This window comes from Spinacia oleracea, chromosome 4 (assembly GCF_020520425.1).
Source record: "Spinacia oleracea cultivar Varoflay chromosome 4, BTI_SOV_V1, whole genome shotgun sequence".
Taxonomy (NCBI): domain Eukaryota; kingdom Viridiplantae; phylum Streptophyta; class Magnoliopsida; order Caryophyllales; family Amaranthaceae; genus Spinacia; species Spinacia oleracea.
This window is the reverse complement of record NC_079490.1, coordinates 124,415,967-124,476,914: the sequence shown is the minus strand read 5'-3', so window position 1 is coordinate 124,476,914 and position 60,948 is coordinate 124,415,967. Positions and strand designations below refer to the sequence as shown.

General features: G+C 36.4%; 3 protein-coding genes and 2 long non-coding RNA genes across 6 annotated transcripts; 3 read left to right on the top strand and 2 right to left on the bottom strand.

Annotated features, from left to right (window-relative positions):
- Positions 1-7,553: 7,553 nt before the first annotated feature.
- LOC110802865 (uncharacterized) lies at positions 7,554-8,432 on the top strand. The gene is made up of 2 exons (XM_022008323.2): positions 7,554-7,766; positions 7,830-8,432. The coding sequence occupies exons 1-2, from the start codon at positions 7,554-7,556 to the stop codon at positions 8,430-8,432; spliced, it is 816 nt and encodes a 271-aa protein (XP_021864015.2).
- A 3,159-nt stretch (positions 8,433-11,591) lies between these two features.
- Positions 11,592-15,202, bottom strand: LOC110802867 (PHD finger protein MALE MEIOCYTE DEATH 1). The gene is made up of 3 exons (XM_022008326.2): positions 14,673-15,202; positions 13,424-13,667; positions 11,592-13,324 (listed from the first exon to the last, which is right to left on the bottom strand). The coding sequence occupies exons 1-3, from the start codon at positions 14,962-14,964 to the stop codon at positions 11,761-11,763; spliced, it is 2,100 nt and encodes a 699-aa protein (XP_021864018.1). The 5' UTR covers positions 14,965-15,202; the 3' UTR covers positions 11,592-11,760.
- An 8,975-nt stretch (positions 15,203-24,177) lies between these two features.
- Positions 24,178-26,889, top strand: LOC130472319 (uncharacterized). The gene is made up of 3 exons (XR_008932430.1): positions 24,178-24,389; positions 24,941-25,001; positions 26,733-26,889. It is a non-coding gene; the product is annotated as an uncharacterized lncRNA (long non-coding RNA).
- Positions 26,890-30,038: 3,149 nt separating this feature from the next.
- Positions 30,039-33,485, bottom strand: LOC110802864 (uncharacterized). Its single transcript, XM_056842186.1, has 5 exons — positions 33,300-33,485; positions 32,407-33,156; positions 32,030-32,323; positions 30,166-30,309; positions 30,039-30,065 (listed from the first exon to the last, which is right to left on the bottom strand). Exons 1-5 carry the CDS (start codon positions 33,483-33,485, stop codon positions 30,039-30,041), a joined length of 1,401 nt encoding a protein of 466 aa, XP_056698164.1.
- A 15,077-nt stretch (positions 33,486-48,562) lies between these two features.
- Positions 48,563-54,721, top strand: LOC130459303 (uncharacterized). 2 transcript variants are annotated; one of them, XR_008918607.1, is made up of 6 exons: positions 48,563-48,882; positions 51,651-51,946; positions 52,045-52,260; positions 54,059-54,128; positions 54,238-54,336; positions 54,438-54,721. It is a non-coding gene; the product is annotated as an uncharacterized lncRNA (long non-coding RNA). The 2 variants fall into 2 exon arrangements; XR_008918606.1 differs by lacking the exons at positions 54,059-54,128; positions 54,238-54,336; positions 54,438-54,721 and adding an exon at positions 52,346-52,550.
- Positions 54,722-60,948: the final 6,227 nt, after the last annotated feature.

Here is a 60,948-nt window from a genome sequence, read left to right as displayed (position 1 = left end):
ATTAGAGGTGATACGAAGTAAGAGAGATACATAGTACTATGTATTATAGAATAGAGATAATATGTAATGCATATAAGACTAGTATTCAATAATATGTCACTGGGTAGGAGATAGTGATGTGGCATGATATGACTGTTTACTCCCTGTCAAACGATATTTTACTAGAACTAGCATTTGGACCCGTGCAATGCACATGAACATTTTAAAGTTATACGAACTTGCATTAGTCAAAATACAATAAGTTTAGGTATTATGATCTTTTAAATTATTTATGAGCATCCATAAATTTTTGCCTAGTGTAAGACACGAATATACAAGGAACCATCAACGATGATGATAACGTAACATATAATATAAGGTCAATAGCAAAACAAACCATTAATAAAATAATCATAATAAATTGACGAAAATTCAAACTTAATTAGCCTTTGAAAAAGAGAATAGACACATAAAGTAAAATGCACATACCTCTGAAAATGTAGATTATATAGATTTGATTGTGTAAGTGATACTCCGTATAACAAAAAAAAAATGATTGTTAGTCAATTTATAAGGAGTGCATGGAACATGAGAGGTTGATGAAGAAGATGTTTAGTTTCTTATGATTTATTTTTAGTTAACAATTTAAAAAGACTATTAACTTGTAAGTACTAATGTTTATTGTTATGGTTATGGTACTAATAACAATTTAAGTTAGCTCATTAAGTTTTGATTATTTAATTTTCTTTTTTTTTGATGGGAAGTCTTTTGGGTTTTCCTTCTTCTAATACAAGTACACATTAACATTGATGTCTTTTGAGTTTTCTCTATTTTAATTAACAAAAAAAAAAAGAGATTGATGAGGTGATGAGTTGATGACACATGTCTCATTATCATCTATGGTTTTAGTTTTTAAATACTAGGTATAGATTTGTAAATCTATAAATAGAATAAGATAGTCTCCTTCCAAACCGCCTGATGCTTAATTAGCCAAGCATTTATGGGTAATGATAAAGGTCGCAATGTGGCAATCTTACGTGTCGAAGTTTAATTGGTACATATGACTATATGAGTACTACGTACGTAGTTATACGTTATCGAAATATTTAATATCAATGCAATAATTACTACGAAAATATATAAATAAGGTAATCTATACAAAGAAGGAAATAAATTAAAATATTATGATTTTTCTATCTTTTTTTTTGAAATATGTATAATAGGTTATATAAGTTAAATATTTTAGTGTCCAATTTAAATCATGACACATAAACATGTCATGTCATCATTGTTACACGGCTTAAAGGTCGTATGTTGAGACCTTTATCATTTTCGAATATTTAGACCATTTAGAATAATACATTAGTTGGGCAGAAGATATGTAACATGACATATGGACTGATAATGAATAACAACCAGACGATCTTACAAGAATTTGTTGATACAATCGGCTAAAACATCTATTTTACAAGTTTATTAAGATTCATATTTAAAGGTACAAATTATCCATCTACCACTATTTTCGACTCAGCAAAACTATATTTATTCACCACCATACGAAATTTGAAAGATGATGCTTATACAATAAATAAACTTGGATTTTGGGCGCATTATCACTCAATGATCTTAGACTAACCTAACGCATAATAATACAAAAACTAGTGTGTGGCTCGGGCGTTGGGTTTTGACTTTTATTCGAATTTATTTGTTGTGAATATGTGCCCATATAGATGTCGTAGTCCTATAATTATGGGGTGACACAAGATTAGCGGTCGATTAGCAAACTTCCTAAGCTAAAACCCATCATCCAAAAATCAAAACAAAGTCGAATCCTTTTCTTCATCATTAGTTCATTAATTAGTTTGAAAATTATTAGTGCACCGTACACCTAAGAGAATTTTTATTCCCATTAGTGGTCCCTATCACATTTTCTCCTCACATGTAAGGAGAAAATGTGAGGGGTGCATGTTTTATAATTACTCAACCACTGTCAATGTTTCCCCTCTTACTCATTATTACATTCAATTACCCCGAGCCTTTTTTTTTATTGTTGAGGCTTATAACTGCACATTTATAAATGACGTAATCATTCCCTTTTCTTTTTGCATTCACTTTTATTCACTTTGTTATTTATTGCAAAAAGAACATATATGTATATATATAAGAATATAACATAAGTTGTAGTTGGTTGAGATGGTAGGAAGTGTAACTTTTAACAAAGAGGTCTAGTGTTCAATCCTTGTTACATGTTTTATAGTTGTCAATAACGTGTCATGATGTTGATTAGTGGTGACGTGGCGTAATATGAAGGGGTATACATGACACGTATACGTTCTTAAAAACGCCTTTTAATATATTAGTATAGATGTCGTCTTGGTTAGTCTACACAAAGAGTATGATTAAAATTGACTATTAATTAATGAAAGTAATTAAAATCTAACTTAGTTAAAAGAATTGAATTTTTATCCATCAAATACTGTCTCCGTTTCAAAATAAATTTTACAGTTATTATTTACATAAATATTAAGTCAAATATGGAAAAATGTGTAAAAAGAGTGGTAAAAAGATGGATTGATATAAACAGAATATGGATAGTGTAAATAAATAAATAAAATGAATAAAGTAAGAAAAATTGGGTGAAAAATTATAAATGTTATGGGGGGTCGGGGGAGGCGTGATACACAGCCGGAGAACAACGGGTGTATTCGCCCATACCCGAGGTAATTTAGTCAATTCACGTATTATTGTTGACAAGTCAACAAAGTAACTTCCAAATACCAATGACAATATTTATAAAAATAATTTATAAACACAATGACAATATTTATAAAAACAATGACATTATTCGCACTAGAAAATGTAATTATTCTAGAACATAGCTAGAATACGAAAAACAAAACCAACAATAACCAAATAATCGATGACGGAATTAATACACAATGATAGTAACCAAATAATCAATGACGAAATTTTATACAACAATGACAGTAACCAAATAATCAATCCAAATGACATATTGTAGCCATATATACGACAACATATACGAATTTAGACAAGTGATGTTAAATCCACATGAATTTGTTGAAATATAATTCATAATTGTTTAAGCTAGAGAATGATGAAATTACCGTCGGAGAGAAAATGGAGAGAGAGTAGAAGATGATTGAGAATGGAAATGGAGACGAGGAGAGGTAGAAGATGATGGAGAATGGAAATGACCGGAGAATAGGAGAGGTAAAATATGATGAGGAAGAAGATGATGGAGTGGACCAGCTTTTACATTTCATTTCGTTTATTTTTTCTTTTAGACTAGATATGGGCTAATACACCCGTTGTCCCCAGCGGTGTATCCTCCCTCCATAAGATAGTTAAAGTTTTATGTAAAAAATTAGTCTAAACACAATGTAAAGAAGTATAAAACGAATTAAAACAAAAAGTGTAAAGATCAATATAAAACAGGGTAGTATTAAATAAGTTTATGTACCACGAGACACTGTAATTATTGTACGAGTCATTCACTTTGTAAAATATACAAATTTAAAAACTTAAAAACATGGTATTTGCAAGATTTGCACCCACGAACACAAACTTTAACATAAAAGTTTTTACCATTAACATATTAAATGTTATTTTTTCCAAATAAAATGTAAATAAGTGAAAATTATTCGATCATGATATTAATACGTAATCATACAAATGTTATTAATTAATCCGGATATAACCCGAGCCCAAAAACAAGTAATGACTTGCTTTATCTACCAACTCAAATACGGAGTATATCCTTAGTGCAAGAAAACCAAAGTAGATGAAAGCTTAGCATGCGGTAAAAGATTGTAAATTATATATTGAATGAAAGAAAACGACTTGTGAAAAAAATTAAATAAAAATAAATAAAAAAACAAAACAAACTTGGTTGAATTAGTTAAAGGATGCATGATAGAGGAGTACGTGATTGACCTCATTGGAATTCAAGTAGTCAATTCATAATCTAGGATAGTGACACGTGGGTATTGAATAGGATCAATGGTGAAATAATGTACCACTTAGCAATATAAATAAGCAATATAAAAATAAATTAGCATTTGGATTGATTGTGACTTTGCTTAATAAAGTAGGGAAGAAGATTGATGAAGGCGGTGGGATTATTTAAAACTATATATATATATATATATATACTCCCTTTACAATAAAGTATAATAATAAAATAGAATTGATAGAAATCTTGAGGAACATGAAACATATATTTAAGCCACAAATAATTTTGTTACTTGTTAGGATAAATCTAATTAGATGGACAAGTGGCAAAAGAATCTATATAATATATTAAAAGGCGTTGTGAAAAATGTATATGTGGCACGTAGTACTCTCCCATTTACACCACATCATCCACTCACCGAGTGTTACGCCATGTCATAGACAACCAAAACTAATGCAATGAGATTCGAACACAAGACCTCATGTGTAGATAATAAGTTTCATTACCATCTTAACCAGCCACTAATTGTTGTTTGTTTATTCACATTAATTTATAAATAAATGTTAACATAAGTCTAAACACAACTAATTTTTACATGACATTTTATTTTCTTTGGACTATTTTGAAAAATGTAATAATAATTATAGCATTAAAACAAGAAAAACATGTTGACGTAAATTTTATATATATATAATTTGGTGTTTAATAATTTGAAGAACTTAGTTCCACTAGAAAACAAATTATACAAATGGTAAAATGATCTAATTGAAAAATTATTTAGCATGATAAATGACGTAGTGTGTCTTTATAATAGACGAACATCATGGATGTTTTCAATTTATGAAATACATGTATTTTGGTCAAATATTGAGCTCAAGAAAAATCTAAAATTTTAAATATTGAATGTAGCAACCGGGGCATCGCCCGTGCTACACACTAGTTTGGTAATTAAAAGATGTAATCAAATGCAATAAATCCGGTGAAATTAATTTTGTAGGTCCACCCTCTAATGCATGATATTGATAGAGATGTTCTTGCATGTTGAAGCCATGATTTTGCTTCAATCATGCATTCCGTTCTCAATTAATTATTGATACTGGATGGTATTAAAATGGATGTTAAGAGTACAACTGAAAATTTATCGTTGAAAAATTCGAAGTAGAATTGCACATATGGTCGAAAAAATATATGTTCAAATCAGATACGAAATAACTTATAATATAGACGACGACAACAACAACAATAAAGTCTTAGACCCAAAATGATTTGGGGTCGGCTAACATGAATCGTCGTAGGGGATCGTCATTGTCACCAATCAAAACAGGAAGTAAAAAAAAACAAGGAAGAGAAAGTGGAATTAAGGAAAGTAAGATAAGAGAAATATATATATATATTATGGAAGAAATATTGTAAGAGATAATAAAAAATAAGTAAAGTTTATAATAAATGAATAAGTAAAATAATAACATTTCAAAATAGCATGTAAAATTTAAGGAAAAAAAAAACACAAAAAAGCAAAAAAAATTAAAAGAATTTTAAAAATCAAATAAAAAATAAAAATAAGAATAAATAAATAAAAAATAGAAAGAAACAGAAACATGAAAGCAGTATGAGTCAAATGAAGTCATCAATGTATATTCTCTCCCTCCACTCTGTCCTATCCAACGCCATATTTTCCTCAATCCCAAGAAAGCTCATATCGTTCTCAATCACCTTCCTCCAAGTTTTCTAAGGTTTTCCCCTACCCCTTGCAATTCTATCACTTTGCCACCATTCTATCCTCCTAACCGGGGCATCACTTGATGTTCTGCATACATGTCCAAACCATCTTAAACGATTTTCTATCATCTTAAACTCAATCGGTGTAACCTCTACTTTCTTCCTAATAATCTCATTCCTCAAACAATCATTTCTTGTATGCCCACACATCCAACATAAAAGACGCATCTCCGCCACATTCATCTTGTGCACGTGATAATTTTTCACTGCCCAGCATTCCGTGCCATATAACAAAGCCGGTCGAATTGCCGTGCGGTAAAATTTTCCCTCAATCTTTGGGGCATGCCTGAATCACATAGGAACCCTGTACACTTTTCCACTTCAACCAACCTGCTTTGATTCTATGGGCCACATCGCCATCCACTTCTCCATCCTTTTGGATAATAGATCCTAAATAACGGCCGGAGCATTTCAGAGCTTTGGACAATTTTCCCTTCTTAGGTTATCCCCCGGTCTCTCTATCTTTGGACTCCACTAAACTTACACTCCATATATTCCGTCTTGTTTCTACTCAGCCTAAAACCCCGAGATTCCAAAGTTTGTCTCCATAACTCCAACTTACTTTCCAATCCTTCTTTTGTTTCATCAATCAACACAATATCATCTGCAAACATCATGCACCAGGGTTACCATCTTGGATTGACCTCGTCAATTCGTCCATGACTATAGCAAAAAGAAACGGGCTAAGTGCGGAACCTTGATGCACTACAATCGTAATGGGGAATTCTCCGGTCTTACCAACACTAGTTCTCACACTCGTGCTAACTCCCTCATACATGTCCTTGATGATATCAATATAATTCATCGGAATTCCTTTCCTACTTAATGCCCACCAAAGAATTTCCCTTGGTACCTTATCATACGCCTTCTCCAAATCAATGAAAACCATATGTAAATCCTTCTTCTTATCCCGATAATTCTCCATTAGTTGCCTTATAAGATGAATGGCCTCCATAGTCGATCTCTCAGGCATAAATCCAAAATGGTTCTCCGAAATTTTCACAGTTGTCCTCAATCTTTGCTCAATAACCCGCTCCCAAATTTTCATAGTATGACTCATTAGTTTGATTCCTAGATAGTTGGCACAATCTTGGACATCACCCTTATTCTTGTACAAGGGGATGATAGTACATTTCCTCCACTCTACTGGCATCCTATTACTTCCCTACATCTTGTTGAAAAGAGTTGTTAACCATACAACCCCTCTCTCCGAAACATCTCCAGACTTCAATAGGTATACCATCGGGCCCCACTGCCCTCTTGTGTCCCATCTTTTTCAGTCCCATTTCGACTTCTCTCTTTTGAATTCTTCGCATAAAGTCTAGGTTAACCATATCCCGAGGGATATATGTATCCCCAATATCGCGCCCTTGACCCCCGTTGAACAAGTTATCAAAGTAGAATCTCCATTTATCCTTGATTTCCTTATCTTTCACACATTTAATCCTCCAAAACTTATCTCGCGTCTTTCTATCTCTCATTCGAACAAGTTTAATCGTACTAAATATTTTTATATGATTCTTTACTCCGCCTGTGAGTGTCGCTTATGCGGCATTTACTTGTGAGTGTCGCGTATGCGGCATTCACTGCCGGTCCCAAGTCCGGATAAAGGAGGAGGGTTGCGGTAGGTTGGTGGCGGCCAACGTAAAACTAAGTCACATATCATGACATGAATCGACAATGGAAAATCGTGGGGGCGTCCCCTTCTCAGCGACGCGCTACACCTCTTAAGTCCGGGTGTAGTGAAAAATATGTGAGGGTTGCTAGGTCGTCGCCCAGAAGCGGCGCGCCACCCCTACACCTGGGGGTAGTGTCAAATATGCAAGGGTGCGCTACACTTCCTAGGCCCGGGTGTAGTGGAAAATATGCAAGGGTTGATAGGCCGTCGTCCGGAAGCGGCGCGCCACCCAAGGGTGGTGTTAACTATCCAAGGTTTCATGGTAAGGGTAGGAGTAAGGGTAAGGGTAGTAGGATGCGTTTTGGGACTTGGAACATTGGTTATTTGACAGGGAGATTAGTCGAAGTAGTAGAGGTGATGAGAAGGAGGAGAATTAACATATTATGTTTGCAGTAGACTAAATGGGTTGGAAACAAGGCAAGAGAAATAGCTCCATGGGGTTATAAGCTTTGGTATTCGGGAAAAACTAGGGGTAGGAATGGAGTAGGTATCCTTATTGACCGAGAATATAGTGATGATGTAGTGGACGTGTCCCGAAAGAGTGATCGAATTATGAGTATTAAGCTTGTGATAGGGGATGAAGTTGTAACTATTGTGAGTGCCTATGCACCACAAGTAGGACTAGATGCTTCAAACAGACAAGAAATTTGGGAGGATTTAGAAGAAGTGGTACAACGTGTCCCTAGAAGTGAGAAACTGATCATTGGTGGGGATCTCAACGGACATGTAGGCTCGAGTCGCGATGGATTTGAAAGCATTCATGGTGGTTTTGGGTATGGGGAGCGGAATGAAGCGGGAAATGCTATTTTGGATTTTGCATTGGCATATGACTTGGGAATAATGAACACTTGGTTTGAGAAAAGAGACTCTCATCTAGTAACCTATAAGAGTGGAGATAATACGAGTCAGATTGACTTCTTTTTAGTAAGGAATGCTTTGAGACAGTGCTATACCAATTGTAAGGTGATTCCGGGTGAGAGTACAACAACCCAACATAAGCTTGTGGTCCTTGATTTTTGAGGTAGAAGTTATCTAAGGAGGAGAAGACCACTAGTGGAGCCTAGGATCAAGTGGTGGAAACTTCAAGGGGAACAACAACTAAAATTCGTGGAAAAGGTGGCAAGTGAAGGTATTTGGGCCACGGATATGGATTTGGATATAGACTCATTATGGACAAGAATGGAGCACACCATAAAGGGAGTGGCGAAAGAGGTCCTAGGGGAATCTAAAGGAATCATGCCACCTAGTAAGGACACATCCTGGTGGAACGAAGTTGTGCAACAAGCTATAAAGAGCAAACGAGAGTGCTATAAAGAGTTGGGAAAATGTAGAAGTGATGAGAACTACGAGAAGTACAAGGAGGCTAAAAGGGAAGCAAAGAAGGCCGTAAGAGAGGCTAGAACAAAGGTGAATCAGGATCTTTACGCAAGATTGGATACAAAAGAAGGGGAGAAAGACATCTATAGGCTTGCTCGAATGAGAGATATAAAGACGCGAGACATCGGGAGGATTAAATGTGTGAAAGATGTTGATCAAAAAGTTTTGGTGGGAGATAAGAAAATTAAGGATAGATGGAGGTTCTACTTTGATAACTTGTTCAACGGGGACCAAGGACGCGATATTGGGGATACAAATATCCCTCGAGATATAGCTAACCTAGACTTTAAGCGAAGAACTCAAAAGAGAGAAGTCGAAATGGCACTGAAAAAGATGGGACGCAAGAGGGCAGTGGGGCCCAATGCATGGTATACCTATTGAAGTTTGGAGATGCTTGGGAGAGAGAGGGGTTGTATGGTTAACAACTCTTTTCAAAAAGATTTGGGGAAGTAATAGGATGCCATTAGAGTGGAGGAAAAGTACTATCATCCACTTGTACAAGAATAAAGGTGATGTCCAGGATTGTGCCAACTAACGAGGAATCAAACTAATGAGTCATACTATGAAACTCCGGGAGCGGATTATTGAGCAAAGATTGAGGAGAACTGTGAAAATTTCGGAGAACCAGTTTGAATTTATGCCTGGGAGATCGACTATGGAGGCAATCCATCTTATAAGGCAACTAATGGAGAATTATCGGGATAAGAAGAAGGATTTACATATGGTTTTCATTGATTTGGAGAAGACGTATGATAAGGTACCAAGAGAAATTCTTTGGTGGGCATTAAATAGGAAAGGAATTCCGAGGAAGTATATTGATCATCAAGGACATGTATGAGGGAGTTAGCACGTTTGAGAACTAGTGTTGGCAAGACCGAAGAATTCCCCATTACGATTGGAGTGCATCAAGGTTCCGCACTTAGCCCGTTTCTTTTTGCTATAGTCATGGACGAATTGACGAGGTCAATCGAAGATGGTATACCCTGGTGCATGATGTTTGCAGATGATATTGTGTTGATTGATGAAACAAAAGAAGGAGTGGAAAGTAAGTTGGAGTTATGGAGACAAACTTTGGAATCACGGGGTTTTAGACTGAGTAGAAACAAGACGGAATATATGGAGTGTAAGTTTAGTGGAGTCCAAGATAGAGAGACAGGGGCGATTACCTTAGATGGGAAAATTGTCAAAGGCTCTGCAATGTTCCGTTATTTAGGATCTATTATCCAAAAAGATGGAGAATTGGATGACGATGTAGCCCATAGAATCAAAGCAGGTTGGTTGAAGTGGAAAGGTGCCACGGGGTTCCTATGTGATTCAGGCATGCCCCAAAGATTGAAGGAAAAATTTTACCGCACGGCAATTTGACCGGCTTTGTTATACGACACGGAATGCTGGGCAGTAAAACATTGTCACGTGCACAAGATGAATGTGGCGGAGATGCGCATGTTACGTTGGATGTGTGGGCATACAAGAAAGGATCGTTTGAGGAATGAGATTATTAGGAAGAAAGTAGGGGTTGCACCGATTGAGTTTAAGATGATGGAAAATCGTTTAAGATGGTTTGGACATGTAAGGAGAAGATCACATGATGCCCCGGTTAGGATGATAGAAGGGTGGCAAAGGGATAGAATTGCAAGGGGTAGGGGAAGACCTAAGAAAACTTGGAGGAAGGTGATTGAGCACGATATGAGCTTTCTTGGGATTGAGGAAAATATGGCGTTGGATATGACAGAGTGGAGGGAGAGAATATACATTGATGACTTTATTTGACTTATATAACTTCAATGTTTCTGATTCTCTTTATTTTTATTTTTACTTTTGTTTTATTCTTAAAATTCTTTCAATTTTATTTATTTATTATTATATATATTTTTTTTAATTTCACATGGTATTCTGAAATGTACTTATTTTACTTATTCATTTATTTTAATTTTACTTATTTTTCATTATCTCTTACATTATTTCTTCTATAATATATATATACATTTTTTCTCTTATCCTACTTTCATTAATTTCACTTTCTCTTCCTTGTTTTTTCTTTTTACTTCCTACTCCTTTCTGGTTTGATTGGTGACAATGACGATCTCCTACGACGATTCATGTTAGCCAACCCCAAATCATTTTGAGACTAAGGCTTTCTTTTTTACGCATAGCACACCCGGTTCACCGGAGCTTAGCTCCGACTACATCCGGATCCGACCCCCGGGTCGCACACCTTGCTTGTGGTGGGTGAGTCTCCCAACAAGAGTGTCTGCATACGGCGAGGCTCGAATCCGAGACCTCCCTTAAGCGGCATCAAGATGCTTACCACTTGAGCCAACTCTATGTTGGTGAGACTAAGGCTTTCTTATTGTTGTTGTCTTTGAGCAAGTTGTCATAATTTTTGCTATTCAAGGTACGTACTTGTACGAAACTTTACTAAAAATGAACAATCTTTAACGGAATCTTATACCCTAAGAAAACGAATCCTGAGGGTAAAAAACAAAACTGATCTGAAAACTGTGGTTTTTGATACGAATTGGTATGAAAAGTCTTAAAAGTCCTTGTGCATACGCATAAATGCTACCAGACAATTGTGAGGTATGATGTACTTAGTCCGTAGATTGCTTCAAATATTACCGGTAGAAAATTGTGGTTAAGGCTTAGTTTCATTTATTCAGTATACTTGATAAGCTACCTCACCTGTACTAACTACAAAGGAATATAATGTGTCATGGCATAGGTTTGCACTTTGCAGCAACAACGGGATTTTGTTGCAACGGTTAACAGCCAACTGCCAACATTACATCGTACATAGTAGTATGGAAACAAACATATATGAAATTCAATTAAGTTGCATTTTGTAAAATACCAAACAGAGTCCATAGACCATGGACTGCAGGGGAGGTCGGATGATGATACATATCATACAGTAAATGATTATTTCTAATCAAGGTTCTTGAATCTTGATGCTGCAGATTATATTCAAAAATCAGTAAGAGAATGTCATCCAGGATTCCTCTACTGCTTGTGGAAATGTCATATCTTGAAAGTTTTGGTTATCAGGAAAAGAGATGTTTTCAACTCTAGGAGGCATTAGTGAAGAACAACAAGTTTGGCATACGAAAAGAGGAGGAACTGTTTCTGTATCTTCAATGCCCGTACATCTTGTGTGTTGCCATGCCTCACAAATATCGCATGACACCATTCTCTCTCCATCATCATCTGTTGCTCCACATGAACATCTCACTGTCCAATTGTCAGTTCCACCCTCATACCTCAACTCACTGTTCAAGTCAATCCCACTTCCTCTAACACCAAGTTCACAACTTGACTCAACTTCACCAAATATTACTTCTTCATCATTCAAACTCTCTAAATTCTCAATATCAGTCACTATATAGTGATCCATAATGCAATAAGTATCCCGCAATGCATGTTGAGCTGCTACCTTCAACTCACCAAATGAGGCATGTAATGGAAGTATAATTACTTCACCAGGAGAAATATTCCTAGATAATTCCATGTCAAACTCATTTGAACTTGGCAGGATCTTGCATATGAATCTTAGTAATTGGTCATCATCATCCTTGAAAGGCCACTCCTTTACCAAATGTTTGCTGTCTAGTATTACTCTAACAGACAAGCCCAACATATCGGAATGAGACTGGCCTACCAACACCTGTTTGTATATGATACATACATCTCGATAAATGTCAACTCCAGAGCCTTCAGTGAGTGCTAAAACCGGTGCAGATGCTTTACCTTTGGCAGGTGAAGGTGATGGTGAAGGTGAAGATGAAGATGAAGCTTCACCAACTTCATGTATGGTGTATTGCAGAACTCTGTTCACTGGGTCAGTTCTACGTCGAACTATGTGATCTCCTACAATCACGTGGTTCATGGATTTCAGGACATAATCAAGCAGCCCTGTATCTCCAATATGAGCTCTCGCAGCATCTCGAACTTCTTGTCTAGTCATTCCACTATTTGAGGATTTGTTTTCCTTATTTTCCTTCAGGGTATTCACAATAACTTCAGCTGTAAATTCTAGTCTCCGTTTCGGCCATCTGCTGTCCATGCTAGCTACCAGATTTTCAAACTTCCTGCACTTAATGGGCTTTGCTCTTGCATTAAACGGCCTGTTTTGCACACAAATTTTGGTTGTGAATATTTGAGGTGAGGAGGGGGTACGCAACACGGCTTGGGCCAAGGCTACTTTGGTCTTAAGTGGAGTTTTAGACTTCAAGGTCAGCATGAACCTGAGGAGATCTCTCAATGTGATGAGACGGGTCTCACTCAAATTTCTGTAGGAGTAAATGATTTGCTTTACATCTGCTGTTTTATTTGATTTTGGGAGATTGCAAATCAGGTCATCCAGATCAATTGAACTAAGAACCTCTACAGCTTTTTGGTGATGGTGTGCTTGAACCCCAAAACTTCCATGGCTAAATCTATAACCCCATCTGCCAAACCATGGGTGTCCATATGCAATGCTATGGAGTAGTCGAATATCCATTGACCTCTTTGTTGATGTATCCTCGACTGAGATCTTTCTGAAATTAAGAATGATAACCTACATTAGTTTATGTACGTGTACTATAGTGCATCAACATAAAACAAAGCAGAAAGCTGATCAGGTTTTTTTGTATTACCTTACATGAAGGTTTGTACAGATCCGATCCCATAGATCCATGATCTCTCTTCCGCAGAGATACTTGGAACCTCCTTCAATCCCATTGATGCATACAAGATGACCAAAGCCATTGCAATGAATCAGTCCATGCAAAAGGTGTGTTTGAAGCTCACGGACATCACTGCCAAGTGGCTTGCTCCACTCTGTATCACGGGGAATTATCACATGGTACTTCCTTTTTGACATATAGTGATGACTCCATCCTAAGACAGGAAACAATTCCTTTTAAATATTGCTAGTTTCAGAAAAATCATTAATGAAGTATTTGATTTGGTACCATAATATTATGGTTCCTTTCTAATTCCAGTAAATAAACAAAACCACCCATGTATATGGTTTTGTGAATTAGCATCCTAATTCACTCATTCTAACTACAAACAGTATTTTTTGAATTAGCATAGTTACACTGAATCTAGACAAGTTCCAAATAAAATGTGATACCATAATCTTCGTTCACACCTCTCAGAAATTGGGTACTGTTATCTTGGAATGTGTCCTGCTATGGAGCACATTCTTACATGTTTAAGAAACAAAACCTAGCAGAGGTTCAACACCATAATCTTCTGTTCAAGTAAAAAGTAGTTTCTGATAAATATTGTACAATTTGAGAGGATGAGGAAGAAGGTTCAGAATCCAGAACCAGGACCAAATAAGTCAGAAGCAAGAGGTTCAGAATGGTTTGATTTACACTTCTGCAGATAAAGAATTTTACTCTTTTGTAAGATAATCGAACCACTAATTTGTTTGAAAAGACAACATGAGCCACACTCTCGAGGATTGGCTGGCAATTATCCCATAAAAAACTTAGTACATTTTATACCACACCGAACATGAGAATTGTTTATGGTTCGACGCCAAATTAACACAGACTTCAACCGCAATACATCATGAACAGAATTCCAACAAGTCAACTAATCAAACCAAGGAGCTTCAAGAACAAGAACAAGCTGAAACAGTAAAAGAATCAAATCACAACGACCAGCAAGATTCAGTTAGCCATACTCATTTTCATGAATTTAATTCACACAAGCATACCAACAAACACTTGTCAGGCATTGCGAAATTGTCAGAATGCAAATTTGCAACACTTATAACACCAAACAAAGCAAAATTAATACAAAACAACAGAAACCCGGATCAAGAACTCGAAAAAACATCGTACCAAATCAGCAAAAACAACAAAATGACAAAGAAATTCAAGAAATTACCACAACAGCGGCAATGATCACAGAAGGGCTGTTTAGAGAGCTTGACATTTTCTTCGATGGTGTAAAGAGGAAAAACAACACCTCTGGTTTCTTGAACAAGAAGAGTACACCAAACTGTCATAGAATCGATGTCGTATTCTTCCATTTCGGCACATTCTTGAAGAAATACCCTAATATTATCTCGAAAAGCTCCTTTTAGTTCAATCGGGCAACCTGGGTAGCAAAATGTGTTAAGGTTAAAGAGTTTTGGAGCTCTCTTTCTCTTCCTACTCTTTAAAGTGGGTAGCGACATTCTTGAATTGAGCTTGGTTTTTTTCTGGGTTTCTTCCGAAATTCAGAGAGGAGAAGAAGAAAAATGGAGAAGAAAGAAACAGATTGAGAGGTTTAAGAATTGTCGGGGTTTCATATTCTGTTGCAGTTGTGTTTCTGTTCGTTACGGGCAACAGAATTTTATTGATCGAACATCAAATTGTTTTATCAATTGCGCGGGGAATCCTTCAGAGAGATACAGTAGTACGAAATTAACAAACTCTTACTTAGAGAGATAGGTGTACAATAAATATCGTAAATAGGTGTATGATAAATCGAAAATGATAAAGGTCGCAACATGCGATCTTTAAGCGGTGTTACCATAATGACATGACATGCTTATGTGTCATGATTTAAATAGGAAATTAAAATATTTAACTTATATTTTTTTATATTATACATGTTATAAGAAAAGGTAGGAAAATTTTAATATTCTAATTATTTTCCTTTTTTATATCGGCTACATGATAAATATTGTAAATCAAACTACGAAGTAAAATTTAAATCAAAATATTTAAAAGTTATTCCGGCATAATGTAAAGTTATCCACTCCATCCGTTTCTTTTTGTTTGTTACGTTTGGACTTTTACACGTTTATAAAGATCCTTTCATTTTGTAATAAAAAATTAAACCCACGTAACTTCAATCCACTAATCATTACAACAACCAATAAAATTGTTTTAATTATCAAAATGAACAAATAATGGAAAAGCACACATATTGCTAACTTAAAATATTTGGGAAATTGTAAAGAAATTTAATGAGTTGAAAAAATTGGACCAATTAAAATTAAAAGCTGACACAAAAAATTACACTATTAAATTTATAAAAGGAAAATTCTTCTACATAATAAATATTGTGAAACACCTTAAAATGAATACGTAACAAACAAAAGAAACGGAGGTAGTAACTTTTTAGTGAAATTTCTTTTTCCTTTATTATTAATAAAAAAATTATTCCTTTAAAATGTTTCTTCATCAAAATATATTATACTATAAAAGTTAATCAAAATAGGTTAAAAGTTAACAAAAATAAAGTTTAAGTTATGTTGATGTACAATAAATTTATTAAACACCTAGTGTGTACAAGAGGATAAAAATATTTCCGAGAAACTATAAAGAGATTTTGTGTGTAGTCCATCTATTGATTTTTTTTCTTTTTTTAACATAAGAAGAAGAATATATTAACTTAGCCCATGGGCTTCAGAATTAGTTTTGTACAACCAAACACCCTACAAAAGCTGAAAGCCCAACAAAATATCTTTACAGAACCCATAAACCACATATAACTAACCAAAAGATTTACAAAAGCTTCACCTAGAGAAATAAGTAAAGTATCAGACTTTGAAATCCAATTAACTAGGTGAAGGGACCTCCTGCTACAACTAATCGCTGACATTTACAATGGCAATACCTCCAGTTTTCAGATTCTTTCCCATGTCAATATTGCCTTCATCCACCAATATTGCTTTTCCTTTAGTGTTTGCTGTTGAAGATCCACCACTATCTTTCCTCATTGGAGCTGGAATTGAACCAAACATTATGAAATCTTCACTGATATCCATGTCTTCTACTGCTTGATTATCCAAGGTGCCACTTGATTGAGCCAAAGATGGAAATGGGTCCTCTACTCCCAAAACAGGAGAAATAATCCTCAAGTCTGCCTCATACACCTCCTGAGCCCAATCTGGCACCACAAGACAAACCTTCTGCCTTTCTTCTATATTTGATCCAAAAGCTGCCAACTTATGAGCCACTGTGTTGTAAGCTCTAGGAATATGCATGAAATTAATAGACTCAAACTTAGTCATTAGACTAACCACATCATTCAACAATGGAGACAACTCATGATGATAAGTTTGATCCATCGAATCCAGCATTACTTTCAAGGAGAGTGCATCAGTTTCCACATCAAGCTTACTGATTCCATATTCCTCTGCAAGAATGAGTCCATCCCTTATTGCCTGTAACTCAGCAGCCAAAGGTGTAATTGCATGATATCTTCCTGAATAACCCAGGAACCAAGTGCCACTTGGCCTTCTAAAAACACCAGCTCCTGCAGCTAAGTTAATTGCTTTCCAAGCTCCATCCGTATTTAGTTTAATGAAATCATCAGTTGGAGCCTTCCAAGCCCTCATCAACGTTTCAGCCCTTGGCAGTTTATCCTTTCCTTTACCCTGCAAAACATGATTACTAGCCATATAATCTGCAAATAAGGAGTTATAAATGGAGAAAACATTTTTCATTTTTAAATCAAAAGCAGCCTGATTTCTTGATCTCCAGATGTGCCAAAGAGTAACACAAAACAAAACTTTCCACTCCTGAGATTGTGACAGATTAAACAAAATCCAATCATGCCATGAAAGATTAAAGAAACTATGTAAATAAATTCTCCTTGCCAGTTTTATTCTTTGGAATATGAAATTCCACACAATTCCTGACTCACAGCAATCCCTAAACAAATGTAAATGATATTCACTTTGCAAACCACATCTGACACATACTGGAGATAGATTTGGAATAAAAGTATAAAGTTTCTGAGCAACTGGAAGAATCTCATGAATACAGTTCCATAATAAGATCTTGTACTTGAATGGGCATTTTAATTTCCATAACTGTTTCTAACCCATAAAGCTAGCAATATTATTATTCCAAATTGAAGCACATTGAGAAAAATAAGCAGATTTAATACTAAAAACCCCATTTGTTGTAAATCTCCATCTTAAAAAATCCTCCTGATTCTGACTTCTAGCCAAAGGAACTGCTAAAATAGCATTCTGAATGTCCTCTGTAATTAAATGCTTTATATCATCCAAAACCCAAGCCCCATTTTTAATAATGTGACCAACAAACCAATGGGCTTTTGATTCCGGGACCTCCTTATCCATTAAAAGATACAACGGCTTATCCGCTACCCAATGATGATACCACAAAGAAGTGGAATTTCCATTTCCTATTCCCACTATCAAACCTTTTTTCAAAACATCCCGTCCCTTAAGAATATCCCTCCAAATCGGGGAATTATTGGAGCTCGGAAAAGAATCCAAAAAAGCAGTTTTGCGAAGATACTTATCTTTAAAGAGTCGGACCCACAATTTATCCGGACTATTTAATATCCTCCAACCTAATTTTGCCATGAATGCCAAATTCCATTCTTTTAATTTATGTATCCCCAAACCCCCCATACTCATGGGTCTAGTCACATTATTCCAACTTATTCTAGGCATATAATGAGGGCTATCTACCTTATTCCAAAGAAAACGTCTACATCCCTTTTCCAAAGAACACAAAATACTACTAGGCAAGATTGAAGTTTGCATAGAATACAACGGGTACGTATTTAAAACTGATTTAATTAAAGTACATCTCCTGGCCATATTTAATAACTTACCTTGCCATCCCTTCACCTTCTCTAAAGTCTTATCCAATAGACCTCTAAAATTTTAAATTTTTAACTTATTTGGCCTAATATCTACTCCTACATATCTACCAAAACAAGAACCAGTAGCTAAACCATAAGGACTTGACAATTCCCTCCTAATTGAATGACACATTTTTGTGGGGAAAATAAGAGAGGATTTTTGCAAATTAACATGAAGGCCTACCTCTTTTCAAAATCCTCCAAAGTTTTCATAATTACACTTAAATTGGCAGTAGTACCAAACAAAAAAACGTCATCTGCATAAAAGACATGAGAAATACTAATATTTGACGTTAATTTTAAGGGTTTCCAAGAATGGGAACGAACCTTCTCCTCAATCAACGTGGATAATCTATCTAAGCACAAAACAAAAATATACGAAGAGAGCGGGTCCCCCTGTCTTATACCCCTACTAGGAGTGAATTCAGACGTTATTTCACCATTCCAAAGAACCGAAATAGAAGGAGTAGTAATACAACACATAATCAACCTTATTAATGAGATAGGAAAATTGAAACTTTGCAAGGTCTCATTAATGAAACTCCATTCTAAGCTATCATAAGCTTTAGTGAGATCCAATTTTAACGCGCACACTTTTTTTCCTTTTTTCCATTTATGAAAGTAGTGAGCAACTTCTTTTATCAAAATGACGTTATCCTCTATTCCTCTACCCTTTATGAAACTAGATTGAAGGGGACTAATAATTCTATTAAGAATACCCCGAAGTCTAGTAGAAATTATCTTAGTAATCAACTTATATATCGTATTACATAACCCGATTGGCCTAAATTCCGTTATAGTCGTAGGATTATCTTTTTTCGGAATGAGAGAAATATAAGACTTATTAATATCAACAGGAATATTACTATTACTAAAACAATCCTTACAAAAATCCCATATGACACCACCTAATGAATCCCAATGCCTTTGAAAAAAGATAGGCTGTATTCCATCCGGGCCCGGGCACTTGATAGGATCCATATTATTTAGTCCTTAACCTCCTCCATAGAAACTTGACTGACTAATAACTGTCCTTCTTCTTCTGTAACATGAATGTGATTCAACTTAACCACCAAATTAGGACTAGAGAAATGGGTAGTTTGAAAAATGTTCCTAAAATGATCAGTAGCTATCCTTTTCAGCTCATCAGGACTAGTAATCCAATCCCCGTTCTCATTTTTTAAAGTCAGAATTCTTCCTTTACTTTTCCTAACTTTTGCCAAAATATGAAAATACCTTGTGTTTTAATCCCCATACTTCCTCCAGTTAATGCCTGCCTTCTGAGCCCATATTATTTTTTCTTTTTTTAAAATATCATTTAACTTTAACAAAAGATCCTTCTCTAAATTAATCAGAAAAGGGGAATGTTTTTTAGCAAGAGCAATTTGTATCCCATTAATGCGAGCAAGAACACGTTTTTTAGCCTTAGCAAGATTACCAAAAATATTATGGTTCCAGGAATTAATATTAGCTAAAAAACGATCTCTACCTAAAATAAACGAATTATTAGGAGACTTCCAATTATTAACAAAAAAGGTTGAAAATTTTGGATGCTCTAACCAGACTTCCTTACACCGAAAAGGAAAAGGACCAGAAACCCTAGGATTATATAATCAAACTAAAATTGGGGCATGATCTGAATACGTACGAGGAAGATGATGTACCTTTGTGTAGGGAAAAACCTGCAACCATGGAGAATTCACCAGAGCTCTGTCCAAGCGTTCCTTGATCAAGGCTGCTCCATCTCTAGCATTAGTCCACGTAAATGGACACCCATTATAACCCAGATCAATTAATCCCGCCGCATCCACAAAATTAGACAAATCCCTACATTGTGATGTTCTAAATGGCCTCCCACCTTGTTTATCTCCCTGCCCAGTAATCTCATTTAAGTCCCCCATCATCATCCAAGGCGTCATACGTGGCGGTAGATTTTTCTGCATTTCACGCCACATACGATGTCTATTTTCTGGTACGCTTGGAGCATGCATACCAGTAACCAAAGCTTCCCTTCCAATATTCTTGAAATGGAAAAGGACGTGAAACTGATTAATTGATGCAGTGTAATTAATGACATCCACCTCCTTCTTCCAAAACAACCAGATACCCCCTCTCTTCTCCGACGGCGGAATAACCCTGTATTCATCAAAACGGAGACGATACATGACTTCACGGGCCCTATATTCTTCACTTTTTGTTTCAAGCAAAATAAAAATCTCCGGCCTTTGGGCTTCCACAATAATCCAAGCATGAGGAATAAAATTATCCTTCGAAGCACCTCTGACATTCCATAGACAAATCTTCATTCCTAAACTGGGTAATGGACGCTGTAGAGTAACCGACGGCGCAGCATCTAACTCACTTGCCAACGGAAGATAAAATTCCTCCCAATCCCTCCACTGTTCCGACATTCCCATCAGCGTCACATCCGCCATCCTTATCAGAGAGATTGATGTGATTCTGGAATGGTTGATAAAATAAAGCCTCTATCTAAACTCCTACCACTTCCTCTTGCGTCTGAAATATTGCGATAGGGAGATCTGAGCGAGCTAGGTCTACTCCTTCCTTGACGAACAACAAGGGTGTTATCGGAAACTCTTCTTGATGCACCGGATGCGGCGGCGGATATCTGAAACCTAGATACTGCTGAAACGACATTCTCCTTGGTCGCAGAGGAACCGGCCTCCGAACCTGTTCTAACTCCCTCCGCTGCAACGACTCCACAATATTCAGGGGTTGCCATGCAGCTCCTGGAAGCTGCATGCACTCCCTCTCCCTGGAGCATAAGTTCGTCGTTGGCGATGTTGGAAATAGATTGAGCAATTCCAACTGTTGTTGTTGTTGCAATGGTTGTCCCTCCACCCCCTCCATCGGTTGTTGTTGTCTGAAGAATCTCGGCCCCCTTTGCACCCAATCCTGACGCCCCCTCCTCTGATAAGTGATCGGCGCCGGAGATTGATTCATGCACTGTGATTGATTCTGATTGCTCGCCATCACCAGAAAATTTTTCAGAACAAGAACCAGGCTGCAGAGAGTTAGATGAGAGAGAATTTGAAGCAGAAATATGATAAAGAAGATGAAGTGTTATCCTGGTTTACCACTTCAGAATTTATTAACAACGGTAAAATGGGAATAGCTGATTCATTCACAACTACCACTTGTTCAATAGGAGTCAACACGTGTTTCGATACACTATGTCCACCATTTACTCCTTTACTTGTTGAACCAGCCAAAATATTCTCATCATTAATCCTACCTTTAGATTGAATTAGCCATTGAATTAACCCTCTCCCATTGGGAAACCAATTGGCCTTTCGAATTCCTCATGTTGGTACCCATCTGCTGCTTTGAATTTGGATTATGTAAAATGGTAGATCCTCGATAATCATTAATTCTTGAATTGGATCCTTTATAACCCAAGTTCTGAACATTATTTCCATTCCACCCCCTCTATTTGACCTTTTATTCACCACCAAATTCCATGGCCCATAATCATCCGGCCCATTTAAACTCTGCTTATCCATATTATCCATATTACCACTTATTAATAATGGGCCAACATCCTTCTTACCAATTTCCTTTCCAGATCCATTAACTTGATGATCACTTTGATTCCCTTCATTAACCCGACCCACCTCCTTCTGATTTACCCTTAATTCATCACACTCTTTCTTATCATGACCAACTCTTCCACAAGTAAAACATAATAAGCTAATGTTTTCATACACAATCCATTGCCAAGCTCCTCCCACCCAGATCCTTGTAACTAACTGCTGGTTTAAATTTATTTCAATACAAACCCTTGCATATCTTGCTCTTGTTATCTTATCCGTTGCGTAATCCACTCTTATCGGTTTTCCTGCCACTCTTGCTATATCGAATAATGCTTCTTTATCATAGTACTCCACCGGTAACTCTGAGAATCTAATCCAAACTGACATATGATCAAACGAATTAACCGATGGCCTAAAATTTGGTTTCCATGTTGAAATCATAAGATAATGATCTAATATGAACCAGGGACCCCCAAACAGAGCTTTGTCATAATCATCTTGACTTGCAAACCTATACAAAAACACATTTTTTCCAAGATCAATGACCTCCAAATTCCCTTTTCGTGCGCCACATAGCTCTAACCCTTGTTTCCATGTAATTTGCTTTCACATTTAACCCCATGCACTTGCCCATTAAGGTAAGCTTCCATATATGGTGTTCTTAGTCTTTCCAAAGTTACTTTACTGAATTGAACAGCTAAATCCCCTTCAGGAGGTATATCTTCCACTTCTTCCCAATTTTTTGACTGAGATACTATTTTCCTTGCATCATCAAACCATTGAGAAGATGCTGCCACCGCCTCCCTAAAGCTTTGATATTTTTTCCTTGATTCTTGTTGCTCGACACCATTAACTACCCCCTTTGCCTGATCTGCTTCTTCCATGAGTAGATCATCTGGAGGTTTATTTAACCCTAATTCATCTCCATCCATGATGAAGAAAACGGAACTCAAAAGGAACTTTACTTCTGTTTTTTTTCTCTCCCTTTTTCTCTCTCTAAAAAATCTTGCGCTATATTTTTTTTCCGGTTGTATGAATATGTTAGAAAGTCGGATGTTTGTATCCTTGTCAAATGAAGTAACGAAGACATCATTCATGTTGAACTCTATATAAATATCACCATTTATATTTTAATAAGAAAAAAGGAAATAAATGTCACACAAGATCAATGTCCATAAATGTCATTTTACACAATAAACTAGTTAAAAACTTTTAACAAACCTCTAAGTGTTACCAAACACATTTATATAAACAGCTAGCAAATCCGCAGTCAAATCTGCTAAACAAAAAGATAATCAGCTAACTGCTATTATGAACAGTAAACAGCTAAACGCTAATCTCTGGTTACCAATCGTTGCTCCATTGTCTATTGACATTTGTTTACGGTAGGAGAGTTTTACAAATATTCGATGAAGCATTTGTTAACATTGTCAAGCGGATGAGTACATTAATACTTTGTACATAATATATACTATCACTTTCATTGGTTGTGGCCTTGTGGGTGAGGAGATTATGCGGTAAATTGCAATTTGATCGTCCTTACAGTCTTGAGAAGCATAAAATAAATAAATTACAAGTCATGTTGTAGCTTTGCCATCTTTTACACCACAATCAGATTAAATGATTTCCCCTAAATAAATTCAATTACAGTATGAAAAATATCCTTTATATATGTAGAATAAGATCCGAGAGTCTAAAATGAGATTCTAGTGATGACCTAAAAGCTATGCTACTTAATTAACCTTCTAAAATTTTAACGAAAAGAAAATTTAAAGTACGTAATATGAGTTATCTTACAATGTTGAAAAAGATAAACTAACAGAAAGGTTTAAAATCCTGTTTAATTACAATAAAATACTTAATAGTTTACAATACCTTCTTTGCAGAAGTCTTACGTCATCGCACCATTAACAGTGATTAGCACTAATCTTCAATAGCACTAATTATTATGATCAATGCATAACTATACAATACAATCTATTCTAATATTTAATAGCAGGGAGGTTGGAGAGCCACGTGGCCCCCTCCTAGAATTTTAATATTTTAATACATTTTTTATTTTAGAAAAGAAAAAGGAAACGCTTGCGACAAAGAAACCGGAAAAAATAATCCAACCGTCACTTTCTTCTCCAATTCTCTCCTCTAACCTTCATATTGCATCAATTCATCAAATCAAGGCTCAAACAGCGATTATTTTCAAGCTTAAAACATCAATTCATCAATTCGAGCGTCGATTATCTGCATCAAAACCTATCTCAAATTACGAGTATAATTTCAAAAAAAAAAAAATCTGCTTGGATTTCGTCGCGTCGCTTCGCTTCTTCTCCGCCATTCTCGCTCCTCTGACATCGCTGCTCATCACCAACCATGGCGTTCTGTTGGAATCATCTCCATAGATGTTCGACTTCTATTTCGATGGTGATGTTAATTCGAGGTTCGATTTACCCAATTCTGTTTCTAGGTTATTCATAATTTATTTTGGATATTCATACTCTTCGTGTATCCCGCCGGTTACTGACTTCATCATGTCAGCCTCAAACGTTGTGAAATTCATCCAATTCTTTTTCATTTCATTTTTTTAATTATTAATTTTTTTTAAATCATCAATCGCTGATCATACGACACTTCGCCTCCAATGTAGTTTTTCCTTATTACTTACCCACGAAAGTTCACTTTTTGTTTCATATGAAACTTCGCTTTAACTTCCATTACTGAGTATCTCTTTTCCTAATCCCTTCCCTAATTCAATTTCACATCTATATTTTATTTCTCTACCCCTCGCGTTCCTCCAATTCTGCATTTGATAAAGCTTTTGAGGCTAATTCACAGTTCTTTTGCAATAATTTGTGAACAATTTCGCCAAATTTCTTATTCAATTGGGCCAAAATTATGGTATGATTTTCTGAAATTTACATTTTGGAATTTCCGTTCTAATTTGTGTTTTTTTGGTTAAACTAATTTGTGTTTATGGTTGAAGGATTACAGATTACTGGTATTCCTCGCTATCATGCATTGTAAACCAATTTGCGGCATTTTGCCTCAAAATGTGAGTATTTATGTTCTTTAATTGTTATATTTTCTTATTTTAAATATCAATCTTGAATGTTGTATTGTGTATATGACAAAGCAGGAAAGTTTAATCTAGATTATTGGAAGGTTTGATTAAGAGAGTGATAATTAATGTTAATTCTTCTCTGCCTCTTATGCATAGTGTTTTAATGTTTGATGAATATTATTTTTAATTTCTTCTGCCTTTTATTCGTGTTATATAGTATGTAATTTAGTTTTGGCTTGGTATTATGATTTTCGTCCGACCGGCGATTGAGGATATTACTGCTAAAATGTCAAATTTTGTGAGATTATAATATGTCATAGACTCATAGCCTTTTCAAGTTATACTAGATTTTTCCATAGTTGAATATTATGGGTTTATTTTTAATTTACTTTTATGAAGTGTTATTACAATTATTATTGAATATGACTTTGACGAGTAAATTCGGATTTGTATGGATAATGTCTTTACTTAGCCTAAATGTGAGGGAAGTTGTTCTTTTGGTTGAATTAGCTTATGAACGTTCTAGGCATTTTCCAAAATATGGTTGATCTACAATTAGGAACATACTTGGGGGTATATGAATGATAAGCCCCTTCAACAAACTGAAGGAAGTGGGAGACTATTTTCCTATTATTCAGATTGTTGAATACCAAAAGCCAAAACAGTGAGACACGTTTATACTTTCAAGTTTCGAGGAACCTTAACTATTTTAGTTTGATGTCACATGTGTCATCTTAACAACATTTTGAACCGGTATAGGTTTTCACCTTTGACCTATAAATTGTGATGTTTAAATTTAGTCTGTCGGATACTATAAATTGATAAATTATAATGAGTGATTTGTTGTTGTCTATTGAGCTTTTTTTCTTATCAGTCAAATACTCAAATCATAAGAATTTTAATTTTTGTCTGAGTGTATCTCAATATGGTGAATTAGATGTTGGCGTTTGTCAACTCAAGCATATTAACAACTGGTTTATCAACTCCAAGCACAAGCAATAAAAGGTCATACCATGATCTGATTAATTTCTGCAGAATGATAAAATCATATGACACTGCTCATCAGTGTATTGTTTATGCTAATAAAGTTCTTTAATCAATTTTTCTTCTCTGTATGCATATTTCTATTTCTGAAGTTCATTTATTTCACATTTCAGTTTGTAATGGTCTCTGTGTTGTGTTTTCTCTTGTGGTTGAAGTGAACCTTGAGTCTGTTAGTATATCAGTTAGTTGGCTCCATGCTATGTGTGCCTCTTATCCTTTTATTTTTAAAACTTAGCTATTGTTTTTAGCTTATGGCCTATCCTGCTTGCATAAGCATTTCATTTCTGTGTTTGTAAAGGTTTTGTTATTTCCCTTCACACTTTTTCTGTTCTGTTTAGAAATTTGAATACTTTATTCTTTAGACTTCTTGATACATTTGGTCCAATGATACTTGTGATGAATACATATGATGGTAGTTTAGTCTCATATGCAAAAGGTTAGCAGCTTGGTCAAGGTTGGACTTAGTACCTACTGTTTTACAAACTTTGCAAAGTTGGCACATCAAAATTGTTTATTTGAGTTTTAACACTCTGAGTGGTTTAGGGAAGCCACTTCTGAAGTATAAGACATGTAAAGGAACTAGTGAAGAAGTCCTTAATGATTATGTTACTATATTAATATTTTTTAACGATAAAAAACATATAACTGGTAACTAATACAAATATCTTTTTGGTACAGGAAACTACCAGTTGGGATCTTCAAGTGGAACAAAAATTTACAGGAACTTGAATATTGCAGAAGTCGGGTATTTCAAAAAGGCGTAAGAAAATATTAATACATACAAAGTGCTGCAAATTTGTTAAACCATATCATCATCATTATCATTAAAATTAAAATTATTTTTTAATTACAATGTAGGGAATGAAGGAAATAATGCCCTTGGTCCAAGTATGCATTCTATGTTAAGTCTAATAAATGCGGTTCAGTATTAATTAACAAGTTAATAATTCAATGAGATCAAGTGAGCTGAATGCCTAGCTAGAGGCCGCTTCAGTTCAAGTGGAATTAATGATATTAATCCACAGCTTACTCTTGACTGAACCCGTAGGGTCACACAAATAGTACGTAAACGGATCAAGTATTTAATGGCATTAGATACTCCATCTATGGATATTCGGAATCGACGGATCTTGGTTTCAGTGGGAGCTGAGATCGTCACAGGCAAGAAATGAATACTCCGGAAACGATGATATTGCCGGAAACGGAAATATGGATCGTATCGGAAATATAAATATTATCCAAGTCGTAGATGTTGCCGGAAACGGAAACATGGTACGTATCGGAAAATATTATCGGAAATGGAAATATTGCCAGAATCGGAAATATTGCCGGAAACGGAAATATTGTCAGAATCGGAAATATTATCGGAATCGGAAAATAATTCCGGAAACGGAAATATTAAATATTTGTTCGAAACGGAAATTGATTCCGGAATCGGAAATATTAAATATTGTTCGTATCGGAAATGAATTTCGGAATCGGGAATTTAATCGGAAGCGTATCGTACGAATTAGCATCGGACGAGGCCCGCTAGACGAAGGCCCAGCACGAAGCCAGGCCGTCGCCCAGCGAGCCAACGCACACCAGCGCACGCCAAGCCTCGACCAGGCCCAGCGCAAGGCCAGGCCCAGCCAAGGCCTTGGGCGCGCGCGCGCAGAGCGCAGCAATGGGCCGAGCGCTGTGCGCCTAGCGTGGGCCGCAAGGCTTGCGCGGGTGTACGGTGCTCGTGCATTGCGTGTGCAGGAATCCTGAAGTAATCAGAATTCGAAGTGTGATTAAATCCTAAAACTATTAGATAATGATTATTTAATTAGAGTCCTAGTAGGGTTATAATTAAATAAATTAGTATCCTAATAGGATTCCAAAACCCTTTCCATAACTCTATAAATAAGTGCCTAGGGTCACATATTTTAAAGAGATTATTCAAGTATTCAAAGTGAGTTTTTGAGAGAAAATTCAGACACATTTCTTATCTAAGAGTGCCGAAAATCTTTAGTACCTTAAGGGCGATTCTAGTTGGTCAATCTTAAGGCGGATCCGGACGTGCTGTGGACTATCTACGGAGGGACGACACTTGGAGTCCTAAAGACTTGTTCTTGTTCGGTTCGGGCGCAGCTAGGGAAGGCACGCAACAAAGAGTATGCATCAAAACTATGCTATATGATTATGTGTAAATAATATGTATTCCTGGCTAAATGGTTTTTCCGCATGATTTATGAATTGTCATATGTATCATAACCTAACAGGGAACTTATTCCTGAAGTTACACAATTTCAAATACCACAGCCAGAAAGCCAAAATGGAGATAATGAGCAAAAATAGCAAAAGCATAAAAGAACTCCAACAAATTATTTGGAACAAGAAGATAACCAGGTAATTTTGAATTTATTCATTTTTACAATCTCATTCTATCTCATATATAAGTTGTCACTCAAAGGGAAATTATTTGATATTTTAATATTGCACATGACTCTAAAACACTTTATGTAACCCAGAAATAAACTATATTCGTTCCACAGGATATACAAATGACATACACTTGCAAGGCACAAATCGAAATGGTTCATGTGAGAGATTTTGGGTGGAAATATGAATCATGCATGTCGAGTTTGCAAGACAAAGCTTGATGTATGAAATGGAAAACAAATACCACTTTGTTGCAGATTAAAGGAAAAAGAATAAGAGTCATCAAGAACATGGCAAAGGAATAGGCTCGTGGGTGTGGAATGCAGGACATCAACACCACAAGGATAAAATATTTTTGTTTCTTATATATTAGGTGTTGTAAACACATTGGATATATTACTTTTTAGATTGTAACTAATCAATTTGATTTTATCTATTAGTTTGGTATAACTTCAAAACAATGTAATTTTAAAAATTTATTTCTGTATTGTACAAAGGATTTAGCTTCCATGTAACTATTAGACATAATAAAGACTCCTGTAACTTATACAAATTAGTAATCAATCAAATGAAAAATTTCAAAACAAACCACTCACTTTCTATGAGTTATATTTTTATAATTTTCATCACCCGCCTTCAAATACACCAACTTTTTTGTGATAAATTTAGTGTCACCTTTAGCAATTCAAAGGCACCATTTAATATTTTTGGTTGTTCAAACTATAAAATAATAAGGAGTTTCGTGCATCGCACGGGCATGAAACTAGTTCTACTTAAAACAAAGCAACATAATGTACTATATATTAAAATACAATTCTACATAAAACAAAGCAACATAATACGGAGTATATATTAAATGTCATGCATTAATCTAAAGTTTAATTTTTTTCATTTATTTACATAGCAACGTATATGTAAGACTATACAGGAGTAACATGTAATACTAGTATTTTATGCACGCGATGCGTGCGGAATTTAACAAATGTTAGGAAATAAAAATCATTTGCAAAGTCCATATTTTGCGATATTGAGGTCATAAAATACTCGTAGCCTTACATGACGAAAAGTCGAATCTTATGACCAATTAAAGCTATTAAAAAACTTAACTTTATTTTGTTACAACTAACATATCCCATCAAAAAAATTGAAGTACTGAAGTTTAGTTATTAAATATATAAAATAGTAATTATCACTTTCTTCCTTTGCTCGCAATATACTTGTTTAACCACATGCACTCTTCCGCCCAATCGATGTGCAACCCATAACCAACCGTATATGAATGTTCAGGATTAAAATCTCCAGTTGGTGGATGTAGCACCCATGAAAGAGCTTTGTTTCCAAAAAATGAAAACACTTTTTCCATCACTCGCGCGATTACGTCCATTAGGCTGCATGAACGTTAAAAAAACTCTATTATATAGATGTAAAAACAACATGAGCTAATTAATTAAAAGTTTTATGTTATCAAAGTATTAGATTGGAACCTGTTGAAGTACTGATTTTATTTCAGTAGCCAAACAACCTAAAAGGTGTTGTGCAAGATCGTGTAATATTGTGACTCTCAAATTACCACTTTTATCAAATATGGTAAGTCGGAGCAGTAACCTATAAAACGAAATTAAAAAAAATTAATTTAGATATTTACCAATATATAATGTGAGTTTATGTATAAAAAAGAATTAGATAGTTAGCTTGGAATAGTTACAGCATTGGTGATATTGCAAGATTGACACTTTTGAAGTCCTTGAAAAATGACAACCTTTTTCAGGCCAGGATTGCATGCTTCATATATGACTTTATCAACATGATCAACCCGACATGCATATGCAGCAACTTGACAGTATTGTACCTACAAAAAAAAAGTTAGACAATCATGTACATAATATTGTATTTAATTTATTGACAACACTCAAACTTCAAGGTTAGAAACGATACCTTTCTCACTTTAGGAAATTGAGATAATCGGATACGGGGAGTATTGGCAATATCAATCGACGACTTTAACGAAAATGTCGACGAACGAAACCAATCTCTCCTTATCTTTGCCAATTTTTCCGATTTATATCTATACGTGAATTTTTTTTTAGCATAATACTTAAGGTTATGTTGTACATGAATTTAGCGAACTTCTGCATACCATGTAGATAAGGATGTTGTTTATTCATTAATCGAGTTAACATAAACCCTAGTGTGGTATCCCGTGGTAAGATATGTACTGGTTTGTAATTATCAATTAGAAATATTATCACATATGAATATTATACTTTGAACTATATATTAAAAAGACTGCATTTACTATTGAATTTAATTTTGATGATGTACCATAGAAGCTCTTGACATGCAGACCACCTGCTACAATGATTGGACAAATGTCAACTTGATTAATATTTTCATCAAGAACGTGCACAAAATCATTTCAGAGTGTTAATTTAATAATAGTCCAGCTGCAAGTAGAAAGTAAAACAATATAAAGACAAATTTATCGAAATAAAGGTAAATTCGATAAGTAATTAACATTTTAATAATTTAGAGGACTTACGTTGTATCCATTATTGTCACGTCTCTTTTGACTGAATCTACTCCAATATGCTCAATTGGTGAAACATATAGGACCAATCCCATTCCATCTAAAACATCATCAATGTTTTAATTAATAAACGACATATGTATGATAACTAAATATTGAAAAAAGGTAAACAAAAGTACCATAAACTTTATTGGTACAATCGATGTGACAACTTAATCGGTTCAAATGAACCAAATTATAGTGGAATGAAGGTATGAAAATGTCATCCTCCTCTTCACGTATCACATTTGTTTCTTCTTTAATGATCATCTGTTTCCAATTGGGACAATTTTGTTTTTCCCTTCAGCAAAAATCACTTGTACATTAAAGAGTATATAAATGAATCCCACTTGAAATTGTCCTATAAACTTGTCAATCACGGGCCCAAAAATATTGCACTGTATGCCCTTACCCTACCAAAAAAAAAAACACAGTAAAAAGTTAAGATATAGTTCAGATTTCATGAAAAATTGAATGAAGCGTGTGGTCATTTACCTCAACATCGACAAAAAGCATTTTCTATATTTGCTTAGTTGTTCCTTTATGATTGTAGTTGAAAATATCATAAGTGCGACTCAGTCGGGCTCGTACATCATATCGTTGTACCCCCCTAGGATATAAATGTCCAAAAGTTGGATAATGGTACTTTGTCATCCTGTAAAGTTAGTTCAGAAAACAATTAGAATTACATAAACCTAAATTCACAATGTATTAATATCTATATTACATGAAAAGAAAGCTATATACATGAATACTTTTAATTACTCCGATATATAAAATTAACGTCTCTCAATTTATCCATATCGTAAAGCAATTATTTATTATAAAATTCATTGGAAAAAATACGACTAATGTTGACGTAACAAACTACTCAGTGTCAAGAGTACAATAACGTTTATTACAAAACTGAGAAATAAAAAACAAAACTTTATGTCTAATCATAAGACAATAAAACTTCTTTGTACACAATATTTTTAGTGAATGTGCCTTCACAACCTTGAACCTTTCCCTTTCCTACCACGATCTTTGTCGTGTTCTCTAAAATTCCTCGTGGTAATGCAACATATAGATGACCGTGGCTGAATACATGATCAGGGAGGTATATGCAAACATGTGGAATAGTTTGTCTCAGAGACTTGTTGATAGTCAAGGCAAAACTCAACTTCACAGGAAATTTCTTTTTGACCATCTCGAATGGCAATTTTATATCTTCGGTTGTTTTCAAGGGAATTCTTGGCAAAAACACTCTGTTCCCCCTCGAATGTCCGATTAATACCTCAGCATCAATGAAATTGTCCTTTAATGAATGGCAAAGAAATCGGGTTCCATTACAAAGACCATTTTTTTAGGATCAATATTTCTCAAAAGGATTAAAGGTACCCCAGGTTTCAGGGTGAGAGCATGAGGAGGCAATCCCGACGTAGAAATTGAATTCAAAAACTCTTGTTGATACAAATTTCTCTTACCTTCAGGAACATAATCAAACGAATAATACGTTTTTCCTTCTCCGAGAAACTTTTCCACAACCTTATTATTTATCCTATCAACATCTTCGTTCAGGGGTGTGATGATTTCCCTTTCAACTATAAAATTTCCATCACCAACGTGCTCACTTAAACTTGGAAAGACCTGGTCGATCAAAGCCTCGATCGAACTATCTGCCATTGATGGTATAACCATGCCAGTTGGTAACCTTATCATCTGATCTGAAATAGTAGGTTCATTACCATTCCCAACGGAGAGTAAGAAATTAGCAAAGCCATTATCATCTATTAATCTCATATTTTCTCTCAAACGCAAAATACGAATGTGTCTCCACATAGGGGACCTGACAAAAGATGCTTCAATCATTTGAGCTCTAGTTCCATTTCGAACCACCGGTAAAACCTGTCTGAAATCACCACCGAACAGAATAATTTTCCCCCCAAACGGCAAGTCGTTTCCCATTAAATCCTTGAGTGACCGATCAACAACTTTAAATTGATATCTGTGTGTCATTGGGTCCTCATCCCATACGATAATGGAAGAATTTTTTAGGAGAATTACAGTTTTGGAACGTTTGGTGAATGAGCAAGTTGATGAGCTATCCGGATTAAGTGGAAGCTGAAAAGTCGAATGTGATGTTCTTCCCTAGTGCAACAACGTTGCAGCAATTCCAGACGTTGCAGTGGGAATAACTATTTCGCCTCTACTTTTTACAGTAGCAAGAAGGGCTCTGTAAAAAATGTTTTTCCGGTGCCGCCAGGACCATCTACGAAGAAAGAACAACCAGCCTTTGAAATGACAACATTCATTATTGTATCGTATGCAATTTGTTGGTCACTATTGAGAGTGGCAACGCATGTTAAATCCCCATCTGGAACCGGAATAGAAAAGTACTCCTCCATGATAGAAGGAAGCTCGTCAATGTCATCAGTACTTTCAGGTAAACTTGGCAACTCCGTGTAGTCAAAAATCATTTTTCTAAGCGGTCATAATAACCTATCCAAGTCTTGCAAAAGTTTGTTAGTGAGAAAAACACAATTATTGTTGTGTTTGAAGTTGGATAATCATCAACCATGTAAGGGAAAAACTCATCCCACAGTGAACGCAATCCCGTTGATTGACAATATATCAAGATGGTTGCAAATAATCGACGTAATGCAGTTGGCATTCATACCGAACATGCTTCTGAAATACATTAACGAATGCTTTCATCATTTTCGATTACACCGAGGGCTTCAGCTGTAGCCCTGAATGTTGGGTGACACCATTGACTGTTCTTAAATTTTCAAACGACGTAGGGCCCCTCACATGATTCAGTAACATTCTCATATAAAACCGTTCTCCTTCTAACGCTGAAGCTACATACAATCGACCCAAAACCTGTTGTGGACTTTTTCTCTTTTTCCATTCACGTGAAGTCTATAACCACCTATAATGCTCTGGAAATTCTCGATAAAGATATCTCCTTGCATTTGAATTAACTGAATTCATCTTGAAAAATTCAGTGAGCATCGTCTTAGAGTTTCTTGGGTTCTCTAACACGCTTGAGATTGGTTGGTTATTGGTTGGTTCGCTTTGAACCTCATTTGATGCATGTTTGCTAGATGAACTTGCAAACGATCTACGGAAGGACACATTCTAGTCATGGGAAATTCGTAAAGTTTCCACATAGCTTCGGGTGCACAAATCCACCGTGCATTAACATATTGTGCAATCTCATCTCCGTTATGAACTTCCATAGAGACTCTATCTGAACCCTTATGGATGTACTTATAAAGATATTTGACACACTTGATGCTGTTGCATATCTCAATATTGATGTGACAATCATATTTTACGAGCAAAAATGGATTATATGGGACTACCCACCGATTATCTACACGAACTCGTGAATTCTCACGCAATGGTACTGCTGGACGATCTTGTGGAGGCGGTAAAGAGGATATGAGTCATTGCCTTGCTTTGTCTCATTGGAGAATTCCTTAGGGAATCCTTTCTTACAACTTCCTTATTTTATACATGGGTATTTATGGTTGAGAACACCACATGGGCCGTGAATCATGTGTTTAAGAGCTCCCTTATACAATTTTGGTTCCTGTTGTTCATCAGGAATTACTGCTCTCACAATCTTGTCAAAGTCATCCGGAGTGGTTAGCTTGTCATTTTGATCAAGAATCAATAACATATGAACATGTGGAAGACCCCTCTTTTGGAATTCAATTACATATACATAAGAAACAACCGTTTCGAGGATGCCCCTTTCTAAAACATCATTTTTCAACTCTTCAAGTTTAGCATGAAAAACCCGTCTCGACAGGTCTGGACGATCGTTTGGAACTTTTCTGGCCAACAATTCTGATTGTATCTCTGGCCAAGACGGATTGCATGTCATTGTAAGAAATATACCGGGCTTGCCGAACTTATGAACCAATGCCATGGCATCTTAATACCTCTGGTGCATATCTCTTGGACTTCCTATGAATGAAGATGGTAGTATGGTCCGTTGTCCAACATTTTCTGCAAATGGACATTATATACACAAACTTTATTGCATGTGAAACAATGTATGAAATATATTCAGTGTAATATCGATTTAATTAAGTCAATGTGGACCTGGGTTATGCTCTCCAGCATTTAAAGAATCCTCTAAACCCTTGTATAAGTAAGCACGTATCTTATCTTGGTTAAGTGCAATCCACCTCAAATTATTGGCTTGCATTTTGACACAGTTATCGACAACAAATTGTTGGAGTAGACGACTGCCTCTCAAGATTAGAGAATCAGGATTTTGACGCATCTATATCACAAAGTACTTGTTTTGGTTAGAAAAGTATAAGTATACGATTTTTAGGATAAGGCATAAAAAAGAGTTATTAGAAATATGCACCTGAAACATGCATGTATTGTAGACACCTAAATCGTGTCTCCCCTAATGGGATGATGACGATACTATTATCCGTGCTAGGTGGTTGGTGCAACTCCGTGCCGAAGTCCCAATTGCTAAAATATATTCCAAAGTCCAAAATCCAAAGTCCAGTTCCCGAGCTCATTCCCATTACGAAACTCGGTATAAAATTTAATTTCCGAAAATCAATTTCAAAACCCAAACACAATCTCACCCAATGGACCTCTCCATTGGCTTTACCAGACCTTTTCAAGTCAAAATGACACTAAGCAATCCAAATTCGGGCGCCAACCCACAAAACCAAGCATGCTAGGCCCCGTCCCGTAAAACCGAGTGCATACACAATTTCGAAATTCAAAACGGCTTGTTTTTAGAAGCAAATCAAGCCATAATCCTTAAGTATTCACAACGTGCCAACTTCGTACAATTTGTACAAAGGTACAGCCATAAGAGACAAAGGCAAGGACGGCGTCATCGTCCTTGCTTTGGCGGATTCTGAGCCACGTCACCTGGGCCAGGCGCGGAGGGATTTTGGATTTTAGCCGGTTAATTCTATATTTAAGCCCTCGGTTCCTAAGAATTTGGGGTAGAAAATAAAAAACACAACGTCGTAATTTCTAAATCTGCTCTCAAAATCAAAATACAAAATCCAATTCTAAACTACAAATTCCTATACAAAGTATTTAAGCAATTGGGAGCACTAATCGGAAATCCAACCTAATCCTAACTAGGTAATTCTGAATCCCTACTTAAATCTACAATATTTTCTATTCTTCTACCTTTCTAAATCCAAAATCCTATGATGTTATCATTAGGGTTCATACCCTTGATTAACTAGGAAAAACAATGCCAAAGGTGTCTACTTTGGGAGGTTTCACTCTTGAAACCCTCTCCAAATGATTGCCCAAAACACCACTTCCATTATGCCATACAAGATTCAATCTTCATTCCAAAAATGATTAGTAAAGTTGACACTTTTACTCTTAAAAGTGTTACTCACAACAATCACACATTTTTACAAAATCAAAACCCTTTTATGATTCAAATACAAGTTATGGATTCTATGATGTTTAATGTTGTTTGTAATCACTTCCTTAAACTAGAATCAATGTCAAAGTTATGGAGCACATTAAAGTTGAGATCTTTTTCACATTAAAAGATTTGGACTTTAAACATTTAGCCTCCTAAGTTCAAGATTGAATATTCAAAATTCAATATTCAAAGTTCAATTTCAACAATCAAAATTTAAGACACTTTGGGATGAGCAACTTATCTTGAAGTTGAGATTTTTAGAATTGAATCCGTGTCGGACGCACTTATTATTAAGTAGTCGTTTGGCGTTCGGATCTCAAATGCAATAATACAATTTCATTATCGCAATTTCAATATCGTCATTTCAATACCGTATTTCAATATCGCACCTTTCAATAACGCATTTCAATATCGCACCTATCAATATCGCATTTCAGTATTGCACCTTTATTCTTGCTATTTCAATTCCGCAGTCTTTACTCACCTTATTTTAAGGTGATGGGGTTTTGTACGCACTTTCAATAATTCCTTTACTTATTGTGATGATGCTTTACTTGTTTATTGCTTTCATCACTTCACATGCTAAACTCAACAAATATACAAAAGGTCACATCACGCTTAACAAAGATAATTCTTGGACAAACCGGCCCTAGGTTCCTTTACTTAACTTTAAAGCAAGTGATCACATACAAGTAGCAATATTCATGTTCTAAATGCAAGTTCAAACCAACATAGTGTCATGACTAGGGTTATCCGAAAATGCTTCTTGTCATGTACTCAAATACAATTTTAAAAGCTCGCAAAATAAGCATCTCGTTTCCTTGCCCGGATCTCACCCATCCGTTTCTAAGATTCAATGCCTTATCCATAAAGATTCAACCTTGGTCTTTCCAAACCGAACCCTTAAATATTGTTTGGTGGCGACTCCTTTGAAATTCAAAAACTTACAAAACCCCGTAGGGAGATAAAAAAACATACAAAAAACACCCCTACAATTCTGGCGACTCTGCTGGGGATTTTTGATTTCAAATTCGATTATACGAGCTAGCTTTGAGCAACTTGCCACTGCCACGCTCAAGTTCTGGATGCTAGCAGCTGCGCTGGGCGCAGGCCCCTGCGCCTGACGCTGCTGCCTGCATTCAGCACAGTGGCTTCTAGTGGCTGGTTGCCCATGCTGCCCAAGTTTTCGAGTGGGACTTCAGTACTGATTTTGAATTTCGAAGGACGCTCCTAAACCTTGAGAACGAATGCCGAAAAATGAGATTTTAAAATACAATATTAGAGTACAATTTTTTAATTTCTAGGCATGGCATACATGTTTTCGAAAATCATATTTGTGCAAAATGAATTTCTACCTTGCCCAATACGGATGTGTTCTACATTCGGGTTAGCCCCTTGCAACGAAATTGTAACACCCTACTAATTCCTTGCTTTTATAAAACCATTTTCCAACTTAAAATAAAGGAATTACTAAAGTATTACCGCCACCGTGATAACGGTTAAGGCTAGTACCAGAATTACGCAGCGGAATTTAATGAAAACTAACTTTTCAAAAACATAAATAATAAATTATCGAGGCCTCCTACAAGTTGGAACCATAACGGCCCAAAAACCAAGGTATTAAAAGTTCAACAAATTCAAAACATAATTAAAGTATAGATAAAATAGTTTTAAAGTACGTAAGCATGCAACTCTCTCAATCATCCCAAGCCACATGATTTCGATCGTAATTTGATCTACCAACCTGCTATATTATTCTACTCCCCAACAATGCAAGTGCAAATGATGGATCATCATAGGGTCATTAAGGAAAAGGCCATGACCAAAAGACACAAAGCACGTAGTCACCAAAAAGCTGAGTACTTACAAGGCTAGAGTTAGATAAAACTATAAACATGCATCACTCACTAAGTACTAATCATCATGCAAAAGCCATGAAATAAATAACAAGAAAATCATGAATACAAGACTCGACTCTTGACTCGATTCTTGACTCACAATTTAATTAGAATAAGCTTCGAACGGGCCAAAAGAATATTCCATAAAGGAAAGGTGATGGGAGCCAACCATACACCAAATAATAATAATAATATCGGGCCATACCGAGTGTCGGGCCATACCGACGGAATTCCTGCACATAATATGAATGAAACAACGTCTTGTATCATTAGTAGGAGATCAAGCTTTCCGGCAAGTCTCCCCCCATTGTTCATACTCAAGGTATATACGTTCCAAGAGTTTTAAAGCTTGTTCTGGTTGCACTTTACGTTTATTAATATATTATTAAAGGCGAACTCGAGACTCAACAAACATACATTTAATAAACAACAACCAAAACAATCTCATTTTAATCCTTTAGGACTTGTGATCAATAAATCAAGACGTAGTGGAATTACTACCAGGTTCCTTCTCACAAAAGGTGAGATTCCACATCATGCCCATTAACATGAGGGTTGTGCCCTTGCACGACAAAATCCTAATTCATTTCACATAAAATATTCCCAACTGATCCCTACATGTGCGGTGGCTTACGTGAGCGAACCCTTCAAATGTGGTAAAATAAATACTACAACGAGGTACGTATAATTGGCTCAAAAGTATGCTAGACATCCCGTACAATAGCATAACAATAAATAATCCATCCCTTGCATGTGAAACAAACCATACATGCATAAATATTGAACAACATTATTGACAATGAAATCCATACTCACAATAGTCCCAACATGCTTGTTCAATCAACAAATCAATAATTCCAACAATAATAATTCACATGATCGTTCACCAAATCAACTATGAATTCACCAAGTTCACGTAATACAATTCACATCCATAAACAATCATGTAATGTCCCTTGACAATTAATGTGGTCGCCCTTGACTTGTACGTACCTGGAATACCTAAGTACGGAGGCCACTGTGCGAATCACAACTTACTAGAAATCAACTCCTATAAACACAATGGAGAAACTTAATTATTATCCATGTTTACTAAGTTTCCAGCAACTTTGTTTAGTTTTAAAACACTTGAATTAATTAGAACTTAATTGTTCATTAATAAAATAATAGTCTCAATCAATAGTTTAAAACCCTAGCATGAAATTAATTTATTTTCATGTATAAAACCATTAAAAGTCGACGTTTTAAGTCTTTACAATATTCTAAAAAATATATTTGATTATCATAATTAAATTCATCATCTAATTATGCTAATTAATCGCCCATAAGGCTTAGATTAAAACTCCAATTATAGTTTGTAATTAAAACCATTAAAACTAATAAAAATTGAAGCTTTAATATATACTTCAAATCTGAAAATTATAATATTTCAATTCAAAACATTCTTCAATAATTCAAACATACAAATCCTCAAAATTCGGTATTCATAATCGATCCCAGCATTTTAATTAATCAAAACCAATAATAATAATATAATATAAACACGGAATTGAAATAGAATAGGCAAGGAAGAAGAGAATTATACCAATCCGGCCTATAGCATGGAACAACCACGAATTAAATGTGATTGGGCGAAGGAATTAAACGAACGAACAAAACACACACACACACACCTTGTGCGTGTGCGCGCGCGGGCGAGAACGAAGGCAACAGCAGGGGCGCGCTGGCGCGGGACGAGAGGGCGAGCAAGAGAGACGAGTGTGTGTGGGCGAGGGCCAACAACGCACAGCAACAACAAGAACAACACACATCAACAGCACGCAGCTGTGCTGTGCGGGTCCAGGGGCGTGAGAGGCGAGAGAAAAAGAGGGAGTAAATTACTGCAGCAGGATTTTAGAATGCTCATAACTTTTAATCTACAACTCGGAATTGATCAATTCTTGAGGAAAAGTTCAAGAACTTTTCGAGATCTACAACTTTGAAGAAATAAATTTTTTATGAAAACGAACGAAAGTAGGAGAAAAATGGCCAAACATAAGTTCGATGAAAGAAAGAAGAACTTAGGGTTAGGGTTTTATTTTTAGGTTTAATGAATAATAGGGAGAGATTTTGAGGGTGAGCACCTATATTTATAGGCTTAAGAAACTCAAAGATGGGCTAGGATTTAGGATTCCATTTCGGGCTTCATTAAACATAGGATGGGCTTGTTTAATTTGTTTGGACTTGAACTCGGAATTGAATTGGGCTAGATTCATTTAAAATCGTTTTACTTTTGAAACCCAATTAAATTCCCAACATTAAATAATAAATTTGTTTGGTAATAATTAAACTAATAAATATTCTAATTAAATAAAATACATTTAAATAACATTTAAATGCGTTTTAAATTCTAAAAATCATAAAAATACTTTATAAATATAATAAAATATATTTATATAATACAGAAAAATACGAGGTATTACAGAAATGGTGACTCTCAATACGGTTCCTGACCAAAGTGTGTGTCCATTTCCGCACCTACCGAAACTTGACATTTTCTTGACGTTCCTGACGTCAAGTATGGAAGTCGTCCGCCAACCAACACCTCCACTTTGAGGAGGTGAACTAGTTGTTGCCGGATCCGCCCCTTAGTCAAGCACCCTTTTGACACCCAAAGCCGACCACTTGCATCATACAAAACTTAGACTGACCTTAGGTTGAGAACTTTGCATGTCGTATTCATATCCATGTTAGTGTGACAACGTGCTATTTGTGCATTGTGTGGGCGTCTTTGCACGCTTGAATGGCTAACCTCGAATTCTAGATTTGCCAAAACCATTAGCCTCCAACTAGGAAACCTAACCCCTAGAAGCATCATTCAAACCTCATGCATCTAAAATCACCGATTTAGGGTCTTTTAGGAGTGCCACTTCATTTGATTCAAAACCCTTAAACACGCCTCATGTAATACCTCGTATTTTTCGTAATTTATAAATATATTTTATTGTATTTATAAATATTTTTACGAATTTAATTCCACTTAATGAGAATTAAAAGTATTTTATTTTTAAATAACTTATTTATTAATTATTTACGAAAACCGGATTTTTATTAAAAAAATTAAACGAGTTTATTTATTCGGGAATTGTTGGGTCGTATTTTGAAAAAGAATTTAATTCTAATCTAAGCTCAGTCCAATTTCATTGTCAAATCCAACAAGGCTTGTAAGGAGTTAATTTTAGTTATGCCCGTAAGCAAGCCCAACTCAAAACTCCAAAACCTAGCCCATGAGGGGAGGAAAAACTATAAATACACCCCTCATTAAATCCCCACAAAATTTTCTTAACTCCCTCTCCCTCTCTCTCCTTTTCTTTCATCTGCCCATTCCTTCGGCCCCAAGCAACGAGTGTTACCTTTGCTCGCTGCCAACCCGCACAGCCCCAGCCTCGTGCGTTGCCTTATGCGCGCACCGTGCCTGCCTTGCCGCGCCTCATGCGCACACTCGCTCTCGCTCTCGCCCTTGCAGCCCGACGCGCACAACGCTGTGCGTTGTTGCTGCTTGTGCCGAGCACGTGCGCCCAACTCTCGCCCTCGCCGCAGCACACCCCGCCCTCACCCACAACGCACACCCGCCTACCGGTGTCGCGCTGCTGTTGCTCGTGCTACTGTTGCTTTGCGTCGAAGCCACACACGCACCACAAACCGTGTGTGTGTGTGTGTGTTGTTGTTGTTGTTAATCAAATCCGTATACTTTTAACTTTTCCAAATTCAGTTTTTTAAATTATGTAATTACGATTATTTAATTGTTTTGGATTATTTAAATTGCTGGGAACGTTTGTGAACACCGTGTTTTAATGTTTCGTATTTGAATTGATGAGATTGATTTTAATTCAAAAGAATTATAATTTTCAGATTTAATGATTTATTAATGTGTCAATTTTTAAGGTCAAAACATGGTTTTATTAATGACCTATTAGTAGGATTTTAATTCCAAGTGTTCAAGCGATTGATTCACATAATTTAATGACGATTTAAATTATGGGAATCAACTTAAATTTTCAGATTTATTATAAAGCTTAAAGTGTTTATTTTTAATGATTTTAAGGCCAAAAAGTTAATGTTTTTGTACTAGGACTTGAGTTGACTATTTGAGACTATTAAATTAACGAATAACGATTAATTTCTAAAAAAACCAAGGGTTTTAGATTTTTAAATAGTTGCTGGAAATTTAGTAAACATGAATAATAATTAAGTTTATCCTTTGTGTTTATAGGAGTTTATTTCTAGCTTGAGTCCTGATTCGCACAGTGGCCCTCGTACTTAGGTATTCCAGGTACGTACAAGACTAGGGTGACCACCTATCCCATGAGGACTTTATGAAGTATATTGATTGTGAATCATGCGAACTTAAGTGTTGAGAATTCATGTTTGACATGTGAACAAGCATGCTGAGAATTGTTATTGAATCTATGTGAATGAGCATGTTATGGATTGATTAATGCTTTATAGATTCTGTTGAACTATGATGTTATGGACTTTTATAATCGTTGAATTATGTCAAGCATGTTGTTCAAATTAATATGCATGTATGAGTGTTTCGCATGCAAGTTATTATGATTATGCTATTGTACGGGATGTCTAGCATACATGAGCCTATTGAATATTGCCTCAGTGCACCGTTTATTCTACCGCAATGTAGAATACATTTAAGAAGTTTATGTGAATTGAACTAAGGACTATTCGTGCTAAGGGCACATCCCACTTGTTAACAGGCAATGCCGGGTTATCTCAAATAATGTTTTGAGAAGGAACAATGGAGTAATTTAACTTGAGTCCTATGTTTGATCACAAGTCCTAAAGGATTAAAATGAAGTGTCATTGTTTAATTATCTATTTGTGTAATTGTTGAATAACTGGTGAGTTATGTCTTTGGGTTGAGTCTTGAACATATATAACATACTAATTAACGTAAAGTGTAACCCGAATGAGCTTCAAAACTCTTGGAACGTATATACCTTGAGTATGAACAATGGGGGGAATCGCGTCGGAGAAACTCGTACTCCTTGAATGATACAAGACGTTGTTTCATTCTTTTGGTTATTCGCTTATAAAATGCGCAGGAATTCCGTCGGTATGGTCCGACTGTCGGTAGAAAGCCCGACTCTATTTTATTTGGTGCTTGGTGGGCTCCCAACACCCTCAGTTTCCCACAGTGGTCTTGTTATTCCTTCAGTGGTTTTGTGTAATACCCGTTCGAAGCTAAATTCTTATTAATATATGAGTTAAGAGTCGTGTCAAGTCTCGAGTATGTCTTCATGATTAATTGGTTTACTTGAATGGCTTTTGCATGTGGATTATCTTTATTGTTGAGTGAAGCATGTTAGACTAGGATTTCAATCTAGCTTGTTCGTACTCAGCTTATGCTGACTTCGTGCTTCATGTCTTTCGGTCATGGCCTTCGCCTTAATGACCCTATGATGATCCATCATTGCACTTGCATTGTTGGGGAGTAGTTTTCAATAAGCAGGTTGGTAGAGATAACTTGCGGGAGAAGTTATCATGGGAATAGTGTTGAGAGACTATTTCATCTTTCGCATTTATAAACTCTATTTTGAATTTTTGTCATGACTATCACTATTACTACTTTAATTATTAGTTAATGGATTTTCTAAACTATTTAATGTTGGTTTGGGCCTTGATGGTTCCAAGTTGTTTTATGACCATTAACTATTTAATATATTTTGAAAGTTAGTCCCGCTGCGTAATTCTGGTAAAGAGCCTTAGCCGTTATCACGGTGGCGGTAATATCTTGGTAATTCTTTTATATTAGTCGGAAAAAGGTAATTATAAATATAAGGAATTACCAGGGTATTACAAAGTAGTATTTGCAGAGCTCTAGTTTGAGACCCGCTTTGCATTAATTAATAGTGCAAAGTGGTAAATCCTTAAACTACGATTTAAAAAACTACTTGATAGTAATTCATACTATTTGAGTAGGATTTGCGGAATTTTAGGATTTTCGAATATTTTTTTCCTAAAGTCAAAATGTTATTTTTGAGTACTCAATATTTCGAAAAGTTAAAAACCAATTATTTAGAGTTATTTGAAAATTTAATGATTTGTTTAATATTTTTTTTCGGATTTATTAAATTCGAATAAATTCAAATTAAATTTTGGAAAATTCCGAATTTCTTTTCTTTTTTGATTCTTTTTCCGAATTTTTCCAAAAAAAATAATAATAATTTATTCGAATTTTCCGAATTTTTCAAAAAAAATAAAAACATTTATTTTTCCGAATTATTTATTTATTTATTTCGGAAAATAATCGGATTAATTAATTAAATTATTCGATTTTAATTTTAATAATTTCGCTTATATTTGGAGTTATTTATTTAATTAATTTCGAAAATTATTCTTATTTCTAAGTGAGAAAGGGTAGACTAAGAAGGGTAATATTTAGATTAAGTATGCATTTAATTTAAGTATGCATGTGATTAAGTGCTAAGTGTTAAGTACTAATTGTATGCTTATGCCTTTAAGTTTGATCATGTTTTATGTTGCTTTATGTGATTAATTGCATCACGATTCATGATTAAGCATATATGTGTGCATTGAAATTGTATGGCTTCACGAACTTACTTTGCTTTGGAACGTTAGTAAGACTCTTAGTTGTGTACTTTCAGGACTAAGATGTTGCTTTCAAAGTTCCTAACCTAGGACACCTAGAGAAGCTAGAGTGTGAGACCCTGTACATTTACGTACAGAAGATTGAGTTTGCTTGCAACTATTTTGCTACGGTCAAGAAATTGCCTGTACTAAGGAAGAAGGATGTAATGGCCGAAACGGTTATTCACTGTTTGCCCCATAGGAACCCATATATAAGTTTGAAGCAACAATTCCATGACATGCATACTGACATTGGCCTTCCTAATTACTTCAAGTATGGTACTCCAGATGGTAGGTGGAGGTATGACATGGAGATTATGACCACTATTCTAGAGATGGCGGAGCAATGTTTTGAGGATGGTAAGATGGTGGAAAGTATCAACCCACACATAATTTAGTAGTGATACGGAAACCCTTATGGATGAGGACAGTGATGATGATGTTGTTGAGATTGAAAACCCTAATCCTATTATTCCTGAACCCACTATTGAGATTTATAGTTACACTAAAGTTGAGCCTGAAACAAATGATGAAGTAAACAGTGAGCTACAGCAGAATAATGAGGATATGGAGTATGAATCCGATCCGGAGGAAGACATGGATGACTTTGAAGACCATGATCGCTCTCCACAAGTCTGTAGGGGAGGTTGGCTAGTAGAATAACATTTATACTTTTCTAATGTAATAGCTAATGCTTATCTTAGTGGAGTAATAAAGTAGCAAGCTACTATTTATGGTTTTAGAAATTCGTTTTGTGGTTTCTCGAATAAAGTACTATCCAACGGATGAAGCAATAAAAGTTTAGAATTTTTTTTATTACCTCTAATCCAAATTTTATGTTTTCTTTGAGCGATTATCACAAAACAATTTGATGTATTTCTTTAATGAAATCGTACTTGCATGCAAGGTGGTTCAATTCTTCACCACTTAAACGTTGTGACATGAATTAAACCGAGAATTGGCCCAAGGATAGGCGCCAATCTTGCATTAAGGGTCCGAAATTATTGGTGCATAATTTGTGCTATTGTGTGACTCGTTAGTGCAATGCTTTAGCAAGGTGGTGTCCAACCCAATTGTTAAAGCTAGCCTTTTGTCTTATTTAGGAGAAGGGACAAGACTACCCAAGGTATTGCCGATGTGGTCAGGCAACTAGCTGAAGTAGTGTAGAACTTAGCACAGAATAGAAATAATCAAGGACTTGATCCAGCTGGTGAAATATTTAAGAAGGTGGCCCAGAGTAAGCCTCCTTTGTATCAAGGGGAAGTAGACCCAACTGTACTTGAGAACTGGCTAAGAGAGTTCGATAAGCTTATACTAGCTGTGAATTGCCCAGAAGACCTTAGGGTTAATAGTGCTGTGTATTACCTAGGGGAGAAGCTGATTTGTGGTGGCAAAGGTGTGAGAATGCTTTGAGAGCTACACCTGGATTTGGATGGGAATCATTCAAAGTTGCCTTGAGAAACAAGTTTTATCCACCATATCTGAAAAAGAAGAAAGCCCAAGAGTTCATCGAGTTAAGGATGGAAGGGATGTCTGTAACGGAATACTATTCCAAGTTCATAAAACTGTCTAGGTTTGCACCTGATGTGGTGGCAACGGAGGAGCTTAGAGCTCAGAGATTTGAGAGTGGATTAACTATGGATTTGCAAAGGATGCTTGCTGGAGAGACCTTTACCTATCTTGACACCCTGTACGGGAAAGCTGCCCATCTGTATGGTCTGCAGCAAAGGAGAAATGGAGTTGGTGAAAAGAGGAAGGATGTTGGTAACCAAAATCAAGGTGGTGGCCAACAGAATCATAGAAACTTTAAGAAGAACAAAGGGAATAATCACTTCCTGTTTAAGGGAAATCATAGTGGAAACAGAAACAACTTCCACAACAACAACAATGGGAATAACAACCAGTCTGCAGGGAATGGAACGAGAGTCTATGAGTGTAGACGTTGCCATAATAATCACCCAGGTCAAGACTGTAATGGAAACCCAGTTGTTTGTAGGTTCTGTGAGAAACTAGGCCATAGAGAATTTGAGTGTTGGGCCAAGAATGGGAAACCCAACCAAGGCAACCGCCAGAACAACAACCGGAATGGAGGAAATAATGGTGGAAACCAAAAGGGCTACCAAAATGGTAACAATGGCAACAATGGCCAGAGTAATGGAAAGTCTGGGGGAAAAACTATCAGCAGAATGGGAATCGAAACACCAATGGAAATGCCAATGGAGGTGGCTATAACAAAGGAGTTGCCCAAGGAAAGCTGAATATAATCACTAGGCAGGAAGCTGAAACCTCGTTTGACGTCATAGCTGGTACCTTTTCTATTAACTCCGTTTTAGTCAAAGTACTATTTGATTCTGGTGCGACTTATTCTTTTATATCAAAGGGTATCTTAGAGAAGTTAAAGTTGAAAGAACCCGAGGGAATTGAAGTACCCATAGTGATGTAGGGGAATACAGTTAAACATACATAACATGTGCGGAACATCCCCAACGCCAGGAAACATGTATAAAGCACAATTTAAGCATACTTACATTTGAAGCGTGTTTTCCCGAGTATTGTATCAACGAACATGAACAAAGAAATCCACTTGTCGTTCCTCTATTTGGTTCACCGGCACGTACAGACCCGGCTTGATTATTGTAGCTTAGACAACGCACAAGATTTTTGTTGTTCAGGATGAACAGTTTTTGAGCAGAGAGAAAAACTGAAGAACGTAATTTATGAATTAGATTTTGGTCACTTGGAAAACTAATTGTGTGTGTGTGTGGTAAAATATAATAACCTAATTATATTATTAATGTAACCAGCCAAGACCAAAAGGCCTTGACCGACCACATCCCACACGAGCACAAGCCCCCGCCCAGCCAACAAACTGCAGGCCGAAGCCCACAGCGCGCGCTGCCGAGCAGCATGGGCTGTGGGCCTTGCGTGCTCGCTGCTGTGTTGCTGTGCGGTTATGCTCGCTGGCATGCCCCGGGCTGGCTTGCTTGCTGCGTTGCAAACTCGCTGGCTTGTTGGGCCTTGCGCGCATGCGTGCTTGGCTCGACGGGCCGACAACTCCAATTCGGCTGGTATTCGCGACTAACGCCTTAAGGCTATTATTTATCGTATCGTATACGAAGAATCACCGTCATACAATACGATTATTCGTTTCACCCAGCTTACGAATATTCGCGATACGATATACGATTTCGACCCAACACTAGTGGAAAAAGGCTTATTTGCATCCCCGCATTTGCCACGCCATTCTGAACATGTGACGCAAATGACAAATTTTAGCATAAAATTTAGTCATTTGCGTCGCAGCTTTATTAAACTGCGACGCAAATGACTCTAGGATGCCCCCCAGAGTCATTTGCGTCGCAGATTAGTAAAACTGCGACGCAATTAACTCAATCAAGTGCGTCGCAGATTTACTAATCTGCGACGCAAATGACTCTGGGGGGCATCCTAGAGTCATTTGCGTCGCAGTTTAATAAAGCTGCGACGCAAATGTGTTTTGATTTTTTTTTTCCGAATTCGCGCTCACGCTTAATTGCTTTCAAGCTTCATTCTGACTTAGGTTTTTCTCGACAAACAACCAACACTGCTTCACTCCCAAACGAAACCAAACACCAACACTGCTAGAGTCTCACCGGCGGCTTCACCCTGCCGTCGTTGCTTCACTGCCGCCTTCCGTGCCTTCCGCCGTTTCTTCACTGCGCTGCCCCTTCACTGCGCTGCACTTCACTGCTTCACTCCTTCTTGCTGTACTCCCTTTTTAGAGCCGCCGCCCACGGCCAAGGAAGTCGTCCACGCTGCCGCCCACTCACTCCTTCACGCCGCCGCCCACTCACTCCTTCACGCCGCCGCCCACTCAGCCGCCCTTGTTCATTGTAGTCTCTCCTCTCTTAGGTATTGAATTTTAATTTTGATATTTATTGAATTTTAATTGTGCATTTTAATTTTAATTGTGGACATTATAATTGAATTTTAATTATGCATTATAATTGAATTTTAATGGTTGATATTATTTGTTGAATTTTAATTGGGTACATTTTAGGATTTAGGTTTTGTTGAATTTTAGTTGTAGGTTTTGTTGAATTTTAGTTGAATTTTAATTGGGTACATTTTAGGATTTAGGTTTTGTTGAATTTTAGTTGTAGGTTTTGTTGAATTTTAGTTGAATTTTAATTGGGTACATTTTAGGATTTAGGTTTTGTTGAATTTTAGTTGTTAGGTTTTGTTGAATTAAAAGTTATGAAATGAAGTTTTGGGTATGAAATGAATTTAGGTGATATATGAAATCATGTTTTGGGTTTGCTACAAAATTTTGGATTTATAATGATATGAATAGCCTAGTTTATATTCTAACCTTTGACAAAATTTGGTCTAGTGGTTGAAAATGGATCGGAGTTGGATGTATGGTACGAGGCTTAGAAAGTTATAACTATGCATATGAGACATGTAATAAGTTTGAAAACATTCCTTAGGTTCTTTGGTTCAAAGTTGGGTTCGAAAATGTCATTTTTGCCTAAATATGTACTATAACGACCCAATTACCCTTAAATGTGGAATAATAGATTAGTACGAGGCTTAGAAAGTTATAACTATGCATATGAGACATGTAATAAGTTTGAAAACATTCCTTAGGTTCTTTGGTTCAAAGTTGGGTTCGAAAATGTCATTTTTGCCTAAATATGTACTATAACGACCCAATTACCCTTAAATGTGGAATAATAGATTATTACGAGGCTTAGAAAGTTATAACTATGCATATGAGACATGTAATAAGTTTGAAAACATTCCTTAGGTTCTTTGGTTCAAAGTTGGGTTCGAAAATGTCATTTTTGCCTAAATATGTACTATAACGACCCAATTACCCTTAAATGTGGAATAATAGATTATTACGAGGCTTAGAAAGTTATAACTATGCATATGAGACATGTAATAAGTTTGAAAACATTCCTTAGGTTCTTTGGTTCAAAGTTGGGTTCGAAAATGTCATTTTTGCCTAAATATGTACTATAACGACCCAATTACCCTTAAATGTGGAATAATAGATTAGTACGAGGCTTAGAAAGTTATAACTATGCATATGAGACATGTAATAAGTTTGAAAACATTCCTTAGGTTCTTTGGTTCAAAGTTGGGTTCGAAAATGTCATTTTTGCCTAAATATGTACTATAACGACCCAATTACCCTTAAATGTGGAATAATAGATTATTACGAGGCTTAGAAAGTTATAACTATGCATATGAGAAATGTAATAAGTTTGAAAACATTCCTTAGGTTCTTTGGTTCAAAGTTGGGTTCGAAAATGTCATTTTTGCCTAAATATGTACTATAACGACCCAATTACCCTTAAATGTGGAATAATAGATTAGTACGAGGCTTAGAAAGTTATAACTATGCATATGAGACATGTAATAAGTTTGAAAACATTCCTTAGGTTCTTTGGTTCAAAGTTGGGTTCGAAAATGTCATTTTTGCCTAAATATGTACTATAACGACCCAATTACCCTTAAATGTGGAATAATAGATTATTACGAGGCTTAGAAAGTTATAACTATGCATATGAGACATGTAATAAGTTTGAAAACATTCCTTAGGTTCTTTGGTTCAAAGTTGGGTTCGAAAACGTCATTTTTGCCTAAATATGTACTATAACGACCCAATTACCCTTAAATGTGGAATAATAGATTAGTACGAGGCTTTAGGATAGTGGTGGTTGTTCAAAGGATGATGGATGGTTACACCTGATACTTCTTTATTCAGGGAATTTCCATACTCCTTGAATTCTTATGCAACTGGTCTCTATATTATGCTCATGGAGCTGGATATTATGTCATCCATGTTTGCACTCCCAAACTACCTCCCAACCCGGAAAAAAAAACATCTTATTTGGATTTAAGTGTCTGCTAAGTTCCTGTGTACCATCTAATTGCTGGTTGTTAGTATCTGAAGGTTATTTCAGGAGCTTGGTTGTGCTTTCTTTGTTGCTTAATCTTTAAAGAACAGTCTGTTTTTGGGTGGGTTTGTGGACCAAAATTTTGCATATTCAAATTCATTCCCCAGCATTTGTACAGAACTGATCAGAACTGACCAGTTCTATGCACTGATCTGCACAGCTCGGATCAGAACTGTGCAGATCAGTGCACAGAACTGATCAGAGCTGACCAGTTCTGTGCACTGATCTGCACAGTTCTGATCTGAGCTGTGCAGATTAGTGCACAGAACTGATCAGAGCTGACCAGTTCTGTGCACTGATCTGCACAGCTCAGATCAGAACTATGCAGATCAGTGCACAGAACTGATCAGTTCTGACCAGTTCTGTGCACTGATCTGCACAGTAATGATCTGAGCTGTGCAGATCAGTGCACAGAACTGATCAGTTCTGACCAGTTCTGTGCACTGATCTGCACAGTTCTGATCTGAGCTGTGCAGATCAGTGCACAGAACTGGTCAGCTCTGATCAGTTCTGTGCACTGATCTGCACAGTTCTGATCTGAGCTATGCAGATTAGTGCACAGAACTGATCAGTTCTGACCAGTTATGTGCACTGATCTGCACAGTTCTGATCTGAGCTGTGCAGATCAGTGCACAGAACTGATCAGAACTTTTTTTTTATTTTAAAATCCTGCTTTTGAAGGTATGTAATTTTGATGATTTTCCAATGCAGTAGCGTCAGGCATGGATGAAGATCAACACGCAAATTCAGGTCCTTCTAACAAATCACCAAATCAAGTGCCCCAAAAGCAAAAAAAGAAGCCAAGAGGCCCTACAAAAGGAATAAAATCCATGCCCGGGGTTCCAAGAAAAATTGAATGGGATCACTTGGACCGACCCACAGGGAAATGGGCAACGGATTACAAGAATCACATTGGCGAGATAAGTCGCGCAAAGGTTTCAATATTGATCAGAACCTGGGAAGATGTTTCACAAGGAATAAAAGACACTTTGTGGGAAGACGTCAAGGTAACCGGTTTTATTTTGGAAATTCAGTTGTACATATCTACGTGTCTTTTTCATGTGCTAAAAGACTTTCTTGTTCCTTTTCTTTTTCTTTCATTTAGAGAGAATTTCATATCACAGATGAAACTAAGAAAGAAGTTGTCTAAAAGAGTTGTGATAAGCGTTGGAGGGAATTCAAATCAAGATTGACGACTGGTTGGATTCGGGGTACAAGGAAAAGGCCAAAAGATGAAAAGATGCCATATGATTTGTATAGTTATATAACTAAGGATATATGGAAGGAATTTGTGAAGATACGTACCTCCGAAGAAGCTGAGGTATAAAAATTATTCTTATTTAAAGTCTTGTTATAATCTAAGTTTTATTTTGTTGTAATAATTTCTTTTACCCCCCTAAAATTAGGAAATAAGTGAGAAAGCAAGACAAAGTCAATCTTTCAACATATATCCTCATCATATGGGACAGAAATCATATGCTGAAATGACAAGTGAATGGCAGAGAAAAGGGTACATTCCCTCAGTTTCTTCGTCATCTGAAGGTTCCTCTGCGTCTACAATTTCTTCAAGTTTGCCGAGTAGGACATGTTTATGGCTTCTTGCAAGATCGAAACCAGATTGTAAAGGTTCTTTAGTTCAAAGTTGGGTTCGAAAACATCATTTTTGCCTAAAAATGACCTAGGACGACCCAAATAGCCTTAAATGTGAAATAATAGATTGTAAAGGGCCTTACAAAGTTATAACTATGCATATGAGACGTGTAATAAGTTTGAAAACATTCCTTAGGTTCTTTGGTTCAAAGTTGGGTTCGAAAACATCATTTTTGCCTAAAAATGACCTAGGACGACCCAAAAAGCCTTAAATGTGAAATAATAGATTGTAAAGGGCCTTAGAAAGTTATAACTATGCATATGAGACGTGTAATAAGTTTGAAAACATTCCTTAGGTTCTTTGGTTCAAAGTTGGGTTCGAAAACATCATTTTTGCCTAAAAATGACCTAGGACGACCCAAATAGCCTTAAATGTGAAATAATAGATTGTAAAGGGCCTTACAAAGTTATAACTATGCATATGAGACGTGTAATAAGTTTGAAAACATTCCTTAGGTTCTTTGGTTCAAAGTTGGGTTCGAAAACATCATTTTTGCCTAAAAATGGCCTAGGACGACCCAAAAAGCCTTAAATGTGAAATAATAGATTGTAAAGGGCCTTAGAAAGTTATAACTATGCATATGAGACGTGTAATAAGTTTGAAAACATTCCTTAGGTTCTTTGGTTCAAAGTTGGGTTCGAAAACATCATTTTTGCCTAAAAATGACCTAGGACGACCCAAATAGCCTTAAATGTGAAATAATAGATTGTAAAGGGCCTTACAAAGTTATAACTATGCATATGAGACGTGTAATAAGTTTGAAAACATTCCTTAGGTTCTTTGGTTCAAAGTTGGGTTCGAAAACATCATTTTTGCCTAAAAATGACCTAGGACGACCCAATTACCCTTAAATGTGAAATAATAGATTGTAAAGGGCCTTACAAAGTTATAACTATTCATATGAGACGTGTAATAAGTTTGAAAACATTCCTTAGGTTCTTTGGTTCAAAGTTGGGTTCGAAAACATTATTTTTGCCTAAAAATGACCTAGGACGACCCAAATAGCCTTAAATGTGAAATAATAGATTGTAAAGGGCCTTACAAAGTTATAACTATGCATATGAGACGTGTAATAAGTTTGAAAACATTCCTTAGGTTCTTTGGTTCAAAGTTGGGTTCGAAAACATCATTTTTGCCTAAAAATGACCTAGGACGACCCAATTAGCCTTAAATGTGAAATAATAGATTGTAAAGGGCCTTAGAAAGTTATAACTATGCATATGAGACGTGTAATAAGTTTGAAAACATTCCTTAGGTTCTTTGGTTCAAAGTTGGGTTCGAAAACATCATTTTTGCCTAAAAATGACCTAGAACGTACGACCCAATTAGCCTTAAATGTGACTACTACGTATATAATTGCATTTACATGTGTAAACAAAGTATATAATTGCACTTACATGTAAAATATTCTTTGCATTTACATGTGTAAACAAAGTATATATAATTGCATATTTTATCGAATGTGTAGTGCTTTTCGGAGTTACAAGAGACTAGGTGGACAATCTAAGGGAACTAAATTAACATGGATTCCAGCACAGGTATATATATATAATTAGTTTATTATTTACCTAAGAAATAAGTTTTTCAAAATTATAACATACAATGTGATAGAAATTTTACTTGTGTTATTTATTTTAATGCATTTAGTGTGCTCAACAACCGGGATCACTAGATTGTGGCTACTACGTCATGCGTTTTATGTACGACATAATAATGAATCATTGTAATAGTCAAGATCTTACTAAGGTATGTTCTCATAAACTACGTACTTTATATAATAAATTGAAGTACACAAAACTATTATATTGATCAATCGTTGATAAATTGAATTATTTACACTTTTTTAGGATTTTTCAAGAACATTGCCTTATTCAGCGGAGGAGATTAATGAGGTGAAAGATTTTTGGGCAGATTACTTCATGAACAATGTCGAATTTTTAGCTTAATTTGTAATATGAACTTGATCTCTAGCTAGCTACGTACCTTTGTTGTAATAATTTTATGTTTGTTGTAACATGTTGGTTGATCGATCTATGACGAATTTAATTGCCTTTTATTGGGAACGTTAATTACGTTGTAAACTTTTGTGACAGGTATTAATTATAAATGTATTCCCGGTATTGGGAATGAACCGTCTAATTTCAAAGACGATCATGTCGGAATTTCCAACTAATATTAAAAAACGAATATTTTTTTTAAAAAAAATAAGTCATTTGCAACGCACGTTAGCTCAATGTGCGAGGCAAATGACTTAATTTTTTGGCGCTAAAATTGTCATTTGCGTCGCACATTAAGCTATTGTGCGTGGCAAATGACTTTTTTTTTTTGCGCCTAAAAGTCATTTGCGTCGCACAATTAGCAAAAGTGCGTTGCAAATAACTTTTCAACATGGTGCCTGAAAAGTCATTTGCAACGCACATTAGCTAAATGTGCGACGCAAATGAACCTTATTTGCGTCGCACATTTAGCTAATGTGCGTTGCAAATGACTTTTCAGGCACCATGTTGAAAAGTTATTTGCAACGCACTTTTGCTAATTGTGCGACGCAAATAAGGTTATTTGCGTCGCACAAATGTGCGACGCAAATGACTTTTAGTCATTTGCGTCGAGAGCTTTTGCCACGCACGATGTGCGACGCAAATATGCTTAAAAGTGCGATGCAAATGACCCTTTTTCCACTAGTGCAAGGTCGTATCGTATAATACGTTTTCCAAACTAATTTCCGAAAAGCTATTAAATGAATTTCCGATTCATTTAATCCGGTTATCTATTACATGTCATTGGTGTGACCTTATAGGTTCAGTCAAGAGTAAGCTGTGAGCCTAATATAGATTAGAACTCACTGATCGGAAGCATTGCTCCAGCTAGCTATTCCGATCACTTGATCTTACTGAATTAATTGTTCGCAATTAATCCAAACCTTGGTATTAGACTTAATTCACCTTAGGTGAAGGACATATTTCCTTCAGTCTCCCACTTGTCATTCAGACAAGTGTGCATTCACATTCCTTTGTCGCTTAGTGTTGCTTGCTGAACATAAGGTAAGATCCAAGCTATCCTTATTAGGTCCAGAAGTGTTTCTTGGATTATAGAGCTCAACTGTTAAACTTTTACAGAAGGTTAAGCCTTAACCATTCTGAGCACGGCCATGCATTTTCACAGTATCTAACTCTCCGAGAGGCCTTGTTACACAACAATACCATATCCTATCAAAGAATGGAGGACAATCCATTCTTGCAATCTATGAATACTCACTTTGATTCATAGTATGCCCAATAACTGCTTTTATAGCCTCCTTTTACAGTGCGACGTTTAGCTAGTAGCAAAGCGAACTAATTCTCAAACGAGCAGACATAATCACTCATGTTTTGAGGAATGATTCTAATCACCATTAATCCTATGACATGACTTTAATCTTTTGAAGTGTTCTCATGGTCAATCCGATACAAGATCCAATAAGTATCTATGCAAAAGATTCTGACATCCAGTCAATCTAGTTCAAGAAACATAACTAAAATCTCTTTGCAATATAATCTTCATTAGTCATTGGTCGTCCACCTTTCAACGACCTGGATTAGGGATCCTTTGTGACTTCAATATTCAAGTTCACTTATGGGTGTTACTTTGTCGAAGAATTTTAATGTTTTGAATCACATGGACTTATCATTTAATACTAAACCAAAATTAAATGAATATGAAATCATAAATTTCATAAATATGAAATGGTTAAACCAATTGTTTTAAACACATATCTAACAGATGTTCTAAAACAAAACATAGAAAATCAAAGCCATCCTCCAATATGCTTGTTCCCATGGTTGCTACATGTGCGTTGTGCTTCGCTTGTGGCAACGATTTAGTCAATGGATCCGCGACGTTGTCGTCAGTTCCAACCTTGAAAATCTCGATTTCTTTCCTTTCAACGATTTCTCGAAGTATATGAAATCGCCGCAGTATGTGCTTCGACTTCTGGTGGCTCCTAGGCTCCATTTCCTGGTCAATGGCTCCTCTATTGTCGCAATTTAAAGCCACTGGTCCTTTAATGGAGGGGACAACCCCAAGTTCTTCGATGAACTTCCGAATCCAAACAGCTTCCTTTGCTGCTTCTGAGGCAGCAATGTACTCGGCTTCAGTAGTAGAATCCGCAATAGTGCTTTGCTTAGCACTTTTCCAGCTTATTGCTCCGCCGTTAAGGCAAAACACAAACCCAGATTGTGATCTGAAATCATCTCTGTCGGTTTGAAAGCTTGCGTCCGTATAGCCCTTCACAATCAACTCATCTGTATCACCATAGACCAGAAACTGATCCTTAGTCCTTTTCAGGTACTTTAGGATATTCTTGGCAGTAGTCCAATGTGCCTCACCTGGTTTTGACTGGTACCTGCTCGTTGCACTGAGTGCGAACGAAACATCCGGCCTTGTAAAAATTATATCATACATGATGGATCCAATAGCCGAAGCGTATGGAATTCCACTCATCTTTCTACGCTCATCAGATGTTTTGGGACACCAAGTCTTGCTTAGATATGTGCGATGTGTAGGGGAATACAGTTAAACATACATAACATGTGCGGAACATCCCCAAAGCCAGAAAACATGTATAAAACACAGTTTAATCAAACTTACATTCGAAGCGTGTTTTCCCGAGTATTGTATCAACGAACACGAACAAAGAACTCCACTTGTCGTTCCTCTATTTGGTTCACCAACACGTTCTGATCCGTCTTGATTATTGTAGCTTAGACAATGCACAAGATTTTTGCTTTTCGGGATGAACAATTTTTCACAGATAGATAAAACTGAAGAACGTCATTTGGGAATTAGGTTTAGGTTAGATGGAAAACTGAATGTTGGAGTGTGTGCAAAAATATAATAACCTAATTATTATATTAGTGTAACCGGCCAAGACTAAGGGCCTTTACCGGCCACACTTGCACCAACCACACACCCGCGCCCAGCCATACGCTGCAGGCCGAAGCCCACAACGCGCGCAGCCGAGTAGCTGGGCCGTGGGCCTTGCTTGCTCGTTGCTGCGATGTTGTGTGGTGTTGCGCGCTTGTGCCACGCCTCGGGCTGGCTTGCTTGCTTGCTCGCAAGCTCGCTGGCTCGTTGGGCCTTGCGCGCTTGGCTCGACGGGCCGGCAGCTCCGATGCGGCTCGTATTCGCGACTAACGCCTTACGGCTATTATTTATCGTATCGTATATGACGAATCACCGTCGTACGATACGATTATTCGTTTCGCCCAGCTTACGAATATTCGCGATACGATATACGATTCCGAAGCAAGGTCATATCGTATAATACGTTTCCCAAAACTAATTCCCGAAAAGCTATTAAATGAATTTCCGAGTCATTTAATCTGGTGATCTGTTACATGCCATTGGTGTGACCTTATAGGTTCAGTCAAGAGTAAGTTGTGAGCTTAATATAGGTTAGAACTCAATGATCGGAAGCATTGCTCCAGGTAGCTGATCCGATCACTTGATCTTACTGAATTAAGTGTTCGCAATTAATCTGAACCTTGGTATTAGACTTAATGCACCTCGGGTGAAGGACATATTTCCTTCAGTCTCCCACTTGTCATTCAGACAAGTGTGCATTCATATTCCTTTGTCGCTCAGTGTTACTTGCTGAACATAAGGTAAGATCCAAGCCATCCTTATTAGGTCCAGAAGTGTTTCTCGGATTACAGAGCTCAAATGTTAAACTTTTACAGAAGGTTAAGCCTTAACCACTCTGAGCACGACCATGCATTTTCACAGTATCTAACTCTCCGAGAGGCCTTGTTACACAACAACACCATATCCTATCAAAGATAGGAGGACAATCCATTCTTGCAATCTATGAACACACACTTTGATTCATAGTACGCCCAATAACTGCTTTTATAGCCTCCTTTTACGATGCAACGTTTAGCTAGTATCAACGTGAACTAATTCTCAATCGAGCAGACATAATTACTCCTGGTCAGAGGAATGGTTTTAATCACCATTAATGAGAACTAATTATGACATGACTTTAATCTTTTAAAGTGGTCTCATGGTCAATCTGATACAAGATCCAATAAGTATCTATGCAAAAGATTCTGACATCCAGGCAATCTAGTTTAAGAAACAGAACTAAAAATCTACTTGTAATCTAATCTTTATTAGTCATTGGTCGTCCACCTTTCAATGACCTGGATTAGGATCCTTTGTGACTTCAATATTCAAGTTCACTTATGGGTGTTTCTTTGTCGAAGAATCCATCTTGACATCCCATTTGAATGTTTTGAATCACATGGACTTATTTAATGTAGGGGACAACCCCAAGTTCTTCGATGAACTTCCAAATCCAAACAGCTTTCTTTGCTGATTCTAAGGTAGCAATGTACTCGGCTTTAGTTGTAGAATCCGCAATAGTGCTTTGTGTTAGGTTATGATTCATATGACAAAACATAAATCATGCGGAAAAACCATAAAGCCAGGAAAGCATATTATTTACACATAATCATTTAGCATAGTTTAGATGCATACGCTTTGTTGCGTGCCCTCCCTAGCTACGCCCGAACCGAACAAGAACAAGTCTTTAGGACTCCAAGTGTCGTCCCTCCGTAGATAGTCCACAGCACGTCCCGATCCGCCTTAAGCTTGACCAACTAGGATCGCCCTTAAGGTACTTAGAATTTTCGGCACATATAGGCAATTGTATGACTGAATTTTGCTCTCAAAAATCACTTTGAATACTTGAATTCTCTTTCTAAAATAATGACCCTAGGCCTTTATTTATAGAGGCATGGAAAGGGAATCGTAATCCTATTAGGATACGAATTAATTAAATTAGAATCCTAATAGAATTCTTATTTAATTAATTCATCCTTTTAGGTTTAGGAATTTAATCATTAGTCGAAACCTGATAGCTTTAGGAATCGTTTAGCACACCAACACACACGCACGCACAGCAGCCCACGAGGGGCGCCATGCGCGCGCGCGTAGCCCGCGAGCTCGCAGCCCATTGCTGCGAGGCCCACACGCTGCCGCAGGCTTGGCGCGCGCTGGGCCTGCCTTGCGATGGGCCTGGCGCAGCCTTGGCTGGTGCGTTGAGGCGCGCTGGTTTGCTGGGCGATGGCCCGGCTTCGTGCTGGGCCTTCGTCTGGCAGGCCTCGTCCGATGCTAATTCGTACGATACGCTTCCGATTAATTTCCCGATTCCGGAATTCATTTCCGATACGAACAATATTTAATATTTCCGATTCCGGAATTAATTTCCGTTTCGAACAAATATTTAATATTTCCGTTTCCGGAATTATTTTCCGATTCCGGCAATATTTCCGATTCTGACAATATTTCTATTTCCGGCAATATTTCCGATTCCGGCAATATTTCCATTTCCGATAATATTTTCCGATACGTACCATGTTTCCGTTTCCGGCAACATCTACGACTTGGATAATATTTATATTTCCGATACGATCCATATTTCCGTTTCCGGTAATATCATCGTTTCCGGAGCATTCATTTCTTGCCCGTGACGATCTCAGCTCCCACTGAAACCAAGATCCGTCGATTCCGAATATCCATAGATGGAGTATTTAATGCCATTAAATACTTGATCCGTTTACGTACTATTTGTGTGACCCTACGGGTTCAGTCAAGAGTAAGCTGTGGATTAATATCATTAATTCCACATGAACTGAAGCGGCCTCTAGCTAGGCATTCAGCTCACTTGATCTCACTGAATTATTAACTTGTTAATTAATACTGAACCGCACTTATTAGACTTAACATAGAATGCATACTTGGACCAAGGGCATTATTTCCTTCAGTCTCCCACTTGTCCTTAGGGACAAGTGTGCATTTCCTAATTCCTTTGTCGCTCGATGCTTGCTCTTGAACATAAGGTAAGAGTTGTCATCCTTATTATGTCCAGAGGTGTTTCTCGGTTTCAGAGTTCAACTGATCAAATAAACAAATAATCATAGCCTATGATTCATCCGAGCACGGCCATGCATTTCACAGTTTCTAGCTCTCCGAGTGGCCTTGTACAACTTTTAAGCATCTCATCCCGATTTATGGGAGGACAATCCCAATCTTGCGATCTTGAGATTAGACTTCGTTGATAGGTGATTACCTGAGCGTTGCCTTTATAGCCTCCTTTTACGGTGCGACGGTTGGTCAACGTCAAAGCAATCAGTTTTCAAACAAGTAATCTCAAATCACTCAGGTATTGAGGATTTAGTGTCTAATAATTTTAATGAAATTTACTTATGACAGATTTTCATCTCTTACAGTAAAGTTTCATAGGTCTTGTCCGATACTAGTCTTTCCAAAGTAAGTATCTATGCAAATGATTATGACATTGCCATGTCCACATAGTTC

Bases quoted from the DNA above. Each gene is read 5' to 3' on its own strand.
- LOC110802864 (XM_056842186.1), bottom strand. From the start codon at position 33,485: ATGATTTTTGACTACACGGAGTTGCCAAGTTTACCTGAAAGTACTGAT. The intron at 32,324-32,406 runs GTACCTTTAATC...CATTCATTAAAG, and splicing joins CTCTCACCCTGAAACCTGGG to GACAATTTCATTGATGCTGA. The intron at 30,310-32,029 runs GTTCAAGGTTGT...TTTTTTTTGTAG, and splicing joins TCGTGGTAGGAAAGGGAAAG to GTACAATACTGTCAAGTTGC.
- LOC110802867 (XM_022008326.2), bottom strand. From the start codon at position 14,964: ATGTCGCTACCCACTTTAAAGAGTAGGAAGAGAAAGAGAGCTCCAAAA. The intron at 13,668-14,672 runs GTAATTTCTTGA...TTCCTGTCTTAG, and splicing joins TGATCATTGCCGCTGTTGTG to GATGGAGTCATCACTATATG. The intron at 13,325-13,423 runs GTAATACAAAAA...TCTTAATTTCAG, and splicing joins TGTACAAACCTTCATGTAAG to AAAGATCTCAGTCGAGGATA.
- LOC110802865 (XM_022008323.2), top strand. From the start codon at position 7,554: ATGCAAGGGTGCGCTACACTTCCTAGGCCCGGGTGTAGTGGAAAATAT. The intron at 7,767-7,829 runs GTGATGAGAAGG...GTTGGAAACAAG, and splicing joins GATTAGTCGAAGTAGTAGAG to GCAAGAGAAATAGCTCCATG.